The sequence below is a fragment of the Miniopterus natalensis genome, chromosome 21 (genome assembly GCF_054644295.1).
Source record: "Miniopterus natalensis isolate mMinNat1 chromosome 21, mMinNat1.hap1, whole genome shotgun sequence".
Taxonomy (NCBI): Eukaryota; Metazoa; Chordata; class Mammalia; order Chiroptera; family Miniopteridae; genus Miniopterus; species Miniopterus natalensis.
The window spans coordinates 14,191,428-14,262,880 of NC_142101.1; the positions used below are offsets into that span (position 1 = coordinate 14,191,428).

At 47.5% G+C, this 71,453-nt stretch overlaps 1 protein-coding gene across 2 annotated transcripts; it reads left to right on the forward strand.

Annotated features, from left to right (window-relative positions):
• The first annotated feature begins 8,840 nt into the window (after positions 1-8,840).
• DUSP10 (dual specificity phosphatase 10) lies at positions 8,841-41,448 on the forward strand. 2 transcript variants are annotated; one of them, XM_087829002.1, is made up of 4 exons: positions 8,841-8,990; positions 11,135-11,988; positions 37,015-37,365; positions 40,221-41,448. In XM_087829002.1, exons 1-4 carry the CDS (start codon positions 8,986-8,988, stop codon positions 40,484-40,486), a joined length of 1,476 nt encoding a protein of 491 aa, XP_087685128.1. In that variant the 5' UTR covers positions 8,841-8,985; the 3' UTR covers positions 40,487-41,448. The 2 variants fall into 2 exon arrangements, with proteins under 2 accessions (XP_087685128.1, XP_087685129.1); XM_087829003.1 differs by lacking the exon at positions 8,841-8,990 and adding an exon at positions 9,879-9,985.
• Positions 41,449-71,453: the final 30,005 nt, after the last annotated feature.

Consider the following 71,453-nt stretch of genomic DNA (forward strand, 5'->3'; position numbering starts at 1 on the left):
GTTGAGATAAAGATGAAATATGCATTTAGGGGAAAGCAAAAATATTCATCTCTTTCCTCCTTCAGGCTGAATGGACACAAATCAGAGGCTCGGAAACATATTGAAGGTTTATTTTTACCTTTCCAATCTCGAGATTGCTTTAGAAGCCCAAAGCCAGAAGCCTCATTTGCGATTTTGTATTTTTTCTTGATAAATTGGGAGGGGGGAGGATTGTTTTCCTTCTATATCAATAATCCTATCTTAGATTTATTGAAATTAAAATAATTTTTTTTCTATCTTAGATTTATTAAGTGTATCCTCCTCAACTTTTCAGAGTAGTTTTAAACTCTTGGAAATTAAGGCACTCAAAGATGTGTTTAGTAACATAGGACCAGAATGGAGACAAATTGACATTTGATACAATGCTCATCTCCCAAGCTTTGCTCTGTTCTGTCCACAAAAGGAAACAAAGATGTATTAGTCATCATTCCCCAGAGAAACAGAACCAACATGATGTATGCCTATAATATAGAGAGAAATTTATTTTTGGAATTTGTTTATGGGATTATGGAGGCTGGCATGTCCAAAATCTTCAGGATGGGTCAGTAGGCTGGAGAACTAGGAAGAACCAATGTTGTAGTTGAAGTCTGAAGGTCAAGTACCAGTAAAATCCTTTCTTGCTTCGGGGGGAGATCAGTCTTTGTTCTATTAAGGCCTTCAACTGATTGGATGAGGCCCACCCACACTATGGAGGGTAATCTGCTTTACTCAAAGTCCATGACTTTAAACATCCAAAAAAAAACCGCTTACAGAAACATCCAGAATAACATTTGACCAACCGTCTAGGCACCATGGCCAGCCAAGTGGAATTAATCATCACAGATGGAGATCACAGTAGCTTAAACACACAAAAGAAAAAACTCTGTATCTTCACAGGAGGGAGGCACAGTCCGCTCCTCTTACTGTGGGATCAGAGAAACTCGTCTTTGAGGTTCTCCTAAGTTTGAATACAGTGACTCTGGACATGCCTTGAACATCCCCAAATGTCCTTTCTCTCAGCTTTCCCAGAAGAACGCTGACGGGCTTCTTTCATCTTTGAGGCCCCCTGGCCCAGCACAGGAGCAGTCGGTTGCTGTCAGTCTTGTTGCATCTCTGTGAGGGGCAGCTGTGACTCAGATATATCAGGAGTGTGGCCCAGTGACTGCTGGGGACAGCCACACTGAGCTTCAGTGCTGTCACACTTTTTGGCTGCAAAGCATTCAACAACCCCTTTCTGTGGCCAGATTCTGTCCCAGTCTACTTAGCTTGTGAAACCAAAAAAATGCCTAGAATTGTCAACATTCCTTCCTCTTATTCAGTCCTTGCCCTCTCTCTGCCCATCCGTACCCTTCCCAACTCTGTAGTAAAAATCCAAGCAAGAGGGAAAGAGGGTGGGAGGAGGGAGAAGAAGGTAAAGGGGGGATAAATGGTGAAGGAAATAGACTAGACTTGAGGTGGTGAATACACAGTATAGTATACAGATGTGTTATAGAATCGTACACTTGAAGCCTATATAATTTCATTAACCAATGTCACCCCAATACATTCAATACATTTTTTAAATATATAAAAAACATTTGCAACAAATTCAATAGAGTTAATATCTTTAAAACATAAAAAAATACAAGCAAAAAGTTATATTAAAAAAATTCCCAGCCATCTCCATCTCCTTTCCTTCTTTCTTTCGATTCTTCCTTCTTCTATCCACAAATAATTTTGATGATTTGGAGGATGGGAAGTGGGAAAGAAGTGTGACCTTTAGAAGTAGTCACAGATGCTAGATAATCCAGCAGCCACCATCAGGAGAATATGCTACATGATCTTGGAGTCTCTAACTTTCCTGGTCTATATTCTGGAGAACTCATGGATGACACAAGGCTTGAACAAGAAATCATTGGACTGGTTGTGGTCATTAATCCAATTTAAAGTTCAGAATAGCAGTTTATCAAGTAGCATCAGTTTTCCTAGGACGAAGGTGCTAAGGATTCCCTGTGAATTCTGCATCTCCGTGTGTTAATGTAGAAAGGTGACACACTCTGTCAGTCACCCACACCTGCTATGTCCCAGGCCCTGGGCATTGAAAGATGAATGAAACATGGTCCAGCACTTCGTTTGGCCACTTTCTGATCCTATCTGTCTTCTTTAAATTCTAAACTCATGTGTGCTGGAAGTTTATGGCATCAGCAACATCTCCCCCTTCTCCAAGATTCCTACTTGAGCTGAAAATATAGTCAAGTGCAATAGGGGTCTTTCTCTTATCTGTTGAATGACTTGAGTTAACCTGACCTGACTTGAATTCATCTGAGCATCTGCTGTGTGCCAGGGGTGGGCTCAGTACTCAGCACACAGTGGATCTTTAAGTTCCCCTGGAAAGTGACCCAACCACCACAGTTGTACATTCTTGCCCCTTGCGGGCTAAGAGTGTAATTCTAAAGTGGTGGTTGTGTCCACCACACAAATCAGGGCCAACACTGCACAGTCCCTCTGAGTAACATGTCTAGGGGGACGTGGGTGACCTTCACAGAACCCTAGAAACAGGACTTCTCAGGTCAATGCTCCCTGTCTAGCCTGGAATTGGAGCAACATTCCCTCTCAGAGCACATCCCCCAGCTCCTGGGCACACGAACTTGTTGACTTCCAGGCACGGGTCCTTGATGACATGCCTCTTGCAGAAAAAAAAAGCTATTTATGGGCATTAATCGTGTTCTAGACAATAAACACTGGCCCAGCCATCTGTCAGAGAGATGAACCAAGGAAATGGATGCCCTGAGTGCCATAAAACGGAAGATGTTGGAAGAAAAAGAGAAGATACCTTCATATTACTCAGTGGATAAGAAAGGGTCAGATTTCCTCAGCCCTGGAGCTGATGGAAATGCAAAGGGCGCTGACTGGTGGAAGATACGAGTGCGCTGTGGCTCGCAATGAGGTGGGGTACAGAGAGAGAGATGCTGGTGTTTCCACAGATGCCAGGGGAAAAGGGAATTGGAGTCCAACTAAAAACAACCAACCAAAGTTAGATGTGAACAGTGGGGTTCCCCAAAGATGGACACTTGATTAATATCTGCATTTAGAATTCAGAAGAAGATTGAATTTAGGGCCTTCAGAGGTCCCTAAACCCTTAGCTATTGAAGATGACTTAAATCAGTAGCTAAAAAGGTATCAGATGAGCCAGGGTATGTACCTAGGAGGAGGCAATTCAAGGGTACATATGTAAACATGCTATCTGTTGATTGATTGATTCATGGATTCATTGGTCATTCATTCATTCATTCAACAGAAACTTACTGAGCTCCCACTAGGCGCCAGCTCCTGTGCCAGGTGCTAGGGATGGGATGGTAAACAAGATAAGATCTGGGCAATAGATGGTCATAAGCTCCTCCTTGAGTCCAGCCTGCAGCAGCCATTCAAACACTGATAAAGTGTAGAGCATTCACTGGGAGGATTCTGGAAACGTAGTGGAGGTTTTGTCAAATCCCAAACAGGGATGGTGCTGTAGTGAGACTGAGACTACACGAGGACATAGTGGGCTCTGAGACACTGGAGAGAAACCAGAGGGAAAACACTGCAAATTCCCCTGAAGAGGCAACTGAAAACATCCTGGCAGTCCGGAGGCCGAGGGGGATGGACCAAAGTTTATAAAATCCACACGGAGAATGAATTAAATAACACATACTGGTTAGAAACAGATGCTCTGGCGTCGGGCTGTCTGGGTTCAGATGTCATCCCTGCTGCTTTCTAGATGCATGACCTTGGTCAGATTATTTAACCCGCCTGTATTTCTGTTTCTTCGTGTTTTAGGTAAGGCTAATAAGAGTGCCTACTCAGAGCTTCGGTGTAGATGTTAAGATTTTTGAGTTAATGCATGTAAGATCCCTTACAATAGCGCTTGGCTCAGAGCAAAACACCCAATAGTGTTACCTATTAATGTTTTTCCAAATGCTAGATCTTTAAAACCCGTTCAATGTTTAATTGTAAAGATAAACAAGGCACATGAGGACACAGTTGGTGATCTAAAGGACCGTGTTATATCCAGAAGCAGAACAGTATGAACCTACTGGGAGATCCTGGGAAGGTTCAATTAATCCCTGTAGGACCTGTGTGTGTTGTGTGTGTGTTGGGGGGGAAGGGGGGGTTAGGAATGCTGTGAGTTCATGTTTACATTTTGTCTTGGCATCCCACAACATCTCCCCCCACCCCCACCCCCACCCCCACCCCCGCAACAGTCAGACACAGGGACTGTGGATCAGACAGCATTTCCTAATGAGAAAATGATCGCTCAGAGCTTGGCGACCGGGAAGATGTTGTCTTTGATGTCGCAACACATAATCATAAGAGGCCATCCATCTCAGAGGAGGGCATGCTGGAGACCTATGGCCGGCAGTTGGCTTTTTGTTTATTATTTTCATGGAGCAAATAAGCTTGTGTCAATGATGCACACACTTGGCCCAGCCAGAGTTTTCTGTTGACAAAGAGCAGCAGGCCTCTGGGAGGTCTCAGATGTAGGGGGAGTGGAGGGGGAGGAAAAGCTAACTGCTTGGAAAGGGGATCTGCTTGCTTGAGACAGGGCCCTTATTAATTCCCCCAGCTGGTCCGTCACCTCCTCTGCCGTGTCCAAGAGTGGCCAGGCTGGACTTTGAAATGAAGGCTGAGGTCAAGCGTGGCTGTGACCATGCCGCCTCTATTATGATGGCCTCCCATTGCCTTACAGGTAAAAGGCTGGGCCCGGATTAAAAAACAAAATGAAATAGAACAAGAAACCAACCAGAATCCTTTCTTCAAATGATATCTTACTTTAGAGTCTCAGGAATAAAAAATATATATCAAGTGTGCAAGGGTGGGGGTGGTAGTGAGGCCTCAAAGCTCCACCAGCTCCTCTCTGTGCCCACATTAGTCACGTGCACTGGCGTCCCTACTCCCTCCCGCTCCTCCTAACACAATTTGAAAACCACTGGCCTAGATAAGCTCTCAGGTCCCCTCCAGGCCTCACATTCCCTGGCTCTGTTGCCTTTGGCACCAGAGTGACCTTAAATCAAAGGAGCAATTATAGGCTCTCTAGAAGAGCACTGCCAATAAAAATATGTAAACTGCACAAGTCATTTCATATTCTAAAAAGTAAAAAGCTGGTAAAATTCATTTTATTAACATATTTTATTTATGCCAGTATATCCAAACAAGTCAACGTGTGACTGGCATAATGATGGAGATATTTTACATTTTTTATATATTTTCAAAATCCAGCCTGTGTTTTCAACTTAGAGCACATCTCAGCTCATCTTTGCCACATTTCGAGGGCTCAATGGTTATATGTGGCAAGGGGCTGCCACACTGGAAAACACAGATATAGAACCTGAAATGGCTCAGACCCGCGGCCTCCTGTGTCCAAACTCATGGACAGTGAGAAAGCAGATGGGCCCACTTCTGTTTCCATCACCCCACCAAACGCTTCAGTGGCCACCTCTTTCAGGGGTGGGGTGGGGGTCCTTTTATCGGCCCTCTTGAGGCCTGGAAAGTGTCACAGGATGTTTCACCACCTGCCACCTCCCTTTTCTACTCCCCACTTCTTGCTGATTTAGTATCACCTCTATCCTGGGATTTTTTATTTCTAAGTTTTCTCTAAGCCGTTCTCTGCCCTTATTCCAGTACCTCCAGGAATCCACCTTGACCTTGAGGATTATTTTGGGAACCTGATTCTCACCCAGTCCCTACCTTCTGCCATCATCCCACACAAGCAATCATTTGAGTGCACATAAAGGAAGCCATTTAATTAACATTTGTTCAACATTTTTCCTATTATATCTTATACGTTGGCCTAAGTTATCTTCATCTTCTGGATTTAACACATAGTTCTTTGCACTGAAAGAAACAATATTTTTCTTACGATGTTTTTTTCTGTGGGAACAAAGATATGGCTGAGAATAATCATGTTAGAACACTAAAATACAATGAAGATGCTTTGCTATTTCTTTGGAACTAAAACTGAACAGTGAGACTCTGCTGGTTATTTGTATACAGGTCAGGTTCAGAGCCATTGGCTGGCTGGTGTTACAAATTTAAATCTAAGGGCAGTACTTCAGATAGCATTCTCACATTCGTGACTCAAAAATGGGAAGAAAATCAGCTCTTTTTGTAGAAAAGAACCTTTAGAAGAGTATCGACTGAAAAAACATACATCTATAATCTGATTTTTCCACCACTCTATAATTTGAATATAAACTACACACTTAGAGATGCCTAATGAAACAATAACTACATCTTTGTATATGTCAATGACACGTTTATTGCATGTTTCAGGTTTGATAAATGCTGAGAAATTTTGCCACCATTTTCCAATTTTTCAGCATGGATGGCTTAGATTCTTAGTCAGCCAAATCATAATCACTAGTTTGAAACTGTAATATAATAATCGTCTCATTAAATGAGCGACATTTCTTTTTGAAGTAACTTTCCCTTTCTGGGCCTCCTAAGGAAAAGCTGTTAAGATCTCTTCTGCGATTGCGTAAGTCCCCGCTTTGTTTGGGCTTTGATACCGAGGCGTTAGGAGTGAATATAATTTATAGCTCATAAGTACCCTTAAATAGAAGCACCCCATTTCCTGAAACAAGGACAGTGCTTTTTTTACTGACTGCCTTTTATCAGCAATCTTTTTTTCCCCCCTGAGCACTTGCACAGAACTTTTTCCATTTTTGTTGTTGTTGGAGTATTGCCATTTTACAGATCAATCAATGAACACTGACTCTGGATGGACAGACACAACCGATGAGAGTCAGAATCAGGTCTTACATCCAGAACTCTCCACCCCAAGTTAATGAACATTCCCCCTCCCCCCCAATAGTTATCTATAGTGAGGGATGCCTTAGCTATTTAAGGTCCAAAGACATCCCTGGTAGCTCTGCTCTGGGAAGTTCTTTTCTGATTTCTATGGAAAGCACCCAGAATATAACTTTCCTGGCCAGGACCTGTTGATCCCCAAAGGTGTGAAAACCAAATGATGTGGCCCCACCACTGCCTATGTGTGTTGGTGTGAGAGTGGAGAGGGGACAGAAAAATTCCTTTCCTGTTGAAGATGAGTGAATGCATTTACTGCTGTGTGAAACACGGGTGTGAAAGCTAGACTGTGTGTATATGCATATAAATATATATATATATTTCCCCCCCAGAGATACCCAAGGGGATTTTTCTGACTAGTGCATTGAGCAGAGCCAGCAGATCTGCACTTAAAGCAATTACATGCATATGTCGCTACCACTTAACTGACTTATCAGGCCTGGAGCCTGAAGTCTGTCTCCGGACACCTTCAATCTGGTAAGAGAGAAAAACCATGGCCAATATTCTGCCGTGCTCACAGTGTCTTACTGCACTGGAATCATTTCACCCTGTCGCCCCCGCCTCCCTGAGCCAGGAGAGGAAACGGCTCTGCTCCTTCAGGGTTCCTGGATGCAGACTCTCTGCAGCCCGGCCCCGCATCTCCACTCCGGCTCCAACCGCCGGCGAACTTTCCCTCGGTTTCCCTGAGATTTTCCAGGCGCGGAGCAGACGCGCGAGCTTCGGGCCCTCGCCCCTCCTCCGGACGCGCCTTGGCCAGCGACCCCTGGGCGGCGCAAGTCTGGTGACTGACATCGAGCTCAGGCTCCTTTCCGCCCGCCGCCGCTGCTCCCGGAGCCCCGAGCTGGCTGTCCCGGGCTTGCCAGGCGCCCTGCGGGGTGGCGCGCAGTGCGCGGGTACCCTGCGCGCCCGGCTCGAGAGGCTGCGCCGGCGAAGGTGGCAGGGTCCCGGGGGGGGGGGGTCCTGGCGAGCCCACGACGAGCCCCGGGACGCTGGGCCTAGGTGGGTGGCGCCCGCGCGACAGCTCGGGGTGCGCCCCCTGTAGCTTCCGGCCTGAGCGCAGGCAGCCGCCTCCGAGCAGCCCTCCGCTCCGCCTCCTGGATGCTCCGGCTCCAACCCGGGCGAGCAGGCGGGGGAGGCGGGGGCGTGACCCGGGCACAGACGTCCGCGAGCCAGAGGGCGCTGCGCCGCCGCCGCGCGGGGTAGCTGTAGGGAAGCCGGAGGGGCAGCGACATCTGCGGGCGGCCGGCCGGCCGACGCTTCCCGGCGGCGCGAGGCCGAGCGGGGCGGCCCCTAGGACGCGGGACGCGGCGGGCTGGGCGGGCCTCACTGCGTCCGAGCCCAGGCCCGCAACCGGCGGCCCGGGGATGCGGGCCGGAGGAGAAGCGATGCCCCGGGCTGCGCGCTCACGAGCGTCCCTGCGCCGGCGGCTCGGCGACGTCCGCGGTTCTCGGGTTGGCGTTTGTCAAGTCACCTCGAGCCGCGCGAAGAACCCGGCTTTCCCGTTGGGAACAGTGATCTCGTTGTCTCTTGCTTTTAGAAAGTTACTCCGACACTTTAGATCGTCCGTGTAGAGGAAGGAGGAATGAGAAGGAGACAGCGTGGTCGATCCCCGCGTGATGGGGTCTCGGGGGATCCCGTCTAGTGGGCAGAGCCCGTTGGAGCCGGAGCAGCGAGTCCGGCCGATTGACAATCGGGCCCTGGAAAGGGTTAACCGCATCCTGCTGGTTCGGTTTACATGTAAATAAAGAGCAGCTGCTCCGCGCGGGCCCCGGCTGGCCCTTTTTAAGTTTTTGATTGGTTGCCAATGACATCACCGCCCGTGTTATAACACCGACGACCCGGGGCGGCGTAGGAGCGGCCCTCCTTCTAGAGGCGAGGCCACGCCCCCAGCTCCGCCCCCGCCGACCGCCCATTGGACGCGGGCTGCTGTGAGGTAACGGTCAGCTCTTTCCGGATTCCTATTGGCCCAGCTCGCCGTCGGTCGGCAGCCGGCCCGCCCCCCCAGAACCGTACATTTACAGTGTAGCAAAAGAGAAAGTAACTATGTTGTTGCTGGAGATCAATGAAGCCAAGTGAATGGGGGCTGAACGTGCGACTCCACGCTGAGGCGGGGCGCCAGACGGTGGAGGGCTCCACTGATTTATGAAGTAAGCGGGAGTCGCCGCGGCTCCTCCGGGAGCCCCTGGGTGTGAGGCGGTGTGAGTGTGAGTGTGCGTGCGTGTGTGCGTGCGTGTGTGTGTGCGTGTTGTGATGCTCACGGGGAGCCCCAGCAGGTGAGGGGAGCAGGGCTCCCGCCGCCCAGTGCGTTTACTCGCTCTGCAGTCTGTCTGGTTTGGGGGCGAAGAGAAAAACGAGGCTTGTTGGGATGCTTTGCGGCAGTTTTAAATGCCCGGGGCTCGTTCGTGCGCCGTGTGGGGAAGGAGGAGGTTCGGTGCCCCGGGAGCCGGGGAGCAGCGTTCTCTGACCACCGAATTTTCTTTCCAGCCTCTGGGTCGAGGTGGAGGGACTGGTAGCCAGGGAGAGGGGTCGGGTAGCTCCGTGTTTCTCCGGGAGGTCTCCTGGGCCGGGCTGGATGGTTTCCCGGGCCCTACGGACGCCCGACCCTCTGCTGCAGGGATGCGGATCTCCGCAGACGCTCCGTGCGTGTGCGAGCCGCGCGCTCCGAGCGCAGGCGGGGGGGGGGTCCCCGCCGGGGTCCCCGCCAACACGCCGATGTGTCCCGGTCCCAGGCGATGGACTGTTGATCCCGGGACGTTCCCTACCAGGTAACACAGTAGCAAAGACTTTCCACCGCTCAGTCCAGCTGGGAAACAGTTACAGCTTCTGGAATAGTACTTGCTCCTCAAAAAATACTACGCAAGGGAGGGCAGAGAGCAGGCAGGGCGGGCGGGAGGCGAAGGGGTTGGTTGGATCCTTCGCTCCCATCCAGAGGTGGGCGAGAGGAACCGGAGTCGGTGGGGATCTGCGGCGGCGGCGGTGCGCGCGCGCGTGTGCGCCTGTGTGTGTGTATGTGTGCGTGTGTGCGTGTGTGTGTGTGGATTCTGCCTGTGACACTAGGGCTCGGTGTCAGAAAATGGTGACGGTCATGTGTAGAGGGGTGATAGATGACATTTTCCCAGACACCCCCTTAAAGTTCGTTTAGGTGAGTGACTCTGGCATGGGGTTTGGTCTCTTTCCCGTGGGCATGGCTAGTAGGAGAGGAGCCAGCAGGGCCCGCCTCAGGGAGGAAGGAACTGTCCCTTTGCAGGCGCCCTCTCCAGACAGCAGGCAGACCCGGTGGACAATGCTCCACTGCCCCCTTTAACAGGGACAGGCTAACCGGGAAGTCGTCTTTATGGAATTCACCGCCTGGAAGAGGGGGATATCTGTGCCAGGTTGGAGTGTTAGGCACAATGCCTGCCTCCCATTGAGAGAAGCTCTAGATGTGTAGTCTGTGCCCATGGGAAGGGAAGGGAAGAGTCACAGTGGTCCTTTCCTTAAAGGCAGGGGTGGGAGGGGGGTGGGTGGGGGGAGTGGCAAGGGAGCAACGGGTGATGGATCTGCCAGGGTTGAGGTTTCCAGACCCGGCTCCTTGGCTCGAGGCTTCATTTCAGGACACGGATTTGTAATGAAAGGGGAAATGCAGATTAATTAATAGGCTGAGAGGAAGCATGGGAGGTTTAATATGATGGTGTGAGCTTTTCAAAGGGCTCTGTCGAACGGAAAGTGAGAATAGCTCCCAGCTAAAGAGACTCACTTCGGGGGGATACTTTCACTGATCTGCAGAAAGTTGACATCCGCCCCGATGTATATTTAGCTGCTGTATATTTCTGTGAGCCGTGCCAGTGCTCTCGGCCATTCCTGTGCCTTTGCTGTGGGTGAGGAATTACATGGAAAGTATGCAGGGGTGGACAAATGGGTCTCTCTCAGATAGTTGCGCTGTACTTCTGCCCAGGAGATGAGGCCCAGAATAGAGACTTCTTGAGAGCCTTCCTTTCTGTCTACAGAGTTTCCAGTTCTTTGTGCTTTTCCCTTTTCTGGGGCTGATGTATGTCCAAGAAAGGTTGTTCATCAACATATGCACGGACTATACATTTCACCTTAGACTTAGAGACCAAGCAGGTGGGGCCCCTCAGGCTCACATCTTCTTTGGACCCATAACAGCGAGGTTCGAGCTTCAAGAGCTGCATGAAAAAGGGCGCTCAGGACGACTTTGCTCAGGGGGAGGCGGTGGCCTCTCCTCGGGATTGGCTCGGACTGCCTTTGGTATCACGTGACTTTATGCTTTCTTTCCCCCTCCCCTTCTTTACAGACTGTCTTCAGTTCTTCTTGAATTGCCAGTTTTCAGCCTCCTCATGCCTCCGTCTCCTTTAGACGACAGGGTAGTAGTGGCACTGTCTAGGCCCGTCCGGCCTCAGGATCTCAACCTTTGTTTAGACTCTAGCTACCTTGGCTCTGCCGCCCCGGGCAGTCACAGCCACCCTGCCGTCATCGCCACCACCGTTGTGTCCCTAAAGGCTGCGAATCTGACGTATATGCCCTCATCCAGCGGCTCTGCCCGCTCCCTGAATTGTGGATGCAGCAGTGCCAGCTGCTGCACTGTGGCAACCTACGACAAGGACAGTCAGGCCCACACCCAAGCCCTTGCCGCTGGCTCCGCCACCACTGCCATCGGGACCTCTAGCACCTGCCCTGCCACCCAGATGGTCAACAACAATGAGAACGTAGGCTCTCTAAGTCCATCCGGTGGGGTGGGCAGCCCCGTGTCAGGGACCCCCAAGCAGCTGGCCAGCATCAAAATAATCTACCCCAATGACTTGGCGAAGAAGATGACCAGATGCAGCAAGAGTCCCCTGGCGAGCCAGGGCCCCGTCATCATCGACTGCCGGCCCTTCATGGAGTACAACAAGAGCCACATCCAAGGAGCTGTCCACATCAACTGCGCCGATAAGATCAGCCGGCGGAGACTACAGCAGGGCAAAATCACTGTCTTAGACTTGATTTCCTGTAGGGAAGGCAAGGACTCTTTCAAGAGGATCTTTTCCAAAGAAATTATAGTTTATGATGAGAATACCAATGAGCCGAGCCGAGTGATGCCTTCCCAGCCACTCCACATAGTCCTCGAGTCGCTGAAGAGAGAAGGCAAAGAACCTCTGGTGTTGAAAGGTAACGCTCCCTTCCCCACGCACTCCCGACTGGCCTGCGGTCACTCGGGGTTTTCTCTTAGAAGTACCAGCCTTCTCCTTACCCTACCTGCCTGCCAAAGACCAGAACAGACTTCCTTCTTCGTGTCTGCCCTCCCCGTGCCCTTTCTTAATTATTTTGGGGTAGTGAGAGGGGCCCAGCAGCGTTGAACTGGAAGCCAGAAGATCTGGGTTCTGGTTTTGCCTCATTTGCATTGTGCAAGTCATTTCACCTCCCTGAGACTTTCCTCATCTTTCCCCACAGGGGCTTTTATAACACGAGAGGGGTGTCTCAAGTCATGCCTGGTCTGGTAGCTCTAGTCCAATCAATCACTGGTTGGAAAGTTATCACCTCTCAGACATCACCAAGATGATGGAACTGAGATGGTGAACCACAAGTAAACCTAAAGGTACCAGTTCTGTCTGTGGGAAATTCTCCCTCTTTCCCAGCTCTCTGACCAGCTTGGGCTTTATGTGATTCGTGAAGGGACATGTAGAGGGGCAGAGATCCTTCTTATAAGACCCCACAGTATCAGGTCACCAGAAACATCTGTTCCTCTGCCAGAAGGGGACAGAGTCATTCTTACTGGACACTCCACAGCCCGTTGTTCCCTCTGGCTGCTCCTGACAACCGCTGGCATCACCGCTCCTCTCAAGATGGCGCGGTGGGTCGCTCGCCTCAGTACGCTCAGGGCAGGGTAACTGAGGCCATGGTGGCTGAGCCCTGGCAGGAGGAGTCCATTACCCACTGTTCTCCGAGCTCCTTCCACACAGCGTTGCCTGACCCAGTGGGGCAGCCCTCGCCCTTTGTCCACCCCCAGGTGAGCTTCTTGCCTCCAGATGCCGCCCTTCGGGGCACTGCACCTGATCCTTTCTCTTCGGCGTCTTCTGCCTGGTGGTGGTGGCTCTGAGAGATGGTCACTCCCTTCTTCTCTTATGTTTGAGCCAAGGTGCACAGTCTGGGCCATGTCACCAGCCAGTCTCCTGAACTGTGTTGACCAGAGTGTTCCCTTGAACATCTCTACCTGTTTAAGTTGCAACAGGCCGTTGAGGTGAGCAAGTTAGTAGTTTTGTCTTTGTGAAGACAGCCCTGCCAGTCCCCTTCTGGTCTTTCCAAAGCCCTGGTCTTCCCAAGTAGGGCTCTTGGAAATCGGGTTCTGAATTCCTTTGCTGTAATCCACCTGCCCACCCTCCACTGCCCTCTCCCTGGACTCAACCACCACCAAGCCAGAGCTGCTCTTAGGGCTGGCGGGCTCTGATGGGAACGTTGGCATCACGGAGGTCGGATCCAGAGAGTGTCAGGAGCTTCCAGTCGCTTTTGTTGTTGTTCCTGGGTTTTCTTGGGTTTATAGGTATGTTCAGATTTCCTCTGTTGAGCTCTGTATTTTATTGCTTTATATACTTGTTTGGTTGACTTTGAGTGATCCCCAGTAAGTTTACCGGCTAGCGTTTTCTTCCCATGGTATTGGCTTGGCTCGTCTTTTTCGGATGAGAAACTACGACCTACACGTTTCCCATTTGCAATAGTTTGTCCTGGGGAGCAGACAGAGGGGTTGCCAGTGGTCTTAATGGTCATCTCTCTGCTCATGCAGAGTGGATGTTGTCGAGGAAAAGTAGGCCTTTTGTGTCTGTATGATCTGAAGACAGGCATCGAACGATGCACACTAAGATGACCCTGGACTTGAAAGAGGCTGGTTAGGAGGAGCTGTAGATCCTTCCTCCCCTTAGGCAGCGGGCATCGTTGTCCATGGGGGCGGCTTGTCAATCACTGAGAAATGAGTCTCCCGTGTGCTACTGATGAAAATGGGGTTCCCCCCTTCCCTGTGGATGCAGCCGAGACTCCAGGCAGCCTGGGCTCGTTCCTCAGTGTCAGGGAGTGAGACTGCCTCAGTGGGGCGGGGCCGGGCATGCCACTGACCTCACCGCCGGGCGCCCTGGGCGGCCACTGGGAGGGCTCGTCATTTTCGGGTTGGTGAGACAGCGGCGGGGACCTGGAAGACGCGCTGGTGGAGAGGTTAGATTATTTGTAGCTTTGGGGGGCTTTTTCTTCAAATGTTTGGGCATTTGGTTGAAACTATGTAGTTCAAGAGCAAAAGAGTCTGTAATCTACTTTATTTATTCTTATCGACATTATAATTTTGGTCTCTTTGGGGGGAACGGCCTAAAATTGGGACCAAGATGGTAAAGGAGAGAGAGCAATACTAGGATGCCCGAGTTCCCCTTTCATCTGGGCAAACCAAAGGTTAACACAGTAGCGCCATGGGTGAGGAATGGGGTAGGCATCTCTCAGAGGGCATGGCCAGCAACTTCTCCTAGGCTCTTGAGTGGGTCAAGAAGACCATCCTGGTCTGGCTTCTCTGCTGAGGTTAATTTTACTAACCCCAACCCTTGGTGATGTAAGATTTTATTTTAGCAAGAGTGGTAGTGGTACCATTTTGGAATGAGTGATTTTTGTAAGGAAGCTATGGTGATGGGGGTAGTGAGGATCTTCTAAGGTAGAAACTCCTAAGGCCTCATTAATTTATTTTCAGAGATTTCCGTGCAATCTTGGGTAATTTATGGCTGGCCCACCTGCTGCCCTGGTGTGTGTTTGTAAACACTGGTTGCTACCCTCCCTGTCCAAGATTCATGTCCCCTGTTTCAATGCCACGTTCTCCATTTTTGGTGCTGCCTGTCAAGTAGAGCGGCTGCTCAGTTACCATTTTAGTAATGCTGTGTCAGGGTGGGAAGAAAGTGATCGGAGGCGCAGGAGCCCCTGAGATTAAGTTACTGTTCTAATTTACAGTCCCCCTCCCCATTGTGACCCATGTCTGAATCTGTGGTTTAGTCTCAGCTTCCGAAGAAAATGTGGCATCTGACCCACGCTTCTACCCAACCTGGAGAAACGAAGAAATATTTAGGATTTGCAAAGCCTTTGAAAGAATTGTCATTTGTTTTACCCAAACGTGATTTTTAATATGATTTGTAACCACACTGAGTCAGAAGGCTGGACAGTTCTGGGTCTTCCAGAATGAGACCTACCATCTTTGCTGTGATGTTTATGAGGCTCCCAAGGTTGGGTTCAGGGAAATAATTTGCCATTTACCTAAGTGGGAAAGGATGGGCTACACCACCTGCTCCTTGAAGACAGTCTATGCCTTTAAAATTTTATTATAAAAATTTTCAAATATATAGAAAAGCAGGAAAGAGTGGAGTGAGCACCCATGTACCTGTCACCAGATTAAACAATTGGTACTGTTTTCCCTGTCTGCCTTCTCTCCCTCTTTTTGGTTGAAAAAATGCATAGAATAGACAGTGTTTCAATGTATTTAAATAGGCTTTATGTTTAAGCTTAATGCTTTAAAATTAATGAGGCTGGGATATTTTATAGTATGGTATGGACTCATGTGTACTGTTAAATACTTCAGTGCCATGTGACCACTTTGGAGAACCTTTCAGACTTACAATTCTGCCCTGACTCATGGCGGTAAGGACTCTGGGAAAGCAGCCCCTCCTCTGAGTGGGAGGCTCCCGGTGGTAACTGGGGGCCCAGAGCTCCCGGTTCTGCGCAGGTATGTCAGGGTCCACGCCTGTACTTGCTCTGGGCTGTCACAAAACAAAGACTGGCAGGCCTGCGTGTGCACCAGGGGCATTTACTGGGGGCAGGGGGAGGAGAGAGAATTACTCCAGGAGGCTGATTCATAGAGAAGATTTGGATACCATAGGGGGTTAGACTCTCATACTAGAAACTTTCCATCCTAACTCCCGAGAAACGAGCAGCATCGATTGCACATTGCTCCATGGTCAACAGGGACTCCGGAGCAAACACCTACAGGCAGTATTGAGTTTGATCACAAGATGAATGGCTGTGCTCAGAAATCAGAGACCCTGTGAAAACAGCCTCTCTCTTTCCGCTTCATTGTGTGTGGGGGAGGGAGGGGGGAGGCAAGTTTTCCTCCTGTCTCAGGGATGTTATGAGGACATACCTATGTTCACAAACTGACTGTTGTTACTCTGAACCCCTGTTCAACACCCAAACGTGCCAAACACTAGCCCTGTGGCACATGGGGTGGTGGGGGGGATTCAGGCAGGACTTGGGATTCAGTCTGTCCGAGTTCTAGTCTTGTTCCCCCCCCCCTTACTGGGCACATTGCTTAATTCCTTCTTTCCTTGGTTTCCTCATTTACGAAAAGAGGATCTGGCAGTAGCTGTCTCATAGTGTTAGTTTAGGAACACAATGAACTGATGTGGGCAAAGCACCTAAACAGTTCCTCATGTGCCGTAAGGACTCAAACATGTAGCTGAATATTATTATTACTGTTGGGTGAACAGGAATGATGGTGCTAGTAAAAAGGCAGTGTTGGCTCCTTTTCCGAAGGAGTACAAATAACAAGCTAGGTATAGCTGTGTGTGTGTGTGTGTGTGTGTGTGTGTGTGTGTTGCTAAGGCCTAAAAATAACTTGGTGACTGGTCCCTAATTTAAGTAGCATACAGTTGGAGGGCCAAGTAATTACAAAAACATGTTGGGTCAAGAAGTCAGAGTAATTTGGGCCTATCCTTGACTTATTTATTTGTAGGGGAATTTGTAAAAATGTGATGATAAATCTGGCCCACTCATGTCCCATAACTCAATAGTGAAAGCATAAAACGATTAAGCTTTGCTTTTTCTGGCCTCTCATCAGGCTGGTTTATTTTTGGAATAGGGATTGTAGTCTGACTATAAAAGGGTAGGTGGAAGGAGGGGGCAGCGTGCTTCACGGTGAAAAGTTCTGGAAGCGTTGAGTTGGGAGGAGATGGCGTATGAAGGAAGAAGGGAAGTCACTGAAAGTCCTGCTCATTTCTCCAAGAGGGTCCTGAACCTTTTCCCTGAACGGTCCGCAGGGGCCTGAGCTCTCCCTGAGCTCGGACTTGCTAATTAAAATGTAAGTGAGAGGGATAAGGGGGCTCTCTCCCCTTCTCTGCTCCTGCTCATGGGCTCCTCATCGGCTGCGTGCTCAGCAGAGTTGAGTTCAGCTCACTCTTACCTGGCTCCAAATCTAGGCTTTTCCACTGCCCACTGCAGGTGTCCTTGGGCAACTCAGGTTACCTCTCCGATCCCCAGTTTTTTCCATTGTAAAATAGGAATAATTTCAACATCGCAGGACAAACTGATGACATAAATAGAGTGCGTGGCACCGACACCCCTCGACAGCCCAGGCCCCTGGCCCTGCTCCCACCCCCACGCCCTTTCAGGACCTCTGACCTGACGTGACATTCAGGGTGTGGTGTTTCTGGGGGGCGTGGCAACTTGCTCTAAGCACAGTACGGTGGGAGCATGTTAAGCATGAACGTGTGGTTTACCCATTCCGATCAGTGAAGTTAACCGTCTGGCTTTGTCAAGGACAAGTTCAAGAAACTCCTCTCCTGTCAGTGGTAGCTGATGATTTTAGATGAGCAACAGCAGGGGCAGGGAAGGGGGGTTTGACAAAATCGCAGGGACAGAAAAACGCTTTGCCATAGTCTGTGGCTCACACGCCCACAGGAGCTGGGCGTGTGCTTATCCCCAGGAGCCCGCTTCCTCGGGCTCAGCGTCATGGGCAGCAGCGCCCGGCTGTCGCCGCGTCGCTGGGGGCCGTTTGGGCATACAAATGTGTCCACCCGCGGTGCATGGACGATTCAGCTCCAGTGGGCAGGTGAGGACACGCTACCCGCTAAGGGTAGAAATTCTAATCCCAAGGGAGCTCATCTCATCTTTTGCAAGCTCAAGGAGCCCAGTTTAGAGAGCGAGAAGGAAGCTTAGGGGTCCCCTAGTCCAGTGGTCGCCACAGCAGGCTGCTCCTGGGGTCAGTTGGGATGACTTAAACCTTTGCTGCTCAGTCGCCACCTCCAGAGATGCCTATTAAGTTGGTCTGGGGGCCAAGCCTCCGCTTCAGGCGTTTTAAAGCTCCCAGGTGATTCTAACGTGCGGCAGCTTGAGCGCCACTGATCCCGTCCAGTCTTCTCATTACGCGGTTACCGAAATGGAGCCTGGAGGAGTTTATTGCTGGTTCAAGGTCACATGCGTAATTAATTTTAGAGCCTTGGTCCTCAGTGCTAAAATAGGCCCCGTCGGGTCGATAGAGTGATGCATGTGTGTATTATTGTCTAATGATAACAGCATCTAATGCACAGCATACCAATATAAAAGCAGATAATATATTTAGTCAATCATTTTAAGTATTGATCTGTTTGTTGGATTTTCAGATTTCAGTCCAGAACTATAAGCACTTACTTCTAAGAGCTTATGAAGCTAGCAGCTCACCATCCTGCTATTGACCTGGGTCCTAGCAAAATGGGACAAATATCAATGTGGATTTAATCCCATCTTCTAGGAAACGTGATGGTTTAAGGGACAGCTGGAAAACATACCTGAAAATGGAAGGGGAGGCAGGGGGATGGGTGAAAAAGGTGGGATTTAGAAATACAAAATAGTAGCGATAGTGTAGTCACGGGGGTGTAAAGTACAGCATAGGGGATACAGTCAACAATGTCCTAATAACTAGGTATGGAGTCAGATGGGTGTGAGATTTTTCAGGATGATCAATAATAAGTTTTATAATGTTTAACCACTGGGGCGTACCCCTGAAACGAATACAATATTGTATGTCAACTGTAACTGAAAAATAAAAAATGATTTAAAAGAATGCACCCCTGTACCCAAGTGCCTCAGGTTTCTGGAGACTTCTTGGTTGGTTGGTCTCCACAGATGTAGGGCCTTGTGGGTAAAAGAGATCCATTCATTTGTTCAACAATTATGATCGGAGCTTTTTATGGGCCAGGCACTAGCCTTCAGTGTGGGGGGGCAGCCATCATAGCCCATCTCATCTAAATGCTAAGATGAGAACATACCCGAACAGACCAGCATCCGGGTCCTTTCCTCCTGACGGTCACGTATCTGCTGCCCTCTTCATCGTCTTCTGCACAGTGTTGTCTGGGGCAGCTCCTCTTTAGGAAATGTCCTTCTGCAAAGTACATGTTTGTGTGGCATTTGGCCTTTATGTTTTCCCCTTGCAAGGGAGAGACTGGCCTTTTCTAAGCGCATCTGCAGGGCCAGCAGGATTTCTTTTCATAGCCTTGGTCTGAAAAGAAAGAATATTTTTTAAAATGTGTTGGTTTTTCATAGAAAAGGAAATGTACGTCCTCTCGCTCCCTGCGCAGCTCAGGGCTGCCCGGGCTCCCGCTCCGTGCTTTGCAGGGGAACTTGGCAACTCGGGCCTCGCTCATGCTGGACATGTTGCTGACAGGAACGACGAGGCCGGTGCTTATTTCCCCGCATGCCGTCTGTGAAAAGATGACATGCTAAGCAAACAAGCACTGTAAGCGATATTTCACAAACAAGGTTTTGGCCTACTTAGGCAAAACAAAAAAAAGTTTGCACACACAATGAGAAGCCACTGTGGGGACAGGGCTGGGGTGGAAGCGGGAGCTGCCGTTCCAAAGCCGCGTTGGCCCCCTCTTGTGCATTTTGTGTTGGCGGTGTTTCCATATACCGTATGTCTACATTCATAACGTATCAATTTACTAATTCAGAAAAACGCCAGGGAGGAAAACAGGATGAGTGTAAGCCACCACCTGGATTTTATTCTAGGACATTTAAAAATACACGTTATGTTCAAGTTGATGTAGTGGCCTTTCTAATTGTGAAGTCTTTCACTTTTTTTTTTTTAATATATCTTTATTGATTTCAGAGAGAGGGAGAGAGAGAAACATCAATAATGAGAGTCATTAATCGACTGCCTCCTGCACGCCCCCTGCTGGGGATCCGCCCGAAACCCGGGCCTGTGCCCTGACCGGGAATCGAACCCCGATCTCCTGGATCCTAGGTCGATGCTCAACCGCTGAGCCGCGCCCCACCAGGCAAGTCTGTGACTCGATATGTTTCATCCATAAGCCAAGAGGAAGAGCTTAGCATCTTTTCTCCAGCTTATGTCTGCGTCGTCTCTTATTACTTAAAAGAGTATATATATATTTCATATACATATATTCCGCTCCCTGCCCCCAGCAAGACCCATATTTTATGGGACTCAAAGGACCCGAGCCCCTGCCTCCGGGTGAGGAGATGAGCGTGCACCTGGCCATTCAGCTAAGATCACAGCTGTTCCCCGATGCTGCACCCTGGCAGGCGAGCCACCTCCACCAGGAAGCCGAGGGTTTGCAGATGCACCAAGTCTCTGTATCGCCCCTAATGTTTTATTTGTGCTGAGGCCTGCTTGTCATTTGTTAGTCCTCTGAGACTCAAATTTCACTAAAACAAAACAAAGCCAAACTGTCCCTGAGGCCTTCAAAGGAGGGTTTGGTTTTCTTTGTCTTGCCGTGGACCTGCCCCCCCCCCCCCCCCCCCCCACCCCGCAGGCATCTGTTGCCCGTTTCTCAGTGAAGTGAGCAGTAGAGGAACTGGTCTCGTCTAGAGGGTGCGAGGGCCTGGTCCTCCCTTTGAGGAGCGTATAATGTCAGCTCGGGTGATCTTAGTGTCCCCAGCTAAGGACGCAGTCGCCACTTTTCGCCAGAGCATCACTATCTACTTCCTTATTACTTTGATATTTATTTGACGGGAGAATTAATCCCACGTTCTTTGAATTATGGCCCTGAGGTCCACGTGCCCTGGGCTAAGTGTTACCAGCTGTGATACCCACGTGAGCACTGAGAACACTGGGAGAGGGAGGGAAGGAGGGAGGGCAGGGGAGCGAGAGAGCAGGACCGTGAGCGCAGAGGGTGGTCTCCTGAGAGCGTCTTCCTGCTCCTGGACTCAAGTCCCAGGTTCTGGGGTTCAAGACTGTAAGTTCTTGTCATTCTTTGTCACAGTGTCTGCTTCTCCCTTAAACTAATGAGACTAGATACAGACTTGTAAGAGGACCCTCCCTGAAGCCATAGGGGACATTTCTTGGGTCTTGCATTTCTAGTCTTATTAAAATAGCACATTTTGATGATAAGAATTTGTAAGGATGATTCTCACGCAGTGATATTTTAATCTGGCAGAATACCAGGTAATCACATATAATTTCTGGGGTCTGACCAGCTATCCTACTGAAGTTAGAAAACTGTTGTTTCCATACAGCTAGTGAACGCTTTCTATGCGACAGGCACAGGGCTGTCATCTATGTGTGTTTTTCAGTTCTCAGCTCAGCTCCTCGAGACAGGTTTCAAATCCCCAGTTTCACAGATGTGAATCTGAGGCACAGATTCAGTACTTGCCCCATGTTACCAACCAGCGAATGAGAAACGAGAATTGAAACCTGTTTCTTCTCATGTCAAAGCTCAAGTCCTTTCCAGGCTGGCCGCGCGCTCGTTCACAAGTGAGTCACAGACCCCCTCCCTGATGGCTGCTTTCCCTGCGCCTTCCCCCGAGGTGCCCCGGGTTATAATACTTTCTCCTGCCCCCCTTTCTGGTATCTGCTCACCTGCAAATCAGTGCTAAGAAGAGTGGCCCACTGCACGTCCTCAGAGCAGGGGTGGCTTCCTGGTGACCTCACCCTGACTTGTGTCCCAGCTTTTGGGACCTTCAGATTTGGGTCATGGCAGAGACAGTAAAGGATTAACAAATCGATTAAAGAAATGTTTGGAAACTGCAATAATGATCTCCAACACTCATGAAATGCTTATCCTGAACCAGACTCTGTGCTCGGAGCAGTTTATCTCCTGTTTACGTATGAGGGACTGAGGCTCAGACAGGTGCAGGCACTCGTCCAAGGTCTCTCAGCTGGTGCGTTTTCAGTGAGGAGGAGCTTAGAATGCATCCCCCAGTAGCTTGTGGATATGAGGGCGATGCTTCCTCTTTTCTGCACTATTAATATTCTCGCTCACTTTCCAGAATGGGAAGTAGATGAGTGAAAGACAGATTCGAAGTTAGATGTAATGAGTAAGGAGTATGTGATGAGTGTGTATGGCTACATCCCAAGGACTCTAAATTGCTAAAGGTATTTGGTTGCTTAGGTTTTATATTCATTATCCATCCTATTAGTGTGGATAATAATATTAACTATAGGTTTTCCCCCCTCAAGTGTGTGAAGGAAGACTCTGGTCAGGTTCTCGTTACCCTTGGGGCAAGTTAATTCTCTGAGATAAGTGGGTGGGATCTCATCAAACTCTATTTACTGCTGTTTTCTTCTGCATCTCTCTCCATCCTCCTCCTGCTCTGTAGTCTAAGCCCAGCACAGCTCAGGTCATCTGGGAGGGTGGGGGGCAGCCCCTGGAGAAAGAGTGGGCACCCTCGAGGGCTAGCAGCAGGGCCCCTGGGGAGCCTGTGCTGGGAGCTGCTTCGTTCAGACGGATTGTTCAGCATTAGTCTCACCTGTCCCACTTTACAGACGTGGAAACTGATGACTCACCCCGAGCATATAAGTAGCCGGTGGCAGAACTGGCACAGGATCCCTGTTTCCTAACTCTCAGTTCAGTCATTTTTAAAAAACCCCAGCGGGAGTGTAATCCTTTGGTTTGTATCTGAGTTGTTATTAAATAAGCAATTCTCGTGGGTCCACGTGTTTGGCCAGGTCACTCCATGTTTGCCTTTCCTTTCCCTTCGTAATGAGCTTATTAAGTGAGTGACTTCTCAGTGAATCAGTGGCTGTTTTGCATTTGCACTCAGCCTTCCCATGAGGAGTTTATACCTTTTCTAGCAGAGGGAGTATAGTAGGGAGGCTAACGGCCCAGATTCCAGAGCCAGACTGCTGAGTTTGAATTCCGACTGTGCCACTGTTAGAGCACGAACTTGAGCCAATTAATTTTGGTGTGTCTCAGTTTTCTTATCCATAAAATGGGGAGGGTAGTGACACTTTTCTCATGGGATTGATGGAGGATTAAATTAGATAATATGTGTACAAGCGCTTTGAACAATGCCAGACACATAATAGCTAACCTTTATTAAAAATTTACCATAATTATAATGTCAAATATCTACAATAATGTTTTATCAGTATCTACTTATGTCCAAGAGATATCTGGGTGGTATAATTCGGTAAAATGAATTGACATCGCCATTGGTACGATATAAGTAGGAGCTCTTCGATACTTGGTAGATTGTTTTGTTTATGGGTTTGGAAAAACCCAGTGTTTCTAGGGGTGGTGAACAGATAACTGCATCAGTACTTTTTCTGAATCAGTGCCATACTGGAAAATTATGTACTCTTTCTGTGTAAGGAAATCTTGTAAAAATCAAGCCTTAGCAAAGACTCAATCATATACCCATTGTTGGAATATTAAGAAAGTTTTAGAAAGAAAAAACCAGAAGGTACATAAATCCCCCTCACTGGCATAGTTTCATTTTTACAGGTCCTCTTCATTCTTTCCCCATATATGTGCACATTCTGCAGAGTTTCTCATGTAGCAAGTGAAATTCATTTTCACTTTACATGGCCTGTACTTTTGCTTCCAGTATAGTCGTCTTTTGGTGTCATAACATGTCTCCTTTTATGGAGGAAACACATTTTACTCAACTAAGTTGCCTCTGAATGAAGTTCAGGTGACTTCGAAATTTTTGACAGTATAAGAGAAACCGCTGGAGGAAGTCCCTTATTTAGCATCTTCTCCATCTCCCACTGAGGAGTGGGACCTCAGGCCAGCCTCATTATTCCCCGCTCTGATTTCCTCTACTTTTTATTTCTGCTTCACAATGCGAGAGCCAACCACCTATCCAAGTGATTGGTTTTAAGAGAAGTGTCGCTCCTTGACCACAGGCTTTGCACGTGGACCCCACGAGGAGAGTGCTGCCCACCTTGGCTTCTCCTTTGGTGGGCAGAGCGAGGAAGCGCGGAGGCTCCGCTCAGCACCATTGAAACCAGAAGCTCCCGTGAGAGCGCCTGGTGCGCAGGCCACCACCGCCTCGTGTTGTGAGTGTGAGTTGCTCCCAGTTGCTCTGCGGAGAAGGCCGTGAGAGGGACGCCGTTCCGCGCAGCAGGAGGGCTGAGCCTGCGAGATGCTGTGTGATTTGTGTCTTCCACCCTCCCCCTTTTAAACCCTGGGGCTTTAGGACGGTGCTGAAGTCTTCTGAGAGCTTAAGCAAATGCAGCCAAAAAAGTGTATCAGAATGGAAGACAATTCCCATTAGTTCTTTTTGCTAAATTGAGGTAAAATGCCCTTTAAATAGGTGCTAATTCTCCAACAGATAATTAGCTTGTCTTTCTTGATAAAGTGTGTGAATTGGGTTGAATTCATTATCACGAATCTTACATATTATATAAAATGCACCCGCCTGCCTTTACTAGGTGGACCTCTTCTTGCCTACCCTGAGCGTGGCTGGGAAGCCACCCCAGTCCAGTGAGGATGAATGAGCTGAATGAATGTGAGGGTGGTGGGCAGCTCTCTCTTGCAGAAGTTGGGAGAAGCTGAACCTGGGACACACCCTTCAAAGAGACCGAGCTTTCATATTAATACCTGCATCATTTTTAGAAAACTTTGAGAATTCTTTGAGGACTGAGAATCAGATGCTGCAGAGCTGCCTAAATAATTACCTTGAGATCAATTTCCTACTAGTGACTTGACATTTTTCCGCATTTACGATGCAAAGCTTCTTCCAGGGAGTGAAGAGTAGGGTCATGGGCTTGGTACGCATACCTGGTGGCTGGGCAGTGACTCCGGGTGGTGGCCCCAGAAGGCCAGGAGGGGCTGCTTAGGGACTCAGTGAGCCCACGCTCCTCCGTGGACTTTTTCTTGCTCCCCACTCCCCAGCCACTTAGAGCTCCTTGAGCTTCCCACCTGGCTGCATGGTGCTTTACGGGGAGAGCTGGCGCTCAACTTGCTCGTCTCTTGAACCCCATGTCCAGGGTGACAGTGGCCAGTTACAGTCTAGACTTGTACAGTGACTCGGTCTTCCAGCCTCTGCTTTTGACTATTAGGCTCAGCCTGAGACAGGGGAGCCTCGGACACCGTCGCGCCCAGTGCCCTCGAGCCTGCAAGCCTTGGGGCCCCCTGTCCTAGACAGCGCCACAAACTTTTGAAGTATGTGTCCTATTGCACACACTTTGATTTGAACACTGTGTTCAAATCAATTGTTGTCTTTTCTTGAGGAACTCTTGTTTGGATTTTTAAACCATGATCCCACGTGTTTTCTCTTTCTTTCTTGGTTTGGTTGCCCCTTTCCTGCTTAAATAGACACGTCTTGCCTGTGGTCGTGCTAACCCTAATCCTTCTGCTCATGCTCAGTCCCGGTCCTTGTCTGGCAAAGGCCTTTTGGGTCACCACCTCCTAGAAAGTGGACTTCACAAGAGCATCTTGGGGCCACCTGGAAGGCACATTTCTAAGGAGAGACAAACTTAAACTGAGTTCCCTGACAACGCTTAGGCTGACTGCTTCCACTCAAGCCTCTTGTATTCTCATGGCTGCTTTCCATCCATGCCCACCGTTCATCACTTATACAGAGTGTCCAAGGGGAGACATGGAAGTGGCAGGAAGGGTTAAAGGTCACCAGGTGTGAACTGTCATGCATCCAAGCCCTCCCTGGGCATCCTATTTGTCACACTGGAACTCCTGCAGGTGCCCCTTCTTCATGAGGCTTGTCAGCCTCCATCCCACCCAGGTGGGGTGATGGGAGCTCCATGTCCTCATGCTGAATTCACCTGGTTGGCCCTGTACCCGCCTTGCATGAGTCACAGCTGATGGCATCATTTCAGGTTGATCTTCAGTGTTTCTTTTTGCTAAGTTTTCCCTAATGTTTCTTCATCCCTCTTTCTATTTTCTCACTAGATTTCTCTTCAGGGAATATATACTGTTTTATTTTTTTAATCGCCCAAGTCCCTAGCATTATGCTGAACAGCACATAATAGGTGCTTTACAACTAACTGGCCTTTCTTGCCTCATTTAATCTAGAAGTATTTAATGAGCAGCTACTATACAAATCATGTACAACTGGTCCTCAAATATGGTGGTTTTGTTCAACATCCTTCTGTTATGCATTGATGAGATGCCGTAGGAACAGATCTCTTTGTTTATATCAATTAGACTGATAAAATTGGTTTTATGATATGTTCTTTTGCTTAAAGAACCTATCAACGATGTTAAGTGAGGACTCACTGTATTGTTCTAGGTGCTAACCAGTGAATACTTTCAGTTTCTATTAATAGCTACCAGTATTAGCTCATTAAGTTGACACAATAACTATTGTTGCTGGTTGGTACTATTATTAGCCCCATTTTGCAAATGAGCAAACTAGGGTACAAAAAAGGCTAAGCAGCTTGCCAAGATTGTACTGCTGTAGTGTGGAGGCGGCCTGAACCCCACTGCAGGGAACTATTATACTCAATTTCCTCTGAGACAAACAACAGCTGAGTGTTCTTGGGGGCCCATATTTTAATAATAACAACAATAAACTAGTGAAGGAATAAACAAGTAATTTCAGAGAGTGATGAGTGCTTTGAAGATTATAAAGCTTTGAAACTTCATGATATAATGAAAGAGAGCTGTGGGAAGGCAGCTGGAAACTGAGTGTTAGGGAGGAGCTTTATGAGGAAGCCACACTTGATCTAAGGTCTGAATCACCCACGTGAGGAATAAGGGGAAGGGAGTTCCAGGGAGAGGGAATAGCAAGTACAAAGTCCCTGCGGTGAGAAGCAGATCACCCAGGCCTCACACACCCTAGAACAGCTGGGCTCGTTCTTGCTGTTGTTTATCAACATCAGGTTGGTCAAAGCTGTGTTGAAATTGTAAAGTGCTAGAATTGGGAGAGACTTACAGATTATTTCAACTCCACATTTTAGAGAAGTGCCAACGGAGGTCACAGAGCTAGAACCCAATGTCACTTCAGTGCAGAAAGAGGGCTGCATTCTGAGTCCTTGCGGCCAGGACTTCTGTCACCCTGAGCAGTGTTAGGCATGGCTTCAAGGAGATGTGGCTGAGAAGGCCAACGGTGTCAGATGTGAGGTGCATCCCAGGTCATTTCTCCATGCTACATGTCCCAGGTTGAACTGACTGTTACTTGGCTGGCCCTCCACCTAGCTCAAGTCCACGTTGACAATATAGAATCCCGTCTTACCTCCTCGGAGATGTACTAGCCTTTGGGTTATTTTCCCCTTAAACTCAGAAGGTGGTCTACTAGGTGGGGATATGCTAGCTTCTGACCTAATGCAACCTTGTGTTATCTCTCAGTGCACGGAGGCCTTACCTGGCTTCAGGCTGAGCTCTTGGGGTGGCTTGACTGTTGGGCATGGCTGGCTAGGTGAATCCTTGTCTGAGGAGAGCTCATGCCTACTCTTTCTGTCAACTGATCGGTAGTGTTTGGGCTTGCTTAGTACTCTTGCTAAATATAGAATTCAACTCAGTGTCTTAAGGAAGTCGTTCCTGTGTGTTTTGTGAACTGAAAACACTGGTTCAGTAAAAACAGCTCAAATTTTGAAGTTGACACTTGACCCCTTCCCCTTCCACTTTCTGAATTCCCTAAGCCACAGCCCTTTGATCTACAGGTCAGATTAAAACACATCACTGTGAAAGCTGTTGTTTTGGACATGGGGGTTTCATTCAGAGCAAGCAGGGAGATGCACAGAGCATTGTTGGCGATACGCTTCTGTACATAACTGAGCGATGGAACTACCGGGCTTCCCTATGTAGCCGTCCTTTTCTTCCTGCCTTTCCTCCCCTCTTCTTGTCATGGATGTTTCTAGATGACCTTTTGTGAATGTAATTTCCACTGGGAATGTTTCACAGTAGAAATATGCTCTCCCTCGAGGCTTGCTCTTGATATTTCCAGAGATTTATTTAATTGGACCCTACTTAAATCCCATTGGGAAACATACTTTTGCTGTGAAGCTGTGATGTGTTTAATTTGGGGTCTAAGATAAATATTGGTCCTCAGGGGAGGTGGATGGTTAAGCAACAGTTTTCCTTTTGTACAGTGGGCCTGTTTAATGAATAGCTTTTCTGGGCTTTCCTCTGTTTGTTTGTTTAGCAATGCTTCATTATTTAAACTCCTGCACTGAGAAAAAGCAAAGAATGTTTCCCCCTCTTCAGAGAATTAAACAATGATGGAGAGTGGTTGAGCTCTTGGGGAAATACAGCTTTGTGTTTTATAGCACTCTCCTTCTGTTAACATTCTTCCTTCCGCGCCGCCTTTCAGTGGGATCTCATGGATTTTTCCTCCCTTCCCTTAATCCATCTTGATGGATTAACCAGCATTGAGCTTTTTAGTGAACAGAGAAGGTGTAGAGTAGCCTCCCAAATGCACACAAAGCCTCCAGCTAGAAGATTCTTTGGCCCAGAGCGATGCTGCGGGGAGGGCATGGGCCAGCGCTGATTCACATGGAGGGTGTAACTCATGAGGAGGCAAGTGTCACTGGGAAAGGAGTGGGCTTCTCTGCTTGAGGCTGGCTCGTAGGACTAAGGATCTGTGAGGCTCCATGGGCTTGTGTCTTACGGGCATGTGGGTCCTTTAGACGGCATCCTCACCTTGACCTTGGATCATTCCTGCCTTGATGTTAAGATATGGTACCAACTTGGGTTGTCTCCCATGGGACAGGTTCTCAGGCAGTCCACAGGTTTTGATGTGTTTCTTTGAAAGTAAGAATTATAATTTCTGTTTTTAAAAGGAAGCTATACTGAGAATCAGAATTTAAAGTGATACTGTGTTAGTTGGCTTGGGCTGCCATAACAACATAACAGACCGAGTGCCTTAAACAACAGAAGCTTATTTCTCATGGTTCTGGAGGCTAGAAGTCCAGGATCAGGGTGTCAACATGGTTAGGTTCTGATGAGGTCTCTCTTCCTGGCTTGCAGATGGCCGCCTTCCCACTCTGTCCTCAGGTAGTAGAGAGAGAGAGACACCAAGCTTTCTGGTGTCTTATTGTAAGAGCACTAACCTCATTGTAAGGGCCCCACCCTCATGACCTCCTCTCTCAAAGCCCCATTTCCAAATACCATCACGTTGGGGTTAGGGCTTCAGCATACGAAGAGGGGGCTGTGCATAATTGTGTCCACACCTGGTATAAAAACGCAGTCAGGGAAAGAAAGTAGACGAATTTGCCCACATTTCAGAGTATAGGTATATTGCACCGTCTGGTAAATTAACACCTTTTTTCCTCTCTGCCTCTCGCCACTGTCCTCTCAAACAGGTACTGATCACCTTTTACGGACTTCTGAACATTCAGGGCCTCCCACTGAATTTAGAGTAAAGTCCCAACTGCATAATGCACCTAAGAGGCCTTGTGCAGACTTCCGTGGCCTCCTCTGGTCACTGTCACCCCTGCCCACTCATTGTGCCTCACCACATTAGGCCCCTTTGCATTACCCCAGGCCTTTGCCAGTGTGGTTCTCTAGGCCTTAACTGCTCTCCTGCGCTCCCTCCATCCCACCCTTCCCCAAAACCAGTCAGTCCCTTCCCAGCCCTCGAAAGGCCTCCTGAACCCAGATCTAACTAGTTCCCTCCCATAGCACCCAGGAACTGGAGGGCACCTCAAGGTAATTATTACCTTTCTATTTGTAGGTTTATATGTTTATCATCCATCTTCTCCCATTGGACTCTGACCAGTGGGGAGGGCGTGATGGGGGAAAGGGAGGGAAGGGACATCTTCAGCATGTCACGTAAGCCCCAAAATGTTTGGGAGGCCTTGCTCTTAGAGAAAAGAGATTTTAAAAGGAAAAATATGTTACTGTAACTGGTGTGTGTATTAAGAAAACCCAGAGGTTTGAGCCGAGTGTTTAGAGTGAGCTGCTGTCCCTGGGGCTGGTAGGTCGTGCTCACATAGGTAGTTTCCACACGGAGGCATAAAGTGGAAGGAAACCTGAACTTGGGAGTTTTCAGGAGCACGGGCTTGAACTTGGCTGTCCGTCAGCCCCCTTCCCTCCTCGTGCCAGCCTGTATTTTGATAGGCATGCTTCTGAGCGGAAAGCCATTCATTTGATGAATCCCAAAGTCCTGTCTGAATATCAAACACTTTTCTTTCATTGGCATTTTTGTTAGAGTGGAGCTCAGTGGAGAGGCAGATGAACTCCCAGTGACAATGACACCTACAGGCTGGCATTTCAACAGGGACCGGGGGTGAAGGGGACAACTGGACCCACCAGAAAGTCTGCTCTGGGCCAGTTCTGGTGAGGCCAGAGATGGAAAGCTTCTCCCTGCCCCCAGGCACAGGGAGTGACTGGGAGAAGTCAAGGACTCCCACCCCCTGCCTTCTAGGTCTTACTGAAACCTTTCTGAGACTGAACAGGGAGGGTGGGTGTAAAGATGGGGCTCAGTTTACATCCTGTGTTTGGGGGAGGGGATGGGGGCTTGACCACTCTTCCCAAACCACCTTCGACCCTTTAAAAATAGGTTTAAAAGATATTTGGTGGATTCGTTGGAAGTTCAAGCATCAGATGTATTCTCGGTAGAATTCCCCGAATCTTACTTTCTCCCTTGTACTTCTGAAGGGTTCAGATAGGAGGGAGGGAGGAAGAGAAGAAGGACACAAGCTGGCCCTGGTGAGGAGGGGACAGAAGGGGCCCTTCCCTAAAGTCACAGTGACTTCTGCACGACCTGGGGGAGTCCTGGCTGTGGGAACTCTGAGATTCTCCCGTTTGAGTCCTGCTCACAGACGAGTCATCTGTCCATGAAAATCACACAAAGCTGTTTGATTGTTGCCTTTGTGGAAAATTACACGACTGTCATCAGCTGTTGCTTCTGGCAGTGCTTTCTGTTCTAATGTAAATAAATGAGGTAACAGATTTAAAGAAACAGGCTGTATTTACATACTTGTGGAGGAGCCTCTCAGACAATCTGCCCGTGTTAGTCAAATACACACAAATTAAACTCGCTGTGTCCTAAACACTGGTTACTCATTAGAGCTCTAAGGTAGGAAGGGGCGTGAGGTGCACCCCCTTCATGGGGTTACAACAAGAAGCTCCTTTTTTGGAGCTACTTCAGCAGGCTGGAATTCAACCCCCAGCCCTTTTCTGCACCAATTCCGTAGTGGGGCTCTCGTGTGCCAGTTCCTCCTGCACTGTGGAGTCCAAACTGGGCCCCAGAACACTGAATGTGACCTTCTCGAGAGCAACGCTGCAGGTGGGGTGCCCCGGGGCCACCTCTTTGGCATCCTTTCCCTTGCTTGGGGCTGGCTCTGGCAGATGGTCTCCTTTTCCTCAGTTCTCTGAACCAACTGTACCGTCCTTCAAGGTCTCAGCTGTAACAAACCTACTTTGACCAGGAGTCCAGAGTAATCCTCCCTCATCTGACCACCTGGAGCTCTTGTTTTCTTTGCCTCTCCATTGACCATATTATCAAATAGCCACAGGGTTTGATCGCCTTCTTAAAGACACCGGAATGGTGTTTAATGCCCGATCTCACTGAATCAACACAGCAGACTGAACAGTCCTATGGCAGGTCCTCAAATAAATATTGTCCTTTAGTTCAAGTCATTTCATTATAACTTTGATGAGCTGCCCTGGGAACCTAACTCTTGTTTATGTCATTTAGCCTTGTGTAAAACTGCTTTCGTTAGAAGTGATTTGCTTGAAGTCTCAGAACACGTTTATGATGTTAAGTGACTACTTGCTGTATCCCCGTTTTGTAGTTAAGGAGACCTAGTTTAGAAAGACCCGATCACTCACAAAGCCACACAGTTGGCACGTGGCAGAGCCATTGTTCTAAATTCAAGGTGGAATTCTTTCCCTGATGCCTTATGTTTCATAGACTGCCTTCTAAAGTTGCTTTTAAAATATATCTGTAAGTAGCTTGTATCTCCTACTACAGAGAGATCAGATAGTAAAACGCCCATGAGGCGAGGAGCTAACATACGTATAGAGGAATCTTCCTGGAACACCTAACAGTATTTGCCCAAATAATCAACATGTGCTCAGTTGGATTCAAGATAGTGGGTTTTTGTGTTTTTTCAAAGGTTTAAGCATTATGTTACCTCCTTATTTATATCTTTTCACATATTGGCCATTTTACCTGTAAGCAGTCAAATGACACAATCATAGGCTGCTCCTCTCTGACTTGGTCCCACCATCAAAACTGCTTACCTCACAGCCCCCTAAGTTTCTCTCTTCTGTGGGTGACAATAAATGTTTCTTAATCCTTTTGTTTCTTACCTGACATCTAGTGCCACAGCGCTGTCACTGGACCTAGTCTCTTTTTTCAATATAGCCTCTCTTTGCTTTCCTTGGGAAGGAAATACACTGTCCCTGGGGACAGGATCATAAAACAAGTTAGGTGACACCACTGGGTCATGAACTTGAAATCATTCCTTCTGTGAAACACCCCATCCTGTCCATGGACTATAGAGACAAAAGCAGAAGGACTCTTTGTGGATCTAGCTGGCATCCCAAATATTTCTCCCATTAAAGTGGATGGTTTTCTGCTCTGAAAAGTACCAAGTGACTGTGACTCTCTGAGTCTCAGCTCTGGAAGCGTGGCATCAGCTTCAACTTACCCGAGCTTTGTTTCCTCCACAGGATCCTTGTGCAAACAGAATCTTGACTGTCAGCTTTGATGTACTCGTTTCCATTGAGGGCCCCCAAAATAGTAGCCATTAGGGTTCCATTTTATACCAATATTGTCCCCATTTACAGTGATAATATCTGACTCATGCAGCATTTTATCCATATTAAGAGCCCTATGGAATTGGATGCTGCTGCTGCCTGCATATTGCAGAGGTGCAGATGTTAAATAACTTGTCCAAGGCAACACAGCTCGTTCGTGGTGGGAGCCAGGATTCTGCACTCAAGCAGCCTGGCTCCAGAGCCTGTGTTCTTGGCTGCTCTCACCCAAGTACCATTTTACTTTATCAGACTAGTCACCCAGCAAGAAAAACAGCAACAAAAGGGGTGATCAGTATGCTTGCAGCAAGCTTCTAGAAGACCTTCGCTTTAGTCCCCTCCACGTCTTTGGGTGTTAATCCCATCTGCTGCCCTTCAGTGAGAGTTTTCCTTGAGTTTCTGGGAAGGGCTCACTTCCTAGCTTAGCGTGCAACCAAACCACTTGTGTGCGAAGCGCTGTCCGGCTTTCGAATATGGAAATCTCTCGCGAATTCTGCATGTGGATGTGGTTTCTTTCATTTGCCACCCACAGCACTGCTTCTGAATCACATCACACAGGCTCTTCTGTTTCCAGGAGCGCAGCAGCCAAAACAGCAACACGAGCCAAAAAGCATCGGCAGAGAGAGGCCGCCCACCCCAGCGTGGCTCCGTGGCTCCGTGGCACCTAGCTGACCTTCTGGCTGGAGAAACGGGCCTGCTGTAGGTCTCCGGGTTTCTCTGCAGGGGTGCTGGGTACTCTTCGTTGCCATTCAGCACCCACGTGCTGCCCAGGTTTTGGCAGAGAACCTAGTTCGGAGATAAGGGTTGGAAATGCGTCGCCCTAGGATTGTCGCTCAGGCCTGGAAACTATTTGCGCTGATAACTACAAGCAGTTGTGTGTCTAAGATCACTCAGCCTGGCGGGGACTGGGATGGGAGCACAGGGGAGGGGACGGAGCAGTGCCATTTAAGACACTCAGTCTTATATGAGTGTCTAACCACTATGGTGTAACGTGAAACTAATACCAAATAACAGTGAACGAAAAGAGTAATGGGAAAATTTAAAAAGGTTAAAAAATTCATTAAAACACTGCATCCGCCAGTGGAAAAACCTGGAATCCAAAGACGTGCAGCCTTGCTGGGGAAGCTTTGACACGCAAGATCAAGTTCGATATATTGGTTTAGGAAGGAGAGCGAGCTGCTGCTCTCCTTATGAGCGGATTGCTTACACGGTGCAACTGCTCAGACACTTCGGCTCCTACTTCCTTTGAAATAAAATCAGAGGGAAAGCTCTAGGTGCTGGCTTACTTCTCACACAGCGTCAGCGCTGTTCCCTACAGACCTTGCTGGGCGCCCCAGGGACAGTGCTTTCCCGGCTCTGCGCCGAGGGCACCAGTGACCCTTCCTGCCCGAGCTGATCAGCAGCCGAGCCCTCGAATGGGAGGCTGTTTCTTCACACCCTTTGCTTAGAATTTTCTCCAACAAGTGTGTTTGAATTGCACCGTTTCCTTTTCTGTCCGCTCCAAATGCTCTCCGCGCCGGATTCCCACATGGCTGAAGCCGCCGACATACCCAGAGTTTTGTGCGTGGGCACCCCCCGCGATTGGGATCTTTCTGAGTCGGCCGGTCTCACATCCCCTCTCCCCCCATGGTTTCCCCCCATTAGGCAAATGGGCGGCCCAGCCACCTGTTAGCTATTACATCACCGCCTCCCCAGAACACAGTTGCACCAAAGGCCTTAAACAAAGTCCTTCTTCTTGTATTGTTTGCACTCAAAGAGCTGATATCATGCCAACTGATGTCATTGTATGTCTTTGTGTAACTGCTATGGCAACTGGGCAGGTGGGGAGCCTCCAGCTGATGTCATTGGGAAAGGAGGTGTAGAGACAGAATTTTAAAAAGCTCTAGGCTGCTTTTTTCTGTGCGGGGGGTTTTCTGGCGGGCACTTTTTTTTTTTTTTAACTAGCTGCTTTTAAGACAAATTACAGCTCGTGTGCCCTAAATAAGAACAGAGAGGTTATTTTTTTCCCTTCCTCCCCCTACCCTCTTAGAAACTTCTTTTGAGTTCATTTTGTTGTTGTTTCCTCTCATCATATATGGAAAAGTGTAACAACTGCCTTGTTCTTTGGGAAAAAAAGTGAATTAGGTTCCCATCACAGAATCTGTGCAGAGCTGTTTACTTGGACTTTATAGAGGCCAAGCTGAGCAGATTTTCAAATAACTCTTTATCTGTTGTATAGAGCTTGTGAGGGGGGCAGTGGGTAATTTCAGTTTCAGTGTTTTTTCACTAGTGAAGTTTTTCAGGCTTTCCATTTTTTGTTTACTTTAAAAATGATCTCTTTGAGCCCAGATGAACTTTTTTATTTACCATGATTTCATAGCAAAATAAACTAATAATATGTAAGGGCAGAGTTTAATTCTAGAAATCAACTGAAGTGAATTTATAGCTCTTGTTTTCCTTTTCAAAAAGAAGAGGTGGGTTTTGACACTTAGACATGAGCGAAGTGATTCTAATATTACCACTTAGAATATTCTCAGGGTCATTGCAGGACCTTAAAATATGCCCTCCCTGGTTGACATGGCCAGATCCACGTGCGTTGGCCGTAAACAGCCCTGACACTTGGTCTAGGTTACAGGCTAGAGCTTCCTGCAGCCGTTGCTAAAGATGAGACTTGAAGGACACACATTCAGCTCAGAAACTGGTGGCCAGCTAGACTTCCTGTCCTTGTTTCGACACAGCCACATCCTGTTCGCCCTTTTGTTTCCTGCCTCACCTCCTGAAACCACTGAGGCCGATGTAAAGCATCTACCTAGGGGGGTGAATGTTGTGTTTTGGTAGCTGTCAGCTTACGGGAGATCTCCAGCATGCTCCGCTTTTCGAAGGGAAGGCCAGAGTGTACCTACTTCTGTTTGATTTTAATTAGAGCTAATTTGGTGGTTAATAATGTTTGATCGCATGGCCCTTACTTGTATATTGTATAATCTGACCCTCATAATAATCCTTTGGGCTCATCCACATGTGTGATATATCTAACAAATACTAAAGGAAAAATTTAAGCAAACTATGATCCATAAATTCCCTAACTTAAATCAGTGTTATTTTGTGTATAGTCTTCAGTTTTTGATCCTGTGGATGGTGGATGGTTTTGAATTGGCTTTTTTTCATTCAAAGATACAGAAACAGTATCTTTCCCTCATTTTTTCACAACCTTGAATGGCTAGATGATATTCCATGGGGTCACTATGTCAATTTTCCCCTTAACTTTTTTAAAAATTTGGCCTTTTTTATAAAACAGATAATACTGTATCCAGCTGATTCCCTTAAGATAAATGCTCATCAGCTATGCTCCCCTGGTTGAGGGAGTGGTCTGCATTTAAAAAGTGGGGAAACTGGTAGTTTTCAGCTTTTTCCACTAGACCCGTAACATCCAGGAGGCAGAACCGAGCCTTAAGCTAGCTCGAAGGTGTGTATCCCGGTCTGCTAGAGGCTTCCTGATGGAGAGGCGGGAGCAAGGATCTGGGCTGCTCTCACACTGCCTCCTACTGGAAACCTGCATTGAAAACTGTCAGAGATCTCCATGGAGCGTATCAAAAAAGAGATCATAGGGAAAACTCAGAAACCTCCCCTCTCACCTCCCTGTATTTTGTTTTTTTCCAAGCATTTCGCTGCTGCTTCCACAAGGAGGCAATCACATAAATAATAATAAAAACAGCAAATCCTTGCTGAGTGATGTGTGTGCCAGGCAGCGTGCTGAGTCCTTCCATGTATTCATTCATTCCAGGCTCCCAGTCACACCAAGGGGTAGATGCCATGACCCTCTCGTTACAGGTAGGGGAACTGAGGCACAGAGAAATGAACTTCTGCCCGTGACAGAGCCAGGCGGTGGTGGAACTGGGGTGGGAGCCAAGGTAAACTGGTTCTCCCAAGATCCCTGCTCATGCCCACTGCGCGGTGCTGGGAGCGAAGCTGTCATTCTGGGTGAGGTGAGCTTAGCAAGGGTGCAAGTCACATGCCTGCAGCGCCAGGCTGCTGGCAGAAGTCCTCCGCCCCGAGGTCATCGTGCCTTCCTCAGCTCCCAAGGTGCAAGGTTCTATATAGGCCACTGAGCACATGGCTCTGTGCTCAGATCAAATTAGCTGCTGATGAAATTGCCTGATGCTGCGCCGAGCTCCTTGCAGGGGAACATGCCCCAGTTTGTAGAAAGAGCACATTTCCCAAGTACCGTGTGCAGCGACGTCCTCCGAAGCATGTCCTGAGTCTCCAGATGGACTTATTTTATTTAAAAGATATATATAGCCTGGCTGGTGTGGCTCGGCGGTTGAGCATCGACCTAGGAACCAGGAGGCCCAGGTTCGCTTCCCGGTCAGGGCACAGGCGCGGGTTGCGGGCTCGGTCCCCAGCAGGGGGTGTGCAGGGGGCGCTGGTCCATGACTCTCATCATTGATGTTTCTCTCTCCCCCTCTCTTTCAAGCCAATACAAACATATTTTTTAAATAGTTATATTAAATTAAAAAATTAAAACAAAAAATAGTTATGCACGCACACCCCTTCCCACGGGGACAGCGGCGCTCGGGTCGTCACTGTCGCCGTGTCTGTGTTGCAGGTGGGCTCAGCAGCTTCAAGCAGAACCATGAGAACCTCTGCGACAACTCGCTGCAGCTGCAGGAGGCGCGCGAGGCGGGCGCCCCGAGCGCGCCGCCCGCCCCCGCCACGCCCGACGTGGAGGGCGCCGAGCTGACGCCCATCCTGCCCTTCCTGTTCCTGGGCAACGAGCAGGACGCGCAGGACCTGGAGGCGCTGCGGCGCCTGAACATCGGCTACGTGCTCAACGTGACCACGCACCTGCCGCTCTTCCACTACGAGAAGGGGCTGCTCAGCTACAAGCGCCTGCCCGCCACCGACAGCAACAAGCAGAACCTGCGGCAGTACTTCGAGGAGGCCTTCGAGTTCATCGGTAACTACCGCGCCGCCCCCGCCCCGCCCCCTGGGCTGGGGCAAGGTCAAGGTCGATGGCTGGGTGTTTAAGAAAAAGCCCGGGTGGCCTCCAGGCCCTGCCGCCGGCGCAGCCAGGTCACCCCCGAGCCCCAACCCGCCGAGCGGCCCGGGTCCGCCGGGGCGAATGAGTGTAAGGGCGGGAAGCCCGCGCGGTTGGGGCGCAGTCAGCTAGAAGCCCTCGTCCCTCAAGCTCCCGGTGAAAAAGCGGGCGGGGCGGCAGTGCCGGGTGTCAGAGCACAGTCGCTACGCAGGTCATCGACAGGAGGCGGGACCTGGAAACGGGTGCGCCGGCGGGGCCTCCGGGGCCACCCCGGCGCAGGGACACGCCCGCCCGCGCCTCTGTCACCTGGAGCTCGGGGACGTGTCGGGAGACGGGCTCGGTTTCCTGGGGGGGGGGGGGTTCAGCCCAGACTCACCCAAGTAGGAAAGTCGAGTCGCGTAGCCCGAACAGTCCTAGCCCAGCAGGCTTTCATGGCCAGGAGGCAGCGGAGGCCCGAATCCTAACCCTAACTGTGACCTTTGCCACTTCCACAGCCTCAGACTGTCCTAAGGCTCAAGTGATCGTTTGGGGAGCACCGGGCATCTAGTGGATACTCAGTGATTTTTTTTCCAAGTGACTCTAACCTTAATTACCACAGAGAGGTGACCCTGTCCTTTTCCTAAATACGGCAGCAGCCTGTTACTGGCCTGCGTCCGGGGAGAGATGCACCCATGTCCGGTGGCCCCTCTGTTAGAAAAAGCCTTGGGTTCCACAGCCTCCGGGTCTGGTGGGCTTGCTGTGGCGCTGACATCTCTGGCCACTTGGCCCAGCGGTTTTCCTTACTAATGTGCCTTCAGTGGGGGACCATGGAATATTCAGTCTGGAAGGAAATTCTGAGTGGTCACTGAACTCAGAAAAGCAAAGGGACTTCTCCAAGGTCATGGGAGTTTTAGTGTCAGAGCAGGGACTAGAACTCAGGCCCTTGACCCCCAGGCCAAGGGCTTTTCTACACTAAGCTGGGGCTGTGATTACGATGCTCTGTTAATTCCCGCCTGGTAACGCGTGGATGCAAAGGGACCTTACATTCTTTATTAATACCTGAACCACCCCTTGAGCCCTGGGGAAGAAACATTTGTTGTCATCAAGTAGATGAGGAACTTCCTGGTTGGTACATGTTGTTACGGCCGCAGTTTTTCTGACCTAAGTCCAGTTGAGGGAAGTTAGGAAATTGTTTTCCTGTAGTGAGTAGCACGCAGTCTGCTTCCTCTAAGAGAACAGCCATCAGAGCATCCTTGTAGGGTGTTCAGGCTTACCCGCTTCTAGATGGAAAACAAATTACAGACGGCATTTGTCCTGAACCGCAAATCCGTATCCCAGCCTGCATAGGCCCGATGTCATTTTCATTGTTATGTCATTGGGTAAACAAGTCTTATAATCTTGCTTTAGGAAAACAGAGCAAGTTTAATAAACATAACAGCATTCACTGAGAGTTGAATGTAAACTACAAAGGCCTTGGTTTAGGGTTGAACTGTGCCAGTTTGTTTATTTCTGAGTTAGGAGGCACTGTTCCCATGTCCCCTGAGCCTGGTTAGTTGGTATAATAGAGACAGAGGGATTGAGGCTTGGGGGAGTTAGGTGACTCACACAAGGTCACACACCTGGTGTTACGTGGGATCAGTGGTCAAGCCCAGCGCCTTGTGGCCCATCTTCTTACCAGCACGCCTCCCAGCCTTGGTGTGGCGGTCGACACCCAGTGTGTGCTGAAAAGAAGATACAGAAAAAGGGAGATACTTCCTTGACATACTTTGACTATGACAAGTAAGCCTGCTCTGTAGACTTTTCAGATGAAAATGTGCATGATGATACTTTTCTTGGTAGGTTTAAGTTAAATCACTACTCCGCTTCCCCTGCTGTCCTTCCCTGCTCTTCATCTAACTGGTATCCCCTTAGGGACACTTTCTTGGGGGTGCCTTCTAGTCTAGAAATGCTATGAAAAATTCAGGCGGTGCCGGCAAGCTATTCTCCTGAACTTTTAATATACCCGAAACTTATAATGGACGGCCTTTTCCAGGTGCTCTGGTCTGAGCCATGTCTGAAATTCCTCCATCTTTTGAGTCATTGCCATGTGGGCACATGGATGCAGTGGGGTCAACAAGCAGTTCAGACATAGGTGTCACCTATATCTGGGGACCACAACTCTTTAGCTAACTTTGCAACAGGGCTGACCAGTAAGAAGCTGAACATAGTAACTTTCTAGTTGACTTTTGTTCCTTTAAACGGTGTGAGTTTAGTAAGCCTGAAATTCTCACTTATTCAACGCCAGTTCTTGTACAGAGCTGTTCTGCTGCATAAAGAAAGAACTGGGTTTTCCTCCATCACAGGTAGGAGAGGAACTGTTTTTTCCTCCATCACAGGTAGTTAAAGTTGTTTCTGTAGTGTAGTGGTCATCATGTTTGCCTCACAGGTAGTTAATAACTCTAATTTTGATAAGTCGCACAGTCTGGCAACTGGAATGAGGATCCTTGATCAGAAGGGTCTACTTAGTAGCTCGCTTAACATGGAAATTAGCTGGGTTGTGGGTTAGTCGGCTGCCATCAGCTGTGATATAAACTGTTGCTGTGAATGATTCCTTCACCTGCTCTTCTCTCTAAATGTAGAGACTTAGCTTCTTATTTATGCAAAGGTTTTTAGCCCATTCTGGGGGTTGTGACATAAGCATACACAAGGAGGTAGTAACTGTACTTGGTTAAAGCCATTCAGACTTACCAGTTCTCTGTACAGCTCCCCCTCGCGCCGTGTCCTCGCCTTCACTCTCGCCTTTCTGCCTTTCCCAGAGGAGGCTCACCAGTGTGGCAAGGGGCTACTCATCCACTGCCAGGCCGGGGTGTCCCGCTCCGCCACCATCGTCATCGCTTACTTGATGAAGCACACTCGGATGACCATGACTGATGCTTATAAATTTGTCAAAGGCAAGCGACCAATTATTTCCCCAAACCTCAACTTCATGGGGCAGTTGCTGGAGTTTGAGGAAGACCTGAACAACGGGGTGACACCGCGGATCCTTACACCAAAGCTGATGGGCGTGGAAACGGTTGTGTGACGTCAGTTGACGAAGAGAAGGGCGAACAGTCTGTCTTTGCTTTTATTTTACCTTTTTTTTTTTTTAGATCCGGGGTCAGGTTTGCGAATGGAAACAAACTCGTTTAAAATCTTTATTTTTAACAAGTGTGAGAAGAATTTAACTTTTGATGCCCATTGAGATTTCCTTCCCAGGAACTGCTAAAGCAGGGAGGCTACAGAAGTTTTTTTTTTTTAAGCCAACAACAAACATAATATAACTTGTTTCTTCCCCTTTTCCTTTGAAGCTATTTGTAGAGTTTATGATTATATAGTCTGTGCAGGTTCATAGACCGAATATACTACACTTTATACCAATTTAAAAGAACCAAAAGGAAGGAGAGAGACATTGGATCATGAAGACCTGGGATCTTCCCGGGCCATTCATGTAGAAAACCGAAAACCAACCAAACCGAGCCCTGTCCTGCTCACGGTGCCGGGCACGACCAGGGCGGCTTAAGTGGTCTAAGAACCCTTCACGTTCTTGAAACAGACAGAGGAGACTGTTGATTTTGTGTGTTTCATACTCTGAATTATTCTATTTTTCCCCTTTCTGGGTTTAAGAGATTTTTTTGAACTAGCAAGGAACTGACCATTCTACCATATGCCTTCACTGTGCAATACTTGGGTGTTTTGAGTGTGTGAGCAAGTTAGGGCGGGCAGCCAGATGCTAGGCAAAGAGTGCAAATTTGCCAGCTTGGAGATTAAAAGGAATTAAATGAAACCAATTACTTTTCTTCCCACCTTTTTCTTTTAATTTTTTTTTTGGGGGGGGGGCGGGATTTGATTCTGGTTACAGTGCCATAAACCTTGTTACATATGTATATCAGAATGTAAAAAAAAAAAAGACAAAAATTTATTTAAAAATATTTTTCGCAAAAAAAAAAACCTGGGTGTGTTTGTTGATTGTGTAAAAGTTTATTTTCATTATATAAATGAAACTCATCTTGGGATGTGTCTTGTTTCCTCCCCTTTTCCTCAACTCAGGGTCAAGCATCTCTTACCTCTGGTAAGTGGCCCATGTCACACAACTGGAAATAAATACACGTATTTATGGGGGAGAGAGATGAGGCGGCGAACACGTTCTCTGTTCTCAGGATGATGCTGAGACAGTGAGCAAGGAAGCACAACAGCTCCAGTATGGCCTCCTCTGTTGTCGCAGCTCTGCCATCTCCTTCTGCACATGTACTTCCTCTTAGACAGGGGAAGCTTCGAGTAAAGTCATGTTCAGGAGTGAGGGGCGTCTAGACCAGTGTGGGTGACTTTGCAAAACGATCTCCTTCGTGCCCTTTGCCGTGGAGTGCACATGGACCTGGTGCAGGGCTTGTGAAAGTGAGGGAGGGGCTCTGGAGGGGCCTCCAGGAGCTGCCATTCCCGCTGCAGCCCGAAGTCAAGGTGAGCCACCAGGTCAGTGAGCAGGTGCGCCAGCTGCAGTTGAGCCTGGTGCCCAGCCCGGAGTGTCATGGCTGCTGCTTCACTTGGACCCTCCACATCTCATGCAAATCTCTCGTAAGGCTGACCCTAATCCAGTGTGAGACAGGAAGGGATTCTGCAAAATGTAGTTCCTGATTTAGCTACGTCGATACTGGACCAAAGCGCCCCGGTCCATCCCTGCCAACTTGGCATCCACCTACACCTCTTTGAGCATAACTTCCAAACAGACTAGAAAATGATGCTTTTGCCTAATAAGATCCAACTATTAACTCGACGGTTGAAAACACACCAACACTCCCTCCAAGAGAAGATGCATAGCCCCGTGCGTTACCTTAGCCACTCTTGGGTGGTGGTCATTCCTCTTTTGGTTGAGGTCCACTATCCCTTTCATATCCTGTAATTGAAGTACATGAAATGTGAGGATAATTATAGACTGAAGTGTGTTTGCCCAAAAAGTATTTTTGCAATTTTGTACCCCACACCTTGTCAATGTGATCCTATTTGGAAACGGGAGTTTTGCAAATGTAATGAAGTTTTAAAGAAGTCATATTGGACTTGGATGGGCCCTTATCCAGTTACTGGTGTCCTTAAAGAGAGAGGAAAAATTGGACACACACAAAGAAGTGAAAGCCCTATGATGGAGGCAGAGGTGAGAGTGATGCGGCTACAAGCCAAGGACACCGGTGGTTGTCGGATACCCCCAGAAACTAGGAGCGTGGCATAGAACAGAGTCTCCAAAGGGAAGGCTAACACCTTGACCTTGGCCTTCCAGCCTCCAGACTGTAAGAGAACAAATTTCTGTTGTTTTAACCCACGCCGTCTGTGGGACATGACAGTACAAGAGGTATCCTTTGCTCAGACCTACTTCTTTCTCATCTAGTGTAGTAGTAATTGAAGTTCACCTTGATAGTCAATGTCATTCCAGCCAGGACATTACCCAACTCTTTGCCTGCTGGTTCTTCAGTGCGAGGAGCCCACAGTGGCCAGCAGGCAGTTTCAACTTTTAGTTTAATGGAGCCATTGCTGGGTCTCCTAGCAGGAGCATCTTTCCCTTGGGAACTAAATCTTCTAGACAGCACCCCAAAGATCTTTTTTTTCTGTCTTCAGCTAACATAAATCTGTGTTTCCTTGTTTTGGATGGGGGGGCGGGGGGGATCCTGATTGGAAGTGGTACAGTCAGGATTGTACCAGGGACAGAAGAGCAACAAAATAATTATTTTAACACTCTGCATTTACATGGCATTTTTCCCCCAAAGGTCTCATAACTGTTTTCCGAATACCTCTTTTGAATTCAAAAGCATTTACTAAAGAAGATAGAGCAAAATGTAATTATATTAAATTTTGACTCTGGAATCCAATTTAATTCATACAAAGTAGACTTACTGGAAATTGAATTATCAACCTGCACATGAACGTATTTTGACACAGGATGTCCCAGGGTATGGGCCTTCGAGGAAAGCATGACACACAGGCACTGACACATTTCCACGTGATGGATAGGAAAACAGGATAATGTCTTGTGACCAACCGAGATGAAGGAGATCAACAGAGAAGGCCGCCTGAGGAGCGGCATCTGTGCTGCTTCCTTGGGCGAGAAGAGAATGACTCGGGAATTAAGGAAGTAGGGTCAGTGTTGACACTCCTCTCCCTGTGCCATGTGCTGCTGGGGTGTGGTTCGTGGTGTAGCTCTTGCTGTGGGGGCCCTGAGAGGCTCCTGACAACCACATGTAGCAAAACAATGCCCACTATTATTATAACCACGCTTCTTGGTGACCCAGGGAGCCTCAGAGCTCCCAGCGCTGCCGCTGTGTTGGTGCCTTTTTGCTGCCCACATCAGCAGCTCGGGACAGGACTAAGAGGCTGTGAAAGTCCCTGTGGTAGTGCTCCAGGGTGCTGCGGTGTCTACCACCCCTTGGTACCCTGTCCAAGGCAGGGTCTGATTCCGTACACCGGAGGGCCCAGGTTCTGCATTCCTCCCGCACTTTCAGGGGCACCAAAGCTGCTGACCCAAGGACCACGCTTTGAGTAACAAGTCTCAGAGGCAGTTACCGTGGAGATGAGTGGCCGCAGCTGCCCAGGATGCTCTCTCCGGGACCGATCGTGCGCTCTTCCAATGGGTCAGATTTTGCTCTCCACACCAACTTCTAGAAAACACAGATGAAAATAAAATCTGTGAAATGAAGAAATTACCCATTTTTTTTCCTCAGCCCCTCAGCAATATCATGAGAAAAAAACTTAGTGGTTTTTTTTTTAAAGTTCTTGTCAAATGTGAGGTATAGACTCACTGCTCTGCCTCAGCCCTAAGCTCAGCTGTCCTTTCTAATGGGCTGGTGGCAAAGCTGTGGCTTATGATCCAGGCTCATAAATGTCAGGATGCTTTCCTGGGGCAGATGTGGTTTCTCACCGGTGTTGTATCTCACAGCCTGTGTGGGGCTGAAAGGCCAGGGCATTGATTTAGCTATAGTCAAGCACCACCCAAATCCTGCAGGTTGGAGCTAAGTCCCGCTTTTACGGCTCTTGAACTGCCAAGGGAGGGCACAGATGGGGCTGCTCTGGGCTGCTTCTCCTAAATTTATCTCGGGCCTCATTACCCACAGGTCTCTGAGTGAGCAGGGCTGATGAGCAGTGCAAGTTCCCTGCATAGAAATAGCCCCGGAATAGTTCCAGTGTTGTTTCTAATTGCCGTGGATGAGCAGACTGTCTCATTAATCCTCGCCTATCAGCGTGCAAACTGGTGGCCCCAGAATAGCCCTGAGCTCAGCCAGCCCACAGCCAGCTTTGGGGCTGATAGTTTGTACATATTTGGCGTGGGAAGGATCTCTTCCCCCGGGATGGGTGTGTGCATTTTGGGGGTGAGGAGAGGTCTATGGATTCTGGAATCTGAGGTCAACATGAAAACAGGATGTGGAAGAGTAAAGCATACCACACATTGGGCCTGGGCAAGACTGGTTCCAAAGAGCTATGAAGTAGCTGAAATATGTCCTTCAGATGTCCCCAGTATGTTCTTGTGCCCTTTGACCTCTCTGCGTGAATATCTTACCGTGGCCAATTCTCCTTGCCCTGCCCATAATCCAGGCTGGATTATGTGAGTCAATGGCATTCATATGAGAAAATACACAGGAGACTCTGAAAGGTCTAATATATGTGAAATTCAAGTCCAAGGAGGAGAGGAATTGGAGAAAAGGCTAGAAGCAACATATGCCCAGGGTGTGGCTGATATTTCTCTAAAACTCATGCAAGATATCAAGCTACAGGTTAAAGCAGCACTGTGAGCCCTAAGAAGGATACATGGAGAAGCAGTCACATCTAAACACATGATAGTTAAGCTTATAAAAACAAAACAAAAACAAAGCAAGAGTCTCAACAGTTACCAGAGGGGGAAAAATAACTACCTTCACTAGCAGTAAGAATACTGAGTAACATTTAAACAGGAAAGAGTTTTGTCTTGGAATGCGGGATTTCTACATCATAGCTCATTTTCCCCTCCGTGATTTCACCGGATGTCCCCCACAGCTAAGCGGACCCCTCTCACGGCCAGGCTGCTCCAGCCCAATGGGCGCGTGTAACGGGAAGACATGAGACATCTCCAGGCAGTCATGTTTCTGCACAACGAGAGGCGGCAGTTTTCACCAGTCTGAGAGTTTCTCTTCCCATAACAGGGAGCATGATAAAATATCTCCACCGACACCACAGTTTCCAAAGATGATGAAGGCAACCAGCTAGAAATAATAGCATATTCCCAATGCAGAGAGAGCGGGAAGGCTACAGGGTTAGCCAAATAGGAGAGAAAAGGGGTTCTCTGATAAGAAAGAGCTGGCAAGCCACTTACCAAGTTTGTTGACGCAAACCCCAGGCCCCCAGACCGCACCTTTGATGGAGTTTCTCTTTGTGTGTTTGCTCAAAGTTAGCTTTGAGTCTACAGCCTGAGCTGCATCTAGTGAGGGCAAACCAGGGAAGGACTTTCTACCCAACGCAGCTTGACCAAGGCTTAGTTACACTGGGGGATGCCATGTGTTATATACAAACAGTAAACTCGTATTTTATATTTTTATTGATTAGCGAGGGGGAGAGGGAAACATCAATTTGTTGTTCCACTTATTAATGCATTCAGTGGTTGATTCTTGTATATGCCCTGACCTGGGATCGAACTCGCAACCCTGGCATATTGGGACAACTCTCTAACCAACTGAGCTACCTGGCCAGGGCAGTAAACTCATATTTTAAGCACCGTGGTCTCTTACTGGGTTGCTTGGTTTGGCCAGCTCTCTGCCTTGCAGCGCACACAATTCTCTGGGGGCTGCCTCTTCTCCCAAATCACATGATAACAGCACTATGAGCCCAGGAGCTGTCTGGAACTTGTAACTGTTCTTGGGGTCACTGGTCACTGGATAGGGGAATGGGGGATTGAGCAAGCTGGGCTATTTTGAGTCACATCTACAAGAATTTAGAATTAGGCAAGAGACGAGAAACCAGTTTCTCTCTGGGTAGCTGGACATGCATACTGTCAATTCGGGAGATGTTGGTGTCTGACATGCGGGAGGAAAAAAAATTAAAAGATGTTCTGAAAAGAGCCGAGAGGAGTAGCGCTAACTGCCTGGATGTCTCACAACTTTCCAACTCTCACTTCTTTCCTCGGGGCAGGCTTAATTTTTCTTGGCTTCTCTGAGCTATTATGGAACCCTTGCAATACAATTTTTCTCTCGTGTTGCTTCAACTTGGCCAAGGTGGTTCGTGTTATTTACACCTTCAAATGTTCTCACTTGGAAAGTGGCTCAAAAGTTGTTTGTAATCCCAAGAAACTTGAACATCTGACATCTGAGAAGTAGAGTCACTGTCCCACGTCCTAATATTCACTCGCTTCCCCACTGGGTGATACCAGTGGTTGACTTCATTTAAGTCTCCATTGATGTTGCCAAATGTGACAGCCAAGGGTCAAGTATGTTTTTAATGTCATCTCACTTAATGTCCCATCATCTCTGTGAAGCAAGCATTGGATTCCACGTCTGGGAAGTCGAGGCTCAGAGAATGTCAGCTTCGTGCTTGAGGTCTCACGGCTGATAATTAGCAGAGTTGGGATTCATGTCTGTGTGTGTCTCCCTCTAAGGTTCTTACGTATGCTAATCTATCCTCTGTGATAATAATTCACCTTTAAAGAGAAAAACCCCATAGATAACTGGAAAACAACCAACTCGAGCTATAAAAAGTATTATTTTATTCAAGAAAAATGCCAAGCAAAGTTAATTATGGTTGCTTTTTGATAAGATTAATGCACTGGGAGGCAGTGGCTGTAATAAATCCTTATATAAAAATGGGGCTCTCTTTCATTTGTCATGTCATGCAATCCTTTCAATTGATCTAAATGGACTTTTTAGATTCTCCAGGAAGCTCTTATGATGGACAGAATGAAAATCCAACTGCATTAAGTGTCTTTTGCAGGAAGCTACCTCCAGTCAATGCTAGCTGTTCTCTAGGCAGGTCTCTTGGTCTCTCTTGGCACTGAGGTTTGGGGAGAGAATTCCTGAGCCAGAAGGGACCCTGCATAGTCTCTGCTCCGGTCCAGCCTGTACCCTCTTCACACACCCCTTCCTGAGGGCTGACACCTCCATCTTTCCCTTCTCTGTCTACTCACGCCACACTAGGTTCAAGTTTCTTCCTCTTAACGACGCCTTGCTAAAAAATAACCCGCCCCAAACATTCCATATTGAGTTTCTCTTTTCCAGATTTTTCAAGCATGCGTGCGTTGCCGGAGTCATTCAAGTTGGCATTTGGTCATTTGCTATCTTCCACTGTTGTCCTTAATGCCATACGTATCGACTCTCCAGTAAGACTTAAGGGGTCTTGAGGGTGAGCAGCCTTCAAAACCACACTGAGCTTGAAGAAAAGTGTTAACACTAGTCCAGCATCACAACTTATTGACTTGAATTTCTGCCTATTTAGAAATAAATCAGAACCAGATTCTGATAGTCTGAGAAAATATGTGCCTCCTTTATTAGCTAAAATAGGGTGCAAGTTTATAGCCAAAGCACCCAGGGTCTACTCTTTCAGTCCTCTCTGGACCTTCATTAGCATCCCAAGTAGGCACAGAGTTTCAAGCCAGACCAAGCACCTCCTGGGCTGCAGCGTATCCCACTTCTATCAGGACCACAGTGCAGAGTCCAGCAGCCTCTCGGCCTTATCTGCCTCCACTGGTAGAGCGGCTGGAATATTTCCAGAGCTCTTGTTGTAAAGGGATCTGTCCTCTGAAAGAAACAGAGCAGCCCAATTTCCATCACGCTGTGGTGAGGGAAGAAATGTAAGCCCAGTTGGGCCGCGGCCAGGAACAGGTATGTTACCCACCTTTGACTCAGTGACATCAGGTGAGGCTGTCATTTATTACTATTATTATTTCAGAGAGAGGGGGGAGAGGGAGAGAGAGAGAGAAACATCAATGATGTTTCAGAGAATCATCAATCAGCTGCCTCCTGCACGCCCCCTACTGGGGACCGAGCTCAAAACACGGGGCATGTGCCCTGACCAGGAATCGAACCGTGACCTCCTGGTTCATGGGTTGACACTCAACTGCTGAGCCACACTGGCCAGGCCAGAGGGCTGTCATTTTGCAAGGTTTCTGAAGCATGCCTTTCTCCTCTGTTCTCACTGGGATCAAGGCAAACCTTCTGCAAAGTGTAGGCCGTCTTGAATTCTGGGGAGCAGCTTGCAGGCTTGGGGTAATAGGTGCTATTTCACAGAGGACTGTTCAAATCATAACATGTCATTTTGGGTGATTAGCATGGCAATGTCTTGGAAGACTGTGAGTGAAGAACATACCACAGTGTAGTAGACATACCTTGTTTTGACTTCAACCTCTGTCACAAAAGGGGTGCATGGCCTCGGTCAACTTCACTGCCTTGTCTGAGAAGCAATCCTGCCCATCACTGTACGAACAGGGACACGGAGGCCAGTGAGGAAAATTTTCAGTTCCTCTAGTAAACCACAGTTTGCATTGGGCTCATTTGGCTTCTCAGTGTGCCAGATGCATAGTGGCTGCTCAATAAGAAGTTGGTATTTGATTTGCCGATTGATTTTCTTGGCTTTAAAATTGACGGCTGGAATCCTCAAAAGTGAGTCTGAGAGGTACCTGCTGAGTTTGACGGTATCCTGTGGCCCACAGCAAATAAAGTCGTGAGCGTGGCTGGAGCGAGAACAGAACCTAGGAGTGTGAGTTCACGGGAACCCCCCGACGGAGATGCGGGCCTCTGGTCCTCTGGGGCGGGCCGGGGTGGCGGCTGCTGAGCCCGCCTCCCTCCCCTTCGGGCAGCAGGTTTGGCATCCATTCCCAAGCCACTCCCATCACGGAACAGGCTGGAAAGGACCGAGTGAAATGAGATAATCAAACCCATGCCCCGGCCAACAAAGAGGCCATCCAAGATGCAAGAACAAATAAAATAAGAACCTCTGGCAGGGCCGAGAGAAAAAGGGCTGCAATTCAAAGGGGACCGAAATTACTTTTAATAGATCTTGGTAAAGCTGCTGAGAGACCTCAATCTCTCAACCCTCCCTGTTATTTATTGACTGGGCTGGCGTCCTCGCTGAATCATGAGTGCTTTGCAGAATTGCACAAGCTTGGTGCAGCCCAGGAAAGGGAAGACTGGCTCTGAAGCTAGTTTTTCCTCAACTCTGTGGCTGTGTTGCTTTTGTTTGTGCCTCAGTGTCCTTATCTGGGCAATGGGTTGATGAACACAGGCATTTGTCAGCTCTCTCTTCCTTAGAACTATTGACTAGGCAGCCACCATGCAGCAATAAGCTTTTCCTCTCTCAGATTTAATTTTGAGTTCCTCCAAACGACACTCCCATGGATTTCAGAGAGAGGAAGGAAGAGGGAGAGAGAGACAGAAACATCAATGATGAGAGTCCTTGATCGGCTGCCTCCTGCACGCCCCCTACTGGGGATCGAGTCTGCAACCCAGGCATGTGCCCTGACTGGGAATCAAACTGTGATCTCCGGGGTCATGGGTCAATGCTCAACTACTGAGCTACGCCAGCTGGGCTACCTCAATACTTTTTATCTGTAGTTCCTAAGTTAATGAACCTGCAGGAAGAGGCCCTACGTGTTCTTGAACTTGACTGCAAGCCATCTGTGGCTTCAGGGGCAACTTAGATGTCTCTGATGTCCAGAGCAGAGTAGCTGCATAATGTCAGGACTTGGGTCCTCTTCTGGCTTTGTCACCAGCTTGTTGTAAAGTCCGGAACAAGTCAGTTATTCATTTTTTCTCATCTGTAAAATGAGGGGATTGGACTAGGTGCCTTTTAATGTTCCTGCCAGCTCTGACAGTCTATATTATAGTAATGAAACTTGTGACATTGCTTCTCTTTCAAGAAGCCAAAAAAAATTGGCTTTAGAGTCGCATAAGAAAAATTGTGTCTTTCCATCACTCCATTAAGACCAACCCCTGTTGCCAAATTAGTGACATGGTAAATTGGGGTGACAGTATTCAGTGTCTCGCCTTGGCCGGCACCAGCTGGTAATCAATCCTAGCTCGGTGAAATAGAGCGCGCTCTTCAAACAAAGGCACGGCCAGTTATCTCAATAATAACGCAAACCCAGAAAAGATGGAAGATTTTTTTTTTGGCCTTCATTTGCTGTTAAGTAAGATTTATGTCAGAAGCGAAAGAAGGAATATGTTTTATGTAGTAGCTGTTGTCTGTCTGCGTGCTCACCTGTCTACATCTCTCCACACCAACCCCCTTCAATTTTGTGTTAGATTGACTGAAAATTCCCAGATTAAAAAAGAAACCCTCCAACCTTGGATATTTGCAATGCACATCTCCAATGTTTCCTTCCCATTAATGTAAGAGCTTCAACTTAATCACTGAGCCAAAGACCGAGCTGTATTTTGTTTGTTTCTTTTTATTTACTTGGTGGTGATGGGGAGAAGGTATAAATTCCTTGGCTTCTGCCAATAGTAAGAAGACCTAAAATAAGATCCCACCAAATAACAATAGTGTTTCATTTTATACAGATAAATTATAGGATTATTCCCCCCCAAAGTCCCGTTGAGTGAGCTGATGCCCAAAGAGCCATTACTTAGAGAAAATGTATCACATTTGGCAATACTGTTTTAACTACTCATAGGTGCAGAGATTTGGGTGAAATGGCAGGGAGCGGGGACAAGCAGAGGTTAAGGTGACATGGACTATGGAGAAGGGCATGGCACTGTGGAGGGACCTGAGGGAGCATATCTACATGGTGGGAAAAGCAAGTAATATAAAGAAGAAAGAAATATTAGCACAGATGATGTTTGGCAGTGAATCTTGCCAACTATGTTCATGAACATTTTTTGCAAGTAAGGCCACCACTCAGTAGATGTGTCGAGGCCTTCTATGTCCTCGGCATTCTGCAGGACAACACTGAAGCTGCAAAAATCATATAATCATATTTTCAACTAAAGAATATTTGTTCGATGTCCAATATGATGTGTTATAGGCACAGGGGAGACTGAGAGAAATAAATTGGAAGCAGGCAGAACCTCAAACAGTGTGATTTGGCCAGGCTGTGCCATCACTGAAGGGCTCCACCACCAAGATCCCTGTGCAATGTGCAATGATTCACCCGCTTCTGTTTGAAGGGTGTGGTCAAACAGACATATCCCTTGCCCTGCAGAAGCTCCTCAAGTGGACTCTGGCCAAGAATTTGCTGCGGTTTTCTCTCCAGAGTCCCAGGAGTGCAGGCCATGGTAAGAGACAGGGCATCTGGGTGAGGCTGGTGGGTACGGACAAGTGGAATCATGTAGACGCACTGTCCAATGCCAATGTCATCTCTGTGTGGCCACTGGTCCTTGTCTAAACAGACACGTAAACCTGATGCCCTACTGGCGTCTCAACACCGCTATCAGTTCCTTGGGTAAACATCTCTTCTGAACAATTATAAACAAATTACTTCATGTGCAACACGCAAAACCACTGTGGTCTGAAGTTACGTAACTTCCCTTTCTCTTCCTCCTTCCCTCCCTAATGACACAGATTAGCTCTACCCGTTTTTAAAACCATCTTGTGAAAGGCATAGGACAGTATGTACCCTTGTGTCTGACTTCTTTTGCCCAGCATTGTACCTGTGATATTTCCCCAGCTTTGAGTGTTCTAGTTTTCAACCTTTCTGTTTGGCAAGACCCAGCCTCCTGTTTTCTTACCCTTAGACCCTCATGCGCCTGACTTTGAACCAGGGAGACGCATCTTCTCAAATTCCCTTTTGTGTTGTTACGGACCCTCCATGGAAAGCAACGAAACCTTCTCAAGTGTGCCTTTCAGGCCTTACGTGCAGCTAACATGGAAAACTGAGAAGCCTCAAGAATGGTGGTCTAGTTTATTGGCCAATAACTCGATGTGCAATCAGTGAAGTCAGCCTCACAGAGCTAGTTACCAAACTTTCCAGGAGCGGAGCCAGCACTTTGAGGCTCCCCGGCAGCAGCTCCGATGAGTAAGTTAAAGGTATCCTTTAACTCGCAGCATCTCTCCAGCCAGCATGAGAGCTCCTGGCCCACCCGCACTCCTGGCGGAAGGTGCCAGGGGTTTTGCTAGATAGACTAGCTGGCGATGGCCATGCCGTCATTTGGAAGGAGTCGATATTGTGGTCTTTGATGGAGAAAAGCTGTGCACAATTTTCTATCTCAGAGCACTGAGTTCCCTCTAGCTGCATACTTGGTAAACGCTGGGGGAGGTGGTGTAACTGCCATGGATCCCTCAGTTCTTGTCCTATTTTTGTCACTAACTCTGCGAAAATTTGGGCAAAGTCCTTTATGTCTTGGACCTTGGTTTTACTCTTGAAAGAAAAAAAATCAGAATGTAAGACTCTACGGTCTCCTAAGCTCTATCGTTCATTGTTTGTTTGGTGGCTGCTAATTCCCACTCCTGTGCCTTTCCTTGGGTCACTCCAGCTTCCTGGCTATTTATTCCTGTCCACCAAGCTTGTCTGCAAAATCTCTCTTCCACTAAACCTTATAGAATGAGCCTCCCTCCATGCTGTGCAAGCTGCTCATGCTAAGAGCTGCCAGCGTCGGTGTGTGAGGCTGCCCCACCCTCGCCTAAGGGTGCTCGTTTCCCTGGAACTCACAGGGTGAGATTTAGGGACCGCCAGAGGGCGAGGACCTGGGCAGGCACCTTGGCAGTGTGCAGAGTGGGCAGCGAGAGCCGTGTGTCCAAGGTCAGCAATGAAGGGGCACATGGCCTATAAAATTAGCGAAACAGTAATAAAACTGGGTCTAAACGTGGGTCTTTTATTACCACCGAGTGTAGGCAATTCTAAATGATGGTTGTGATAAAATGTCGGTGTCTTTCCTGAAAAATATCTTTTTCTAAGTTCTAAACTATCGTATCAGTTACTGTCTTACTTTTACAATATACATGAAGATTCCAATTAGCTCATTTTCTTATTTATGTATTTATAAGCAGTGTATTCTTTATAAAAAGTGTGTTAGATTCCAAACTATTGGCCATCTCCTTCGTAGGTCTCTGATTCTAAACTGCCATGTTTTTAAATAAATTTATTGCTTTTTTAGAGGGGGGGGGAGAGGAGAGAAAGGAGGGGAGAGAAACATTAATTTGTTGTTCCGCCCATCTATGCATTCATTGACTGTTTTTTTTATGTGCCCTGACTGGGCATAGAACCTGTGACCTCGGTGTATTGGGATGATGCTCTAACCAACCCAACTCCCCGGCCAGGACCCTGATGTTTTTAAAAGAATAAATAAAAATTATTTTTATATCTGTTAACTATTCATCTATGAGAAGGAAGGGCTGGGCCACATGGTTTCCCAGCCTTCTTTCCTTCCACTTTGGAATTTTAATTTCTGCCCATGGAGCTCCTAACCTTCCCTAACCCGAAAGGGGCTACACACACAGTCCCCTGAGATTTGCACATCCACACGGTGGTCTTACTAATCAGAGGACAGCAGAAGCTGGTCTGTGAGAGTAGCAACAACTGTCACTGCATGAATGGAAGAAGATTTTTCTTGTATCTTTCAAAGTTGAGGGCAGGACAGAGGGTGGAGAGGTCCCCTGGGGGCAGATGTAGGAGCTGGTTCACTTAGGTCAGAAAAGAAATGTGGCCCTTGGCCACAAGGGCCTCCCAGGGTGACTCACAGTGCCCTAAAATGAGCTGTTTATTATGGGGCTCGTTTCATCATTCCAGCCCTGGGGTTATTTAAGCTCTTAAAAGCTGGTAGGTAGTAAGTGGTTTGAGGTGCCAGGAAAAGTAATTGGATCAATGAGCTTCTATCTCAGATTACTGCCAAGCCAGTGTGTGGTACGTGGGCTTCCTATGTTAATCTGAGTGCGGCCTGACACGCCAGCTCCGCCTGCGACTCTGTCACCCCTCCCACCAGACCCTTCCATCCAGCCCCCGCCTCCCGCCACAGCCCAGCTGCACCCCTACCTCCCTGCACAGCGCGGCCGGTCCCTACTCTCTCCCTCGCCTCCTGCTCTGCTTTCGGCTTCTCCCTTCGTCCCAGGCTTCTCGCTGCAATGACACGGAACGAAACCAAAATCTTTCCAATCACACCAAAGCCTTATCGACTGTGATTTCACTCAACAGGAACACAGACGAATTCAACCGTGACCCGGCAGCAGGGCCTCCCTGCAGCCTCCATGTAGAAGGATGTTGAAAAGAGAAAACAGGGACTCAGACATCAGATGCCACCTTGAACCAACTCAAGAAAAGCAAACTAATTACGGGCTTTGGTCAATAGATTGCTACTGTCCACGATCTACAGTTCATTCGAATGGGAGCGGAGTTTTAGGGACAGTGTTGGCCTTGGAGTTTGATGACCAAGTTCAAAGTCTTGCTCTAACACCTACATTCTGTGCGATCTAACAGCGGAGGTTGGCAACTGCTTCGCCATAATTACATAAGTAAAATGAAAAAGCTTTACATGTTGGTAAATATTATAAAAATGTAAGTTTTTTAAAAAAATACTCATTGATTCAGGCCCTACTTGGTAACAATTCCCAGCTAAGTGCCCCTTATTCTATGAAATAGTATTACAATTAAAATTCCTTTCGAATCGTCTATAATTCCTACCTGTATCAACTTCAAGTGGCTTTCCCTTGGTTAATTCCCACCCGGGAAGATGTGCCTACAGCGCTTACCACAGCTCTTGCAAACTGTCTTTGCGGGGGGCAGTGGTCACCCCTTCCCCAATGCTTGGTTTACGTGTTGACATTGAGCAATAGATACAGCTGCGAGTGCCTATGGCAGTTATTCCTTTGAAATATTTTTGGGGTCAGAGAAGCGATTTCAATATTCTTTGGTGCATTTAAAAACCAGATGTAGCTAGGCTTTTATAGAAGGAATCGAGCATTGTGAATCCAGCTTTGATGATTTGGGTGTCGAGTTTTCTTGCCCGAGTTTTGACAGATATATTGATATAGATTTACTGTCCTCTTTCTCTCAGTGATAAGTTTTATGAGACAAGGTACATTCTCTGATGCATAAGGAAGGGTCCTTAAAGAGGCGATCCTGGGGGCCGTGGGTGAACACACCCGAAGCGTGGGTTGAAAACATCTCAAGAATGTATGTCAACAGCCCCCATGGCACCTGAGCATCTGAAGATGTCTTCTCTTGTGTTTTTCTTCCAGTAGCTTCCCTCTCAGAGGAACTTAATGGGAAAAGCAAAGGATGCTGAGAGTAGGGTGCTCAGGGCCTGAAGCAGCTTTGCCAATTCCAGGAAATCTGTCAAAGCTGAGCTACTCCCATCGAGGCGTCCTGGAGCCCTTGGGGACAGACCTGGCCTCACACTGACCACTCCAGGACTCATCACAAGGGAAATGACTTGGGAAGTCGTGCGGCTGCTCCGATATCTGCCCTACGTTCCCCCAGCCTGGGCCGTTCTGCTGAGTCACGCTAAGCCCGCACCCACTAAAACCAGAGCGAAAACCACACCAACCGTATCGCCTGTGCTGCAGGGAGATGCATTTCCCATCCGATACTCACGCTGGGTTGGTTGTGGTTTATGACTCGTTCAATTTTATTTTGTTGAGTTCACTTCAACATTTAGTTTGGAGAGTCAAGACTGTTATAATGCTTTTTATTTGGAAATAATTTCAGACTTAGAGAAAATTGCAAGAATCAGAGTAGTAAAAACAAAAACTAACAAAGTGATCCAAATACCCTTCACCCAGACCCTCCTGTTGTTAACGTTTCCCCACATTTGCGCTCCCTCTGTGGACAGATAGTATTTCCAGCCCTTCGTGCGCTCTGGGCACTGTTTCTTCTCATCTTTTAGCGTGGCTCTTCCCCCAGCCCTGGGAGGTTTCTTTGCCTTCTTGTGCTGACCAGTGTTCAGCTCTGGGAACACCATCTACCGATCTTCAGGGCTCTCTCACAGATCTCTCTCTTGTCCTGCACTCTGCACTCCTGACTGCAGTTCTGTTGGCACCCCTGAAATTCCAGCTCCATCTTCAATCAGGGCGACCGGAGGGCTCTGCTCAGGTTCCCCCTGCCTGTGGCACTTCCTGAAGCTTTCTCCAGGCAGTGAGGGTAGTCACAGAGCCCGTGTCATAGAATGCCATCGTCTCTTTGTGTCCTCAGATGGCAGAAGGGGACAAATAAACCCTCTGGGGTCTTTCTCATAAGGGCACTAATCCCATTCATGAGGGCTCCACCCTCATGACCTAATCACCCCTCCAAAAACCCTGCCTCTAAATACCATCTCCTTGGGGGAATAAATTTCAACATGAATTGTGGGGAGACACAGATTTTCAGTCTATAACACTTACTTTCTAACATGTAGCTAGTTAGTGGTCATGTGGGATTCAAACCCAAAGAGAGCCAACTCTGAAGGCTTCTTACCTCTTACTATATTCACTGCTGATCACAAAGGGTTGTCAGAAACAAGATTTTACTCCGCAGAATGAGGACTTTGTTCTAAGTTGAAATAATCATTCTTGTTTATGTCTTATGTTCTCTCTTGTTCATATGAATCCCTCTGACCAACAAAATGTCCAATGAGAAGGGAAGTCCATGGGCAGGTACAGAAAACTAGAAAAGCTCCTTCGTTGGGAGGGAGCAAAGACTTCTCCCTTTGGCTCAAATGTGGACACCTCCCCCACCAGAAAATAAGTCCCATGGGGGAGACTGTTTTATGTCTCAATGTATCACCAGCGTTTAGAACAGGGTCTGGCACATAGTAGCTGCTCAATTAGCACTTGTTGACTCGAATGAATGTGGAGAAGCTAGTGAGGGATTTCTCCCCAATGCCTCCATCACATGGCAGCAGTCCAGAAGTCTAGTAGATTAAAGAGATGCAAAATACAGAAACGCACGGGCTTGCATGATTTTCCTCACACAGAAGGCCACCTAGGGACACCCAGTGTGGCCTCACGTTGCCCTGGGGTTGGCCCTGCCCCAGGCGTAGTGAAGCCAGCCCTCCCTCCTAAGTTATTGGAAGCACCGGAAATAGCACCCGTCATTCTTGGACCTCAGCCCATCTCAGCTTCTTTCCACTGGATCAGGTTCCCTCACACAGAACTAATAGGGCAGCTCCAATACGCCCACGTGTTACTTTCAAACCCACATTCTTGACTCAATAATTCGCTTCATAGTCCCCAAAATGTTCCCTGTAAAAAATGTGATACATTTGACTCTTGCTGTACTTGCTAAAAATGCCCCGTTGTAGATGACAAACTTCCAGTTCGGTTTTCAGCTGCCCTGCCCAAGAGGGTATATAAAATCCCAGCAGGACAGGACTCTAGCTGAGAAACCCACTCTGGCTTCATACATAAGGAGACATTTAGTGTTTAATGGTGATAATGATTTACATTTTGGGAAAATGGAATGTTACCGTAGAAGGAGCTGAGCCGTGCCCGACTCCCTCACACACACAATGGTGTGGCCACTGGGTCAGGAAGGGGTGGTGCACCTGGGGACTCTTCTTTGTACTTAATTACTGATGTCCAAAGGAATTATGGATGCAATAACTTGACCTCTTTGCATTGGCGATAACAAAAGTTCTTCCAGGTAAATATTTTCTTTTATGTCTTATTTACTTGTCCATCTGCTGTGTGTATCAATTAAGCCAAGGAGATGGCTTGGGCTCAATAAATATTTGTTAAATAAATAAAAGGTTGAGTAAACAAGTGAGTAAATAAACACTGCTCGTTGATATAATGAACATGAATGACTATCCTTGAACTTCTAATTGCTGGAACATGAACAGAAACACATACACACACACTACTTAAATGGTAGTTTGTTCTCAAAACATAATAAAGTCTAAAGCGCCTATGAAACAGTTTAACAGAAAAGACCAGGAAAAATAATGTCACGTAGCCTTCCACTTTCAGCAAACTTTAGAAATTCAAACTCTCCATCATTTGAGGAACTCAAGGGAGATAATGGTCCAATCTCAGCCAAACAGTGCTGTTAAAAACACAAACAACTACTTACGTTCCAATTTCCCCGTGATTTCAATTAAGATCACATCAATTAAGCGAACTTAGCGTTTTGCATCACAGAGCTCTTGAAAGCCGCATAGAATTCAACTTGGCATTTTCTCCCTTCCCTGATAAGGAAGGAACATGATTGCATCACGCTGATTGCATATTTATTTAGCTCTCCAAACAGCTGCATAAACATTATAAGCGATATAGCAAAACGGGGGTGGGGGTGGGGAGAGTGTAGATGCTAAAATCACAGGACACTTTTGGGAAACGGAGCGTGCTATGGGCGGTTGATTTTAATTGAGAGATGACTCAGAAATCTGGATCCAGCAGAGGAGTGGGCATTGCAGGAGAGAATGAGATGATTATAAGTCTCCCCATCCCCAAACCCCCAAAATCCTAAAGTCATAGTCTTTGTTCATAGGACCTTAAATGACCTTCCTTAGTGACAGCATTACTGCTACGAACAAGATGGACAAATTTCCCCAATGCCAGGCCACCAAGGACAGCATCTCAGGGATGGGCCGATGGGAGGGGGAGGGGCCACTTAAACATCCCTCGGGGAGCGGTCAGATTTCTATCTCTCTACCCTTTATAAATCCTCAAAAAATTGCCAGATGATCTCCAAAATATCCCAGCGTAACTCCCTAGCGACGGCAGGTCACAAATATTACCCAAGGTTCCCCCTTCTGCCCTTATATTAGCGGTTGATAGGAGCTCGGGCTATTCAGCTATTTTATCAGAGTTTCTATGCTGACTCACCTCAGACTAATTTGCATGACCTTGACTAAGCTACTGACCTCTCTGTGCCTCGCTTCCTCCTTTATCAAATGGGGAGGTAATTGCAACTATGTGATGGAGCTGATGTGAGAATTAAACACTGTAATACATACAAAGCACACCGGGAACCTAAATATCCCCCAAGGAATGGTAGCTGCTCTAGCACTGCTTTCACGGGCTGTTGCAGTGGGTGCTGTTATGCTTTGTCCTGTGGGGTACGTGGACCTGGGGTGCTCCTGGACAATGAAACCTGTCCCCAGAGCGCTCAATTCCGTCCCTGCCGATGCTGCCCAGAGATGCCGCAGAATTACAAGCTCCTCTCCAAGCAGACAAAATGCATTTTCTCAGATACGCAAGTGGTGGTTGGGTCCCCAGACAGATAAGAGGATCTGCCTTCAAATGCCCACACTGTGGTTAAAACGATACACAAACGGTAGAAAATCACACTGCTATAAATACCCAGGGTGGCATTTCAGCTACCTTTTGGGTTAAGTAGGCTTTTTAAAAAATATGTATTTTTACTGATTTCAGAGAGAGGAAGGGGGGGGGGAGAGAGAGAAACATCAATGAAGAGAGAAAACCGTTGATCAGCTGCCTCCTGCACGCCCCCTACTGGGGTATCGAGCCTGCACCCGGGGCAGGTGCCCTGACCCGGAATAGAACCGTGAGCTCCTTGGTCCTGGGTAGATGCTCAACCACTGAGCCACACAGCTGGGCTTAAGTAGGCTTCTGTAAGCCAGTCCTCAAACCTGCAGAATGCTATAATTCCTCTGCATTGCAGGTAAGGGCTGATCTGTAATCGGGGTGCGCGATGTCCCTGTCTGGGGGACTCAGTGCAGCAAGGTGGGTGGGAGAATATGCCTATTTTACAGAGAAGGTAACTGAGGCCCAGGGAGGCTGGTACACGGCTTCGGAGGTAAACAAAACAGCGATATTCCGGACCAGCTCACTGAGACCGGAGGCCCGAGCAGTCCAGGGCCGCTGGTAAACCCCTCCCCACTGCTCTTCTAGAACCACCTCCCTCCTCTGTGTGATGCACGTTGCTTTCACCCTTCAAAATGTGATCTGAAAATGACAAAAGACAACGGAAGGAAAGCTATGGCCGGGTCAACTGTGGCTTTTCTTGGAGAGGTTGGGTTACTGGTGGTCAGAATTTTCTTCTTTGTGCTCTTTAATATTTTGCAAATTTTCTGCAGTGAACATCTTATAGGACACAGTAAGCATATTATTATTTTTTTTTAATTCTGCTCAAAATTCCACCATTTCATCAAGCCTTTCTGCACTAAACCCACTTATCTCTATCATCCATTCATTCCTCGCTCCCCATTGGGTTGCAACTATTAAATCTGATACATAGCTTTAAATCTTTCACTTGTAAGTGCATATGATCTATGTATATGGCTATGTATTTGTATGTGTGCATATTGTATTTTTTTAAATATAAATGGACCCCAAATATTTTCCTTCCTGCAAATCAATTTGATTACTGCTTTGGGATGTTGGTATTTGACTTTGAGTCAAAGACCTACAGGTAAGAGGGACCAGCCTGAAGGGCCATTTCTAAGGGGGTCCTTGTCTGAAGGCCTTGGCCATGGTGACCTTCACATGACCTCAGCCCCAGTCCAGGCTTCACAACGTGGCCACATGTACAGTAACAGCATAAATGGTGTATTGCAAGTGCTCACTAAAAATGGCATTGAGAAAAAAGGGTCCCATCTGCAGCCCTCTGGGTGGCCTACGATAAAATGTTCACCCCAATCATGCTTCGTTTGTAATATCACCTGTATCCATATGAGAATTGTACTGAGCACTTTGAAAAATCAGTCTGTTGGATCAAAATAGTCAACTGGCATCTCTTAAGGAGCCTGAATCACAACATAACCAACAAAAAACGTGAGAAGGCTGAAGGAGTTTTGCAGGACGAGATCTGGTTCTCCCGATTTTCCGAGGGAGGCAAGCTTTGCCTACGGCTCTGCCCTCTCCTATCAGCCTCTGTTAGCGGTGGCTTTTCCACCGTTTACCGAACTTCTGCACAGCTGATGAATTCCTACCCATCATTTTGAGTCCTGAAGAAAATACTAGACTCCCGCTTGCTTCCTGCATCCCATTTTCATGACAAAAGAGATGGAAAGAATGCTTCGGTAGGCGTTCTAGCTCTCTCATCTGAACTCGACCACTCGAATTGTATTCTAGGCGGCCTTGTAATTTTTCTTGCGCTGTTACATGTGTTTACGTCTTGTCTCCCCAATGCACTGCAAAGTTCGTAAGGACAGGCACTATACCTGACTCAGCAAGTGGCTGCTGAGAAGCACGGGGCTGAGGGTGACACTGAGCCTGGGCACACATCCCTGCCCTCGCCAGCGCTTATCCAGCTCTCCTGGGGCTGCGCCCTCACCTCTGTAGGGCTGCATTCCTTGATGGGAAGGCAAACCCACGGGATCCGCGTTCACCCCGCCCGGGCTGCCAGCTGTGCCTCCAAACTTTCCAGTTCACCTTCCAAATCACAGTTTCCTGAGTAGGGAATTTCCCCCCAGGCTGGAAGCACATGGCCCTGGGCCCGCATTCCTGGATGCCAGGGTTACTACTCGCCATCTGTGCGGGGACTGTGGGTGCCTGGAACATCTGGGCTTGCCTTTGGATCAAAAATGTCCCGGTCACGTGCCCAGCCTTCCTCAAGTGACCTCACCGTGGGGACAGGCCAGGTCACGGGTGAACGGGGACTATTTTTGAAAAGGCCTTTGGAAGAAGACTTCCCATCCCGCTGCCCAAGTCCCCCACACTATGCATTCTTCACGCCAAGATTTTTGTAGAGCAATTGAAATAGGAGTAAGAGAGGGAGGGAGGCCAACGGAGGGAGGGAGGGCAGCGAACGGGCACATGGTTGGAGTCAGGAGCCAGGGGCTATGTCTTCCAGGTGCTAATAAGGACGCTGGGTGTCTTCAGAGACCTTCTAGCTGGGTCCTGGGCCCCCTCTGCATCTGTGACATGGAGTGGGGCAATTGCTCTTACCTTCCTCACTGGAAAGTGGGCGTGGGGGACAGGTAAAAGAATTCTAAAGTGTACCTACAGGTAGGAGTGTTTCCTACATTTAAAAAAATTGCTAAAACCCACTCAATATACAGGGGATGCTCAGCTGTGTGGTTGTTTCTCTTCGGTGTGGGGCATTACCCACTCCACTTGTGTGGTCATTAAATGTTCTGAATTGGGTTTCTACTTATTGACTCATTGTATCGAAGCAACAATTCTGGGGGGAGGGGGATGCTTCTCCTTGTTTTATAGAAACTGAGAGAGAAAAAGGTTAAGTGACCTACCCAGAGTCACAAAGGTCATGACAGGGCCAGGACCTGAGCCCAGAAGAGAAATCAGTGCTATTTCTTTAGGTTCTTGTTTTGTTTTGTTTTTGTTGTTATTGTTTTAAAGGTTTGAATGGATCCTTTGTAATCTCAGAGAGTCCTTAGTTACTGCTCAGGATGACTGGTTTTCCTCTCCTCTGAGCACAGAGAAGACCATACATTGCTCGATCCCCTAGTGGTTGAGCGAGTTTTGTGACTAGTCTTAGACAGAGGCCTTCACGAACCGGTGCGTAATTGACTGAATTCCCTCTCTGTTAGCTACACAGGACAAAACACTTTGGATTCTTAATATTCTCCATTGACCTGAGATGGACATGTAGTATGAGCTAGAAATAAACCTGTTACTTCAAGCCATCGAGATGTTGGAGATGTTAGTTGCTGCAGCATGACCTAACTTATCCTGACTGATACAGGATCATGAAAACGGATCTAACAGCCCCACAGTATAATATCATCAGACTTATTTAAAAACCATATTTTTTAAAATTGATTTTAGAGAGAGAGGAAGGGAGAAGGAGAGAGAGAGAGAGAAACATCAGTGACGAGAGAATCATCGATCGGCTACCTCCTGCATGCCATCCACTGGGGATCGAGCCTAAAACCCAGGCATGTGCCCTGACCAGAATCAAACCCCAATCTCCTGGATCATAGGTCGATGCTCAACCAATAAGCCACACCAGCCAGGCTATCATCAGATTTTTTGATTAGAAAGAACCTAAGAGATAATTTTACACGAACAAGGTAGAGAGCCAGGTTCCCTGACCCTGTCTCTACCCAGAAATCTTATTTTAGCATAAACTTAGAGGGCATGTAGTCCAGCTAAATTCTGAAGCATGGCTTTCATGACCACACTACCAGATGATCTTTGAGGTACCTACTTGAATATCTACTTGTATATCTCTAGTGATGGGGAATTTGTCATACTCCCACAATATTTCCTTTCATGTTTTTTGTTTCAGCAAGCAATGGTAAAAAAGTTCTTTTTTAAGCTAAGTCAACATCTTCCTGTAATGTATATTCAACCGTCCCCATTCTTTCCTCCAGAGCCTCAGGGGACGAGTGTCATCTCTTTTTATGCAATCCTTCTGAATAATTTAAACAGCATGAACACTTAAATTACTTCTCCATGCTGAACACTCCCCAGTTCCTTCAATCATTCCTTGTGTTGGCTTATTTTGAGGTCCTTTACTGTGCTAGCTTTTTCATCAGGACAGGTGAAGTCTGTAAATATACTATTAAAAATACGGCACCCAGGGGAACACGTAATACTATGGAAAGTGTGACCTAACCCATGTGAAGTGATGCTATTATGTTCTGAGTGCCCTTGCTCTGTTAAATATAAATCTAACAAAAACAGAAGCCCCCAACTTAAATCCATCAATTCTAGGTCCTGATTCTTTCATTACAATATTAGCCAAACCCTTAGCTTGGTGCTATTTCCCGATTGTAACCACATGCTCTCTAGGAAATCATCGCAGTCATTGACATATCATGTTGGACTGGACATGGGCCAGAGGGAGCCCTGAGAAACACCAATGAAGACATCAGTCTGGTTGTAAAAATTCTTTGCGTTCAATTCCAATCATTCACATGCTCTCTCGGCTGTGTTCTCCTGCAGCTTGCCCTGCTCTGTCCAGTACACAAGGTCATGTGAGATGACTCATGAATTATTGGTTCAAGTATAGAGCACAGATACCGTGCCCTCACTTGTCCAACATGTGTTCCATTCTCCATGTTTTCTGGGAGAAAACAGGTGGTGAGTTAACAGTGTTATTTGTATTTGTTACAACCAATAGACATAAACACAGGAAGAGCAGCTTGTCCTTTCTTGAAAAATTTTTTCACTTATTTTAGTGAATATTGTTTTATTCATTTCTGCCTGGAAAGTCATTCTCTTACCAGAGAAAACAGGTGTGAATTAGGAGTTTATAATCTAGGGAACTCAAGCACCTATCATTCCCGCTTTCTAGGGTCCATGAACCTGTGTGCAAAATTTTTTTTAATATTTACTATCGGCTGCTTCTCTTTTCCCCCACTTACTCTCTCCTAAACCCTTTTGCCATCTGCGGTTATAGCTTAATAAGATTCTCTAAAGGATCTATGACCCTCTCTGGAGTAACGGAAAAGAGAAAATACGTCTTATCTCTACCCCAGTGCTTAGCCGAATTCTGTGTACACTGGGGTGTTCAATAGGTTCTGACTGAGTGAGTAAAAATGAGTATGTGAGTGGTGTTCTGTCTTTTCCAAGGAAAGGAGCTATAGTTTTCTCATTTTTATGTATGCTCCAAATGTGTCTTTAAAAAACAGTTTGTTTCCCATTGTGACAAGAGACAAGGGACCTACGTGTTAGACATTCCACTAAGCGCTCCAACAGTAACTCTATGAAGTAGCTACTACCTTTTTTTTTTTTTTTTTAATATCTCTTTATTGATTTCAGACAGAGGAAGGGAGTGGGAGAGAGAGTTAGAAACATCAGTGATGAGACAGGCATTGATCGGCTGCCTCCTGCATGTCCCCCACTGGGGACTGAGCCAACAACCAGGGCATGTGCCCAGACCGAGAATTGAACTGTGATCTCCTGGATCCTAGGTTGATGCTCAACCACTGAGCCATGCTGGCTGGGCCTTTTTAAATTTTATAATGAGGGAACCAGAGCCTTAGAGAGAAGAGCGAATCACTGATGAGGCTCGAATGCATGTCTGTTCAATTCAGGAGTTGTTGGGGTTAGGGTGAGGGTGAGGGTGAGGGTGAGGGCTAGGGCTAGGTTAGAGCTAGCGTTATATTGTTCACCGATTGACTGATAAAGAAACAAAACTGTGCTTCTGGAAGTAAACCATCACATTTGATTCTAACCTGATACAGTTTAACTGAGGCCTGCTTTCTTCGGGCCTGGCTGCTGTCCTGATAGAAATATTGCTCAGGGGGAAGAAAGGCAATCCTGCTCCCCTGCCCCTCCCCCAAAGTCCCATCCCTCAGAGCCCAATCGCTCCCTCCTGCTGTATTTATGAACGTCCTTCTCCCCCGCCTCTCTCTTAGATTAAGACCCCAGTGGGTGTCCTAAGCTTGCGTGAGTCCTGCGGGCTCCCAGGAAAGCACTTGGTCGCCCGGCGGAGGGGCACCACGTGAGCAGCATTAGCAGGTCACCGGCCGTCTGCGTTTTCTCTGCCCCAGTGCACGGGTTTGCAGAGCGCATGGATGACCTTTTATTCCGCACACCCAGAGGGCCCGTCAGTCTGCTCCTGCCCCACTGAGAAAACTGAAACGAGAGCAAATAGGTAGCTATAAAAATAAGCAGATCCCAGCCCCTCAAAGCCGGGACGAGGCTGCAGCTCTGTGTGTTTAGGGCACCCGGAGTCCTGCAGCTCAGGGAGCCTTTTCTCATGCTCTCTCCAAAGCGGTGAAAACTCACTTCCCTGGAAGAGATTCTGCCGGGCCAGCGAGCATGCGGCCATGTGCTCTGGCTGTGGCTGCCTCTGGCGTGTTCTCTCCTCTCCCAAGTGCTGGGCCGTGCTTATGTAACCTTCACTTGCCAGGAGCCACGGACCTGCACTCCCGCCCTGGCCAACCACGCTACTGGGACAGACGTGACCGCGAGGCCACGGGGCGCCCAGGGCAGCCTGGTCAGAAGAGATCCTGCGAGAAACGTGGGCTCCAGAAGTGGACTGGCTGGGTCATTAGGCAGTCCCATTTTTAATTTTTTGAGGATGCTCCATACTGTTTTCCACAGTGGCTGCACCAATTTACATCCCCGCCAGCAGTGCACAAGGGCTCCCTTTCCTCCACACCCCCACCAACACTGCTGTTTGTGGATTTATTGATGGCAGCCGTTCTGACAGGTGTGAGGTGATATCCCATTGTGGTTTTAATTTGCATTTTTCTGATGGTTAGTGGCATTGAGCATCTTTTCATATGTCTGTTGGCCATCTGTATGTGAAGGGATTAAGAAGTATAAATTGGCAGTCACAAAATACTCACGGGGATGGAACGTACAGCATAGGAAATATAGTCAATAATATTGTAATAACTGTGTATGGTGCCATGTGGGTACCAGAATTGTCAGGGGGGATCAATTTAAATTGATTGTCTAACCCCTACGCTGTACACCTGAAACTAATCTAAAACAATAATGAATGTCAACTGTGATAGAAAAATAAAATTAAATAAAAGAAACATGGACTCCAGCCTGGACCAGGAGCCAGGAGAGACAAAGCTCTGAGCACCCCCAATGGAAAAGACAGTGCTTGGGTGGCTGTCCCACCCAGCAGGGTCCCAAGAATGCACCAAGGCCACAGCAGGCAAAGCAAAGTTATCAACTACTTCTGCTTTTCAAGGTCAGAGAGTCACGCCCTATACATGTGACCATAATGAATGATTTCTGTGTTCAGGGACTTGCAATCAGACAGCCTTTCTTCAATCTAATTGGGAAGCACCTGGAGTTAGGAATCGGGGACTCTACATGGACCACCCAGCTCTGGAACTCACCGTCTCCACAGCCTTGGGTGGTGCCTGGCTTTCTGAGGGTTTTCATTTCTTCATGTGGCAGCTTGGACTAGTTTTGCTGGCCTCTCGGGTGACTTCAAATTCTAGCATTTCTCTGATTCTACTGATCTAAACTTTCCTTTTTTTATTATTATTATTTTATATTTTATTTATTGATTTCAGAGAGAGGAAGGGAGAGGGAGAAAGAGAGAGAAACATAAATGATGAGAGTCACTGATCAACTGCCTCCTGCACTCTCCCTACTGGAGATCAAGCCTGCAACCCGGGCATGTGCCCTGACCAGGGATCGAACCACCATCTCCTGGATCATAGGTTGATGCTTAACCACTGAGCCACATCAGCTGGGCGAGAGTAGTGTATTTCAAAGCCCCACATGAAGCCCAGGGAAGTTGCTAAGAAAGGCCACTCTTATTCAAATGCCCCTATAGAACTCGAAAAGGGCTTGAAAGACATTTCTACAGCCAATAGAAATTAATCCTTGCAGAAGTCTGCCCTTGTGAAGCCTTTTCCACACTCTTATCAAACATATATTTTGGTCAGCAATTCAACACACAGAAATAACGGTCATTGTCCCTGTACGGAAAAGAGATGAGCTTGCAAATATCTGTTTAGAATGCCATCTGGAGTGAATTCATTGGAAAGCAAAATCAGAAAGACCTGCTGATCAATTACTGCTCTTGCCACCATAATGTTGTGTCACAAAGCAGCCCAAAGCACTTGGCGGCTTTCAATAAGAGGCATTTATTATCAAGTTCAGAGGTGTGCAGGCCTGTGGGGCTTCTGTGGATCTAGGCTGAGTTAGTTCACGTTGCCCTGCTGCAAGCTGCAGGCTTGGCTCCCGGCTGGAGGTTGGCTTCCGTGCACCCCACCTGAAGGTTTTATTGGGGCCCAACCTGAAGGGGAAGCAGCTAGAGGACATGGCAAATTGTACAAGCACATTTCAGGCCTCTGCTTGGGTCCTGACTGCTCACGTTCCATTGGCCAAAGCAAGTCATGGGGACAGTCCAATAGCCGTGGGGAGGGAAGGCGCGCTCCGGCCTTAGTGGGAAGGGAGAGTTTTCACTAAACAGAAATGCAAACTATCCCAAACATCTTTGGCTCAGACATTTAAAAACTCAAATATAACAGCCTGGATATCTCTGATTTAGTGATAGAGTTTTTCTAGGTTTTCAAACTGGTGTTTATTAAAATGAGTAGTATATCAGAATATTTAAGGAAAGTGTGTGTTTGTCTTCCCCGAACTTCCTTTAGATGAGAAATTCACCTGTTGACTCGTACTTCCTGTTTACTAGGTCCTTTCACCTCTAGACCCCGTATTCCCTCCGCCGTCATGATCCAAAATGTCCAATATTACAATGCAGGGCTGCACTAACCACAAAGGTAGATGTTTAGGAAAATGGCTGAAGGTGTGTTTGATCCCGATCACTGGGTTTGATGTCAAAGTTGGACAGGAATGGGTAGATTTCTCGCGGAGTGGCTAATCTGTGCTAATACAAACCATCCCAAACACCAGCTTAAACCCGAAGCAGCCCCTGATCAAGATATGAGTCTTCAGTTGCTTGGAGTCATGAGGACTGAGCAACTTTCTCTGCCAGTATACGCACAGTAACTGAATTTTAATCAACTCTGCTTTTACACTTTTCAACCCCTTAAAAGGAATGACTATCTATAAAGCCAAGTCCCATCGATTTTCCAAATTACCCAGGGTATATTCAGCCAATTAAAATTGATATTAAGCATAAGCACATTGAAAGATGACATATTCGGCAAGGCTCCGAAAGGTCCCAGATTCTTTGAAGTGATCCATTTCTCCCCAAGATTCATGAGCTGCCTGTCAACAAATTTAATAGGATATTTATTGAAATTAATGGCAACTGCAGCTGATTGAACAGCCTTGACTTATAAGTTCTTTATTTTTTATGCTTGCTTTCCCTCGCCCTGACTTCCCACGTTGCATGCTGATGAAGCCATGAGCAAAATGGATGGGAAAACTCTGCACGGAATCGAGAAACAACTCTCCTCACCATCCCCCACAAAATGGGAAAATATCGCCAATAGATTACCTCCTATCGCCAACTCATCACACTATTCAGGTGTTTTTTTAAAGCCCATTTTCATGGGGAGCTACTTACAGCCTTGAGGTTAAAGGGCAGAAGCTCTGTAGACACACAGCCTGTGTTCAAATCCCTACCCATGCATTTGCTCTGTTATACCAGGCAAGTTCCTCAACAATTCTCTGCCTCAGTTTCCCACTTGTAGAGAAAAACCTGATCAGAGTATCCATAGGCTTAGAAACTGCTTAGCACAGGACCTGGTACTTGATAATAGCTCAGTAAGAATTAGTTACTATTATTTGGTTCTCTACTGAGAAAATCCAATTATACGGTTAAAATATAGCCATATATATTTTTATATGTCTTTTTAATTGATTTCAGAGAGGGAGAGAGAGGGAGAGAGATAGAAACATCGATGATGAGAGAATCCGACCGGCTGCCTCCTGCACGCCCCCTATTGACGGAGCCTGAAACCCGGCATGTGCCCTGACCGGGACTCGAACCGTGACCTCCTGGTACATGGCTCAACGCTCAACCACTGAACCACACCAACTGGGCCTGAATTTTATTTTTTTCTAATCAATGTATTCTGACATTTTTGGAAGAAGATATTGTTATGAATTTTCTATTGACCCAAGCAACTTTGGGGGCTACAAACTCACACGATAATAAAATAATATGGAAAAAAGCTAAATGTAGTACACTTATGATCTACAATTTAAAAGATCTATTTTATCTTATAAAATGCTTAAGTAATGCAGTCTCTGAAATGGTTAAGTAATGCATGGTTTGTTACTTTATTCAGCAAATATTTATTGAGTGCAAACTGTGTTCCAGCTTGGACTAAATATTAGCTAAAACTCTCCAATGGATTTCAGTGCATTTACAATAACAAAATTCCTTACCCTGGCCTGTAAAACCTCACACAATCTGTCCCTATTTTAACTTTTTGGATCTTCTCCTGTGTCTGCCTCCCTAACACTCAAACATTCTAGCCACACCGATTTTCTATTTTGTTCTCAGACACCAAACTTCCTCTGGCTTCAGACAACTGTCACTTTCTCTTCTCCCAGTCCATAAATTTCTTCCCCGGAATCCTTCATCCTTCATGTCTCAGCTCAAATTTCACAGCCTCAAGGAGGCCTTCCAGGTTGCAAAGAACCCAATCTAAATAAATTCCCAGGCACTTTGAGGTAGTAATCTGCTCTATTTTGCTAAAGACACTTATCACCATCTGAGACACTGTTGTTTACTTGGTTACTTATTTGTATTACAGAGGAGGTCAGCAGCCTAAGAGCAGGAATCCAGCTCTCTTGTTCACAGCTATATCCTAATCTGAATCCCTTTGTATAAGACTCAGGAATCTGAATTTTCAGTAAATCCAAGTAAGTCTTTTTAAAAAAATATTATTTTTTTAATATTTATTTCAGAGAGAGGACGGGAGAAGGAGAGAGAGATAGAAACATCAGTGACAGAGAACATTGAGGATGAGAGAATCATCGATCGGCTGCCTCCTACATGCCCCCTACTTGGGATCAAGTCGGCAACCTGGGCATGTGCTCTGACCGGGGAATCAAACCAGTGACCTCCTGGTGCATGGGACAAAGCTCAACCAACTGAGCCACACTGGCCTAGGCAGTAAACCCAAGTAATTCTGAAACAGGTCATCTATGGAAAGACGTCACCGAAGATAATTCCTGTGTGCTCTCTTGTTTCTCCAACTAAGCCGTGAGCTCTCTAAATGAAGAAACTATTTTCGATATTTGTATTTGCCCAAGGCACCAGGATACTGCTGGGCATTCAGTGAACTTTCAACGAAGTGCTTACAACAAGAATCATCATTCAAAGGGATATTGACGGCAGGCTTATTTACATTCTGCCAAGTGCATGTGACTGTAAGAGGAGTGGGTGGGGCAGTTCCTGCTTTTAGGGAACTTGCAGCGTGGGTAAGGAGGCGACAGAAAGGCACAGCAGACAACCGTGAGTACGTCCAGGCATAACTTAAATATGGTTTTACTGATTTATTTAGAGAGAGAGAGATGAAGGGAAAGGGAGAGAGAGAGAAACATTGATGAGAGAGAAACACTGAAGAGAGAAAAACATTGATCAGCTGCCTCCTGCATGCCCTCTGCTGGGGATCAAGCCCATAACCCGGGCATGTGCCCTGACCAGGAATTGAACCGGTGACCTCTCAGTGCGTGGGATAACGCTTAACCAACTGAGCCACATCAGCCAGGGCAAGTCCAGACATAACTTAGATGACCTGCTGTGTCACAGGGCACAGGCTACTCCTATTTTTAGAGGCATTTAAAAAGACTAATGAAGTCAGAAAAGCTTCATGCAGAAACAACATCATGGAGAACACTGAATTGGCAACTGGGAGAAGTGAGAATGGTAGTCCCATTTATTTTAACAGCCA

Coding starts and splice junctions, on each gene's coding strand:
- DUSP10 (XM_087829002.1), top strand. Junction 11,989..37,014: donor AGAACCTCTGGTGTTGAAAG/GTAACGCTCCCT, acceptor TCTGTGTTGCAG/GTGGGCTCAGCAGCTTCAAG. Junction 37,366..40,220: donor GGAGGCCTTCGAGTTCATCG/GTAACTACCGCG, acceptor TGCCTTTCCCAG/AGGAGGCTCACCAGTGTGGC.